Below are 54,942 nucleotides of genomic sequence, written 5' to 3'. Positions count from 1 at the left end.
TTCCTCCATACCGTACCCACTCACTCCCTTCTTCTCTCCCTTATTGTTTCTTTCTCCTGTTCTGTCCAACAGCCGACAGACACAGATGACCTCGTACCAACAGGTAGACAGACAGACACACACACACACACACACACACACACACACACAGAAACACTTCCGCATGTCCCTCCCTAGGTCTCCACTCTGTTCTGTGTGCATTCAATATGCGATAGGTTTCAATCTGGTGTCTCCCTCGTTTTTCTAATCTCACCGAGTTCAGACTTGGAGCCATCAAACGCTCCTCATAGATTCAGTCTCTCATTCCCTGTTCAACCTCCCCAATGCATTGCGTAGAGACTGTCCGAGCTCTCCCCTCTTCAGAATTAAACCCATGATATTTCTGTATCCCTTGCAAACAATTCAATGCCTACGGTTCCCTGACCCAATGTACACACATCGCTCTGGTGTCCTGAAGGGTCTCTTCCACACTAGCCATTTGTTCTCAGTAGTCACACCATCACGACAAAGATTGAGAGATGTCTGCTCGCTGGTCTCCGACACAAACACTCACAGACAAACAAAGAGACGGACAGACACGCATGCGGACACATAGAAACACATAGAAATACTGAGACACAGAGATATTTTAATAAGGAATGCATGTGAAACTCTGAACTTTTTAAGATGGAGGCAGCTATTCTTCAAACTGTTTGAAATGATACTTGCTCTGGAAAAACCTCATGTGCATGTGGGGATGTCGTCGGGTTTGGGGGTGCACATGGAAAAGGGGCACACTGATTTTCGGAAGTGCACATATTTCAGGATGTGTCGGTGCATTTGAGGGTGCACATGGATTTCAGAGAGCTGATGAATTTGGGGGTACACACTGATTTTGGGTTCGCATGTGCATTTGAGGGTGCACATGGATTTCACAGTGTTGATGAATTTGAGGTACACAGTGAATTTGGGTTCGCATGTGTGTTTCAGGGTGCACATGGATTTGTGTTTGCACACAGATTTGGGTGTTTCGGCGGATTTGGGGATGCACACTGTTTTGGGGAGTCCGTCGATTTGGGGGTGTGATGATTCAGAAGGTTGTTTCATTTACAGATATTTTAATAACAAATACACTTTGAACTTTGATTTTGCTATTTGATTTAAGCAGCTATTCTGTGTATTGTTTGAAGCGAGTCTTGCTCTGGGATAATCTAATGTGCATGTGGGGGTGTCGTGGGGATGGAGTGCGAACAAATCTGTGCATGTAGTTGGATTTCAGGGTGTTGGCAGGTTCTGGGTGAGCACGGAACTGAGGGTGCAGACTGATTTGAAGATTGCGCTGATTTAGGGGTGTTTTGGCGAATATGGGGGTGCAGAGGTATTTATGGATGAGCGCAGAAATAGGGTCTGTCAGCGAATATGGGGGTGTCAGTGGATCTGGGGGCACCTACTGAGGTGAAGATGGTTTTGTGGAGGTGCGCAGATTGGAAATGTTATCGGATTTGGGGTTGCACACGGATTTTGGGATTTGGTAGACATGGATGTGTTCATGGATTTCGGGTGCGCGCATATTTCACGGTTTCAGGATGTGGCGGTGCGGTGAATCAAAAAGTTGGTTCATTTATAGGTAATTTAAAGGATAGATGCAATTTGAAAGTTGAAATTTGTTCTTGCTAAATTATTAAGGTGGACCTGCTTGAAATGATGCTTGCTCTGCTATAATCTGATGTGTATGTCAGGATGTCAGCGGGTTTACGTTGTACATGGAATTGGGGTGCACACTGATTCAGTGGATACAGGTTTGGGATTGTGCGCTGATTTAAGGGGACGACAACGAATATGCGGGTGAATACGCATGTGGACGTGTATTTCGTTTTTGAACGTTGTTCTTGCTATTTTTAAAGTGGAGACAGCAGTTTTGTGAAGCGTTTGAGTTGCTTCCTGCCCTGGGATAGACTCATGTGTAGGTGTACCACGGATTTGGGGATGTGCGAGTATTTCGGAGTCTGTCAGCAAAACTGTGAGTGCCCATGGATTTTGGGGTGTCAGTTGCTTCTGGGGTGCACACTGATTTGAAAGTTGAATGAGGGTTCGCCGGTGAGCAGAGATTTTTGGGTGTAGACAGATTTTCAGATATATGGAGAGTTGGGTGTGTTGGCGGATGCGGGGGGGAGGTGAATACTGACTTTGAGGAGATGTTGGATTTGGAGGTTTGTCGAATCTCCAGGTTGTTTCGTTATAGATAAACGCGATATGAACTTCGACCTCTCGACTTGTTTTTTAAATGGAAGCAGACATTCTGTGAGCTATTTGATATGATGCTTGCGCTGGGATGATCTAATGTGCATGTGGGAGAATCAGCGGGTTCGGGTGCACAACGGATTTTGGGGTGCAGACGGATTCGAGAATATACGCTCATTTAGGAGTGTTTTGGCAAATATGAGCGGAGTGCACAGGGATTTGGGAATGTGGACAGGAATGGGTGTTTGCCAGCTAATATTAGGGTGCATGCGGATTGAGGGCATACATGAACTTAGATGTACACGTATTTCGGGGCGCACACCAATTCTTGTGTCAGTGCGAATTTGAGTATGTGCAGAGATTTGGGAATGTTGGCGGATTTCAGGGTGCATACGGATTTTGGGGGTTCGGTGGTTTTGGAGCATACATTCGGGGTGTGAATGTAGTTGAAGGGTTCTGAGGATTTGGAGGTGTGACGACTATCAGACTTTTTTAATTTAAAAATAATTTAATAATAAATGCATTTTGAACGTTGCACTTGGTTCTTGCTATTTTCTAATGTGTTGGCTGCCGTTTTGTAAACTGTTTGAAATAATTTTGCTCTGAGGTGATCTAATATGCAAGTGTGTCTGCTGATTTGGAGCTTTGACGAATCTCAAGTTTGTTTCATTTGTACATAGATTAATAATGAATGCAATTTGAATGTTGACCTCTGTTCTTGATTTTTATGGTTCAGGCAGCCATTTTGTGAAGTGTTTGAAACGAGAGGTCGAGAGCATGTGCAGTTTATGGAGACAGGTGGGAAGGGACTGAACCGAGGGGATAAATTGAACTGGATGTCTATGGATACGTGTAGAGTCAGGCCGGGTCAGACAGAAACAATGGGTTGATCCACACAGAGACACAGAAACACGCTACACATAACTGCACTTCCTTATCCGCCTCCCCAGCGCTCCGCCGTGTTCTTTAACACATACGTGGTGATATGATTAAAACAGACTCAGCCCCCTACTGGACTGCAGAGCTTCACGGCCATGTATTAGGGTTAAGGGTGGGTCCTGGACGAGCACCGAAATGTTCTGACTGCGATTAAGTCACTGAAGTTGTTGGAGGGTTTTGTGGATATGAAAATGTTTATTCACTATCACAAGCAAATCTTTTCTTGGCTACCGCCTGGTTAGACTCCCCCAAACACAAACTACTGTATTACAGAAGTTTATACTCTCGAGCAGAATGGTAACAGTAGGTGATTCAATACACTTTCACAAACTGCAATGACGTAATTTACTTCAATATTCCGTGTCTCTTAATGGCTCCATTGGAGTACATTCATACAGTGAAGCACTTTTCATTGATGAGAAACAACTGAAGGTTCCGTGACCTTTGGGACAAATTAATTCACACAAACAGTCCAAACATTGCTCTAGTTAATTATTTAATCGCAATCTGTCACTTGGGGGTTTGCACCTGCCTGACGTAATGGTTTGTAAATAATTTTAAAACAGTTATTTTTAAATCTGTTGAAATCTGTCCCTGTGGAGTCGCTGAAGGGTATTAAAACCCCAGGCATGTGCTGCATCAACATTTCATTCCGAGAGATCGCCTGTAGCACAGTGGGGACAGATCACTGGACAGAGAAAATGCCTGCAATGTTAGAGAAGTACCAGAGTGTGGAGAAAATATTGTACGTGTTCATTGCCGTCATTGGAGTTCCTGGTGAGTGAGCAGAGCAATTCATGTTTGGTATTTCTGTGTGTTAACCATATAAATCTGTTTATGATCATTTGACAAGCTTCCCACTTGATGATCATTGTCCAGCTAACCGTCAGAGATATCGATCCTGTCAGTTCAACACTCTGAATTGTCATATTGAACTCACGGGATCGACTCGAACGTTGTTCTTGCCTTCAATGACACCTTGTCCGGAGTTGTCCCGGTCTGGGGACAGGCAGCTCTCCCGCAAGCTGTGACTGGGATGGGTTTACATTGTGAAGTTCACTGTTTCTGAGTTATTGATCAGAGAGAACCCCTGGTCCTGTGTTTCATGTCTCCCTGTGGAGTCTGTCACAGTCGGATCCCACTGCCTGTCAGTCAATAATTGGGTCTGTTCATCTGAACCAGTGTCCACAGATCTGCTGACAAGAGTTATCGAATTGAACTGCGCTGCGGAATTAATCTATTAACGGAGCCACTCAGTCTCAGGTTTCTAAGTTGTTCCTGCTTTCCCTCTGAGACGCGTCGTAAACTGGGGCACCGCTTCGTCCTGAAGAACAGTCTCGACACAACACCAAAGTTTGTTCAATTCCATGTATGCTGCCTGACTTACTGAGCCCTCCAGTATTTAGTTTGTGTTGCTCCCCTCTGTCTCCCTTCTCGGCCCCATCAGATGCTGAGTTTCCAGGGGCCTCGTCAGTCACTGTTAAATCAGTGGAACCGGTCACATCAGCGACTGGAGTCGGGATCAGCATCGATCACTGTTGTTCACGCAGATCAATTTTATCGCTGACGATTGTCCACACATTGTCTTATCTCCACACTGAAGAAGGCAGGTCAGAGACAGTGTGACCCGTGTCTGATGTTAGATTAGCAGCCGGTCACAGACTCCAGCACTCCTGATCTTTAGCTGAAACCCTATTCCTTAAGGAACGTATTCAGTAATGCCCAGTGTCTGTTATCTCTCTCCCCCTCCCTCTCTATCTCCATCCCCCGTCCACCTCCCCTGTCCCCCTCTCCATCCCAATCTTCCCCCTCCCCCACACACAGTGAATTTAGTGGCGATTGTGATCCTGTCCCGGGGAAAGTGCGGCCTCTCTACCTGCACCACTCGCTACCTGGTGGCCATGGCAGCGGCCGATCTACTGACCATTGTCACCGAGGTCATTTTGTCTCAAATCAATGAGTATTACTTCCCGTTGAATTTCCTGGACATCATCCCTGTGTGCAGTGTTACCGATGTACTGATGTCCACAGCCACAGACTGTTCTGTCTGGTTCACCGTGACTTTCACCTTTGATCGGTTTGTCGCCATTTGCTGCCAGAAGCTGAAAACAAAATATTGCACCGGGAAAACTGCGGCTGTGGTTCTGACAACAACCGGCGTACTGTTCTGTCTGAAAAACGTTCCCCGATACTTCACGCGGGAACCCCAGGTGGTCATCGACAATGTACCGTGGTTCTGTAAAATCAAGGACAATTATTTCACTGACCCCGGGTGGACAGGATATGACTGTCTCGATACGGTTTTAACTCCGTTCCTCCCTTTCGCTGTGATCCTGCTGCTCAACGCTCTGACAGTCAGACACATTTTAGTGGCCAGTCGGGTCCGTAAGGGGCTGAAGGGTCAGAGCAAGGGGGAGAACTGCAGTGACCCGGAGATGGAGAGCAGGAGGAGGTCTGTGGTTTTACTCTTCACCCTCTCCGGCAGCTTCATCCTCCTGTGGATGACAATTGTTGTAAATGTCATATATTATCAAGTCTCAGGGAAAGGATTCGATTTCAATGATTCTGAATGGATCTTTCACTACTTCGGGGTTTTGCTGAGTGATTTCAGCTGCTGCACAAACACGTTTATTTACGCGGTGACTCAGTCAAAATTCAGGGAGCAGATAATTAAGGCGGTGAAATATCCGGTCACCTCGGTGCTTCATTTTATTAATAAAGACGCGTCCTGTGCACAAGCCGGAGGCGGCCGCGGGGTCTCCAGTCCGGACTCCGGCTCCTCACATTCACTGCCTGATCTCCCAGTTGTTATTCCGAGGCCGACTGTCCCATCGACATGAAGGACTGGGTTATTAGGATAGTGTGTTTCGGGGGCGGGGCAAAGCACCGTCCTGAACTCGCCAGATGTCAGTCAACGAACTATACGGAAATGCCAGCAACCCATTGGTCTGTGGGTATGTCCATCTATCCCCATTCCCGCCCAGTAACCTCACAGACCGACTTTCCCACAAGACAGTGGGAGTTCTAGTCTAACGCTGGTTGGCTAATCCAATGTCAAACACATCAGTTTCCTCCTTCCCCTTGAATGATTGGCTAAAGTGAATAAATTGGGCGGGCTTTGGATTAATAGCGGTTGACGCTCCAATTTAATGCACGTTCCCACCACTAACTGGACTGGAATGTGCTGTAGAGAATTGGGAAATAAAACCCTCGCTGCTTCTTTTTCTTTTCCTAATGAAAGCTAAATTACCCACAAAAATCCTATCCATTGTACCAAACGGAACCTAATACAATGAATCAAATTAAACTCATTCTCACAACAGAAATGAAAGATATCCACCCCCAACTATTGTAATGAAATCTGCATTTGCTTTCTATCTACCTGATCAGCTTCACCATGAAATAGTGTGTGTTCAAATGCTTCATAACGACAAAATCTACGCAACCCAGTATCAAGTTTTCCAACATGACAAAAGGAATAAATCATTATATTATGGCCAATTCAGGTCGTTTCAATATAATTCACTCCCTTCTTGTTTGTACCCACTTGTCCCATGAACCCAACACTGTTCGGTATCTATAAAGCTTTCTCCCCTTGTACCCAGTATCAGACTAGGTTTCCCATAAACCCCTCATTCTTAAACCTGCGAACCCTGAAACAGGTTCGGACTTGCAAAGTGGACGCTCTTTATCCACAGTTGAACATGGCCTGTACGTTGTTTCATTATCGTTACCTTTAATTCGGCACAAAAATAAACAGCTGCACCATCATTCCCAGTTAAATTCTCTTTTGATTACTCTGCAACAATGGTTGAAATATATAAATAATTTTCTTTAATATATTGATGAACCAGCAGATCCTCAGACGTAACAGAGTCCTTGTACTTTATTAAAATGTGAGACCTAAAATCAACTAGTCACAGGCAGAACAAAGTGGGGTTTCAGAGAACGTGACAGTGCGCCATATTGCATAATCCAACAATCCCATCTTCCCAGCCTGATAGGATCCCAGCAAACTAAACCTAAAAAAACACTTTTCGTATGATGTTCCCAATAGTCCTCTAACACAACTTTAACAGGAAGATCATTTCTCTGCCTCCTCAAATTAATCCAGTATTAGGTTAAATTAGATTAGATTATGAGGACATGCAGTCCTCTTTTATTCTCATTTAGTAATGCATGCACTAAGAAATGATACAATGTTCCTCCAGAATGATATCACAGAAACACAAGACAAACCAAGACCAATAAAACTGGCAAAAACCACATAACTATAACATATAGTTACAACAGTGCAAAGCAATACCGTAATTTGATGAAGAACAGACCATGGGCACGGTAAAAAAGAAGTCTCAAAGTCTCTGGAAAGTCCCATCATCTCACGGAAACGGTAGAAGGGAGAAACTCTCCCTGCCATGAGCTTCCAGCACGGCAAACTTGCCGATGCAGCACCCTGGAAGCACCCGACCACAACCGACTCTTGAGTCCGTCCGAAAACTTCTACCCTCCGACCAGCCCTCCGACACTGAGCACCGAGCACCATCTCTGCCGAGTGCTTCGACCCCGGCCCCGGTGACAGGCAAAAGGCAAAGCCGAGGATTTGGGGCCTTCCCCTCCGGAGATTCTCGATCGCTCAGTAGCAGCGGCAGAGAAGCAGGCATTTCAGAAGTTTTTTTCCAGATGTTCCTCCGGGCTTCTCACGTCCGTCTCCGTCAAATCAGGATTGTGCGCGGCGCCTATTTAGCAAATACGATATCATTTCGGAGCGGCCGCGCCCCCTCAGTAAGTTAGCATAACTGCAATATCCGCAATTCTAAGGGGAGTTGTCCCATTTGAGCCAGTAAATCCGAAACAGGAGACGACCTTACTGCGCCACCATACAAACTTAAAGCCTGTGCTTCTGTCACATCCAAGTATTTCACAGGAGAAAGTGAAGTTGATCCATAAGCCACACAGCCAGAATAAAGAGCAGGTCTAATGAAACCAATGTGATGGCCTGGTTCATATTTTCACTGTTATACTGTATGTATTTCATTCAGCAGTTCGCTAAGAGCAGTCCGTTCTGCTTTCAGCCTGTCTGGGTTATTGTTGAAGATAAGGGGTGATGAGGAATGTGTGGCATCCAATCAGGATGGTGAACTTTGGGGAGGTTTTCCTTTCTGCTGGGGGACGCTAAGGTTGGGCCTGGGGCTTTGTTCGGGGGGAGATGGAGAAAGGAGACGCTGGACAGAACAGGTCGCAGGGTCCGACCCAGTGTGGGACCGGGATTCGACCAATCCAGGGGCCGAGATCGATTTAGAATCAGTGAATATGGTGAAACTTTGAGCTCCAACTTGTGCACATTTCTAATTGTTTTTCTTTACTAACTCTTTAGTTAAGTTCAGATTCATAAATATACTTCTTTTAATCGTATGCAGGGTAGTCTCCGTCATTTCGTGGCACTAATTTGTAACAGGGTAGCAAATTGCACACATCCACACAAACCGGGGTCTGGGACGGGAAAGCCGTCTCGGTCTCGCGAGTCTGGCGGTATTTATTCTAGTCCAGTGTCTTCCCCGGACCTTCGCAGCCGACGAAACCAGAGTGTTTCATCGTCGGGGTCTCGTCCGGGATCGATTTCGTTGGATGTTGTGTGATTACCCTGAGCATTGATCCAGTGGGTTGTGTGTTTAAGTCTGTGCTAAACTACTGTCCGGTAAAGTGATTACGGTGTGAGGCTATGGTGTTGCAGGGGTTGATCAGTGGTGCGAATCCACAGGGTTACCGGTAACGAATACGTGAGTATTGACTGGGGTAAACATTCGTATCCCGGACGAGTTGTTAATTCGAACTTTAAACACAGTTAAAGCAGCAGAGCCTCGCTATCAAAAGCCGGGAATGTTCTCAGGAGCGAGGCCCACACTCGAGGGGGAAGAGGAGTATCGGACTCGGGCAGAGCGGACCGCTCAGAGGCTGGGTGAGTGGCAGTGCCGTGATGACGTAGAAAGACAGCGATTGGTTGAAAGTCTGAGGGGGCCGGCTGCTGACGTAATGAGATCAGGAAACACACTGAGCCCGTTAGCCACTTCTACGCGCTATAGAAAATGTGTTTGGCACATCGGGAAGCCCGATGGAACTTAGGAACTGAACAGGTACTTTGGATCCGTCTTTACTAGGGAAGACACAAATAATCTCCCAGATATAATAGTGGCCAAAGGACCTAGGGTAACGGATGAACTGAACGAAATTTATATTAGGCAGGAAATGGTGTTGGATAGCCTGTTGGGTCTGAAGGCTGGTAAGTCCCCGGGACCTGATGGTCTGCATCGCAGGGTACATAAGGAGGTGGCTTTAGAAATCGTGGATGCATTGGTAATCATTTTCCAATGTTCTATAGATTCAGGATCAGTTCCTGTGGATTGGAGGGTGGCTAATGTTGTCCCTCTCTTCAAGAACGGAGGAAGAGGGAAAACAGGGAATTATAGACCGGTTAGCCTGACGTCGGTGGTGGGAAAGATGCTGGAGTCAATTATAAAAGATGAAATTACGACACATCTGGATAGCAGTAACAGGATCGGTCCGAGTCAACATGGATTTACGAAGGGGAAATCGTGCTTGAATAATCTTCTGGAAATTTGAGGATGTAAATGAAAATGTACAAGGGACAGCGAGTGGATGTAGTGTTCCTGGACTTTCAGAAAGCCTTTGATAAAGTCCCACATAGCAGATTAGTGGGCAAAATTGGGGCACATGGTATTGGGGGCAGAGTACTGACATGGATTAAAAATTGGCTGACTGACAGAAAACAAAGAGTAGCGATTAGTGGGTCCCTTTCGGAATAGCAGGTGGTGACCAATGGGGTACCGCAGGGTTCAGTGCTGGGACCGCAGCTGTTTACAATATATATTAATGATTTAGATGAGGAAATTAAAAGTAACATTAGCAAATTTGCCGATGACACAAAGCTGGGTGGCAGTGTGAATTGTGAGGAGGATGTTATTAGAATGCAGGGTGACTTGGACAGGCTGGGCGAGTGGGCAGATGCAGTTTAATGTGGATAAATGTGAGGTTATCCACTCTGGTGGTAAGACCGGGAAGGAAGGTCAAGTTAGGAAAGGGGGAAGTACAACGATATCCAGGTGTTCTTGTACATCAGTGACTGATAGCAAGCATACAAGTACAGCAGGCAGTGAAGAAAGCTAATGGCATGCTAGCTTTCATAACAAGGGGAATTGAGTATAAGAGCAAAGAGGTCCTTCTGCAGCTGTACAGGGCCCTGGTGAGACCACACCTGGAGTACTGTGTGCAGTGTTGGTCTCCAAATTTGAGGAAGGACATTCTTGCTATTGAGGGAGTGCAGCGTAGGTTCACAAGGTTAATTCCCGGGATGGCTGGACTGTCTATGTCGAAAGATTGGAGCGACTGGGCTTGTTTACTCTGGAATTTAGAAGGCTGAGAGAGTATCTTATTGAAACATACAAGATTATTAAGGGATTGGACACGCTGGAGGCAGGAAGCATGTTCCCGCTGATGGGTGAGTCCAGAACCAGAGGCCACAGTTTAAGAATTAGGGGTAGGCCATTTGGAACAGAGTTCAGGAAAAACTTTTTCACCCAGAGAGTGGTGGATGTATGGAATGCTCTGCCCCAGAAGGCTGTGGAGGCCAAGTCTCTGGATGCCTTCAAGAAAGAGATTGATAGAGCTTTTAAAGATAGCGGAATCAAAGGTCATGGGGATAAGGGAGGAACTGGATACTGATTGTGGATGATCTGCCACGATCACAGTGAATAGTGGTGCTGGCTCGAAGGGCCGAATGGCCTACTACTGCACCTATTGTCTATTGTCTATTGACACAGGCTCCGAGGTCACTTTGCTGTATTTGACGCATTTACGATTGACGCCACTCAGTGCACTAGAAATCTGGGGTCTTAGTGAGGGATGATTATTTGTCACTGAAGCTGGATTTCTCGGAGACAGATGTGGGAGCGGCTCAGGTCCTTGACACATTACCGCAGGTTTGTACGGACCTGTTGAGAAGGGCGGATTTTAATTCCTGTGGGAACAAATACTCCTATTGTGAGAAGAGATCCTGCACGGAGAGAGCCTGAGAGAGCTTTCAGGAAACATTGTCAATTCACCGGGGGTTTCGAACTGCGTGGCCGCTCTGGGTCAGATAATAAGCTCAGACGGGAGACTGTGATTTATCCGGTCAAAACCAATCGTGTTACGGCCTGGGTAAGTAGCGAGACTGATGGGAATCACCAAATTTCCCAGAATGCCTGAGGCCGAGGCCCTCTTGGTGGATGCTCCGGAAGACCACGAAGAAAAGTCAGGCTGACCTGCTGGGGTGCTGGTGAGACCTGAACTGCAGAAGGCCTCGGTTGTACAGGTGAACAGGGTGGCAGTGACTGTCAGGGCACAATGAAGAGGGAGGTCACCTTCAAGCGGGGGAAGCCCCTGGCGTACCTCTTCTCGGTGACGGTAATGTCTACTGTCCCTGTGAGACAAGCCGGGGGAAACTCTGTTCGAGAAAGGTAAAAGTGACTGCTGAGCCATTCACCTTTGGGAATCCCCGGTACCTGTGGGTTGGAAATGGAAGCTGATACAGAAGATGTTGAAGCTGGAAGGTGTTTTTTTTTACTGGTGTGTTCGATGTGGGTTGTTCCACGAACACTCTCCACACTCTCCGGGTGACCCAGATCACCCCCTTGAGATAAACGTCGCGGCGACTGGCCCCCGCAGAGGTGGAAGACATTCGGCAGCATTTGTGAAATCTGAAGGAAGCTCGGATCATCTGTAACCCTCAGGATCGGGAAGTTCGCGTTCGTCTAGGGGAAAACAGCTTCCGACCCCGCCGAAGTGAGAAATCACGTTTGTGTGGATGCCGTGTAATGTACCGCCCAGTCACAAACCCCCAACGCAAAATATCAGACAGTGCACCCTATGCAATTACATGACTGTACTTTATGAATCTTAATCTGAATATAGGGTTAGTAATGAAAGTCAAAGAGAGCCCGCTTAAAGGAAAAGTCAGAAGTACACGTCGCAGCTCACTCAGTCCCCATTCTTCCACCATCGCTGACCGTCGGGCTCTCAGATCGCAGTCCACCCCGTCCGGTGATCTACCAGCTCTCTCCACACGCGTCTTCCCTCTTCGTCTCTCCTCGACCAAAAAAAGAAACGGGAAAAATCTCCGTCCAGATTCACAAGAAAGAGCAACAATCTCCTGATTGGCTAACATGCATACCAGAGTCCTGTTATCTCCAGCCGTAACCCAAACATTGCTGCTACGGAGAAACCATTACCTCAACAGTGAACAGACACAGAGCAGCCATTTCATTCGCCTTAGCAGTGAAACATTACAGAGAAGACATCACATTAGCAGTGAATTCTTACAGCGCGATACACTCTCCCCCCACCGAATTTATTCCTGTCCTCATGACGTTGAAATAATTCGCCAACCCTTCCTGCAAAACACAAAGCCCAAGCCAGGTGCAGAAGGCAGTGACATAGCTCCTTAAACGGTAGAGATCACGCCCTGTTCCCCTGACGCAACATTGGCCAACCTATCCGGTGGTCTCCTAATTCTCTGAGACATCCGTACCACCTCACCTGACCCTTCAGGCTCAGACACGACTGGTGATACTTCTGGTCCACCTGGTGAGTCCTCCCTCGACCTGTCTATCACTCGTGTCCCTCTGCAGCTCGGAGCCCACTGTCACGTGTCCAGGCCCCGCTTCCTCTCCTTCAGGATCCCGCTGTAACCCAGGCTGCCCACAGATAGCAACCTCTCCCCGCCGCCCCTCACCCCACTTAACCTGACCCAGTGGGAACAGGGCCAGGAGTCTCTGCCTGAATGAATGGGGAGTTCGCGATAGGCAGCATATGCCACACATTCAGATCCTCATCCCTCGAATCAGTATCCCTCTCATGAGTGCCCTCCCCGCCCCCCAGCCTCTCCCGCTGTGGGCCCTGCAGTCGCCCCGCGTTTTCGCAGAGTCCTCTTACTAGGTGTAAGCTCCAAGTCGGGCTCTGGGTCAACCCGCACCTCTTGTCCCAGGGGCAGCAGGTGGTTCCGATGGAGAATCTTGACGGGCCCCTTCCCCTCCTCTGGTCTCACCCGGAAAACTGGTAGGTTTGGCATCTGACTCTCCACCACATAGGCTGTGGCCGCCCAGCGGTCAGCTAACTTGTGCTTATGAAGACTCTGACTGCCGGCAGGAGTTGGGAGAACCTCACTTTTTGATCATACCTCCTCTTATTTCCTCAATACTGCTTGGCAGCCGCGACCCCGGCTAATTCATAAGCCCTTTTCAGCTCTCTGCTATAATCAGACACATACTTCAGAAAAGTCTTCGGTGATAAGTCATCCTCGTCAGTCCCAAAACAAAGGTCAATGAGCAACCTCGCCTCAGGCCCAAACATCAGATAATATGGCGAGTACCCAGTAACTTCATTTCGTGTACAGTTGTAACAGTGAACCAGATCTCAATATGTTGACTCCACCTGCTCTTCTTGCTGACCTCCATGGTCCCGAGTACGTCTAGCAAGGTCCTATTAAACCCCTCAGGCTGGGGATCGCCCTGCGCGTGATAGAGCGCGGTCCTCGACTTCTCAACTCCAAGCATGCCCAGTAACTCATAGATGAGTCTGCTCTCGAAGTCCCGTCCCTGGTCACTATGTATCTGCCTGGGAAGGCCATAATGAACGAAATACTTCTCCCATAACACTTTTGGCACCGTAGTCGCCCTCTGGTCCTTGGTAGGAAAAGTCTGAGCATATCTGGTGTGGTGGTCAGTGATGACTAAGACATTCGCCGTGTTGCTGGCATCGGGTTCTATGGACAGGAGATCCACACACCAGGTCCAGGGGCCCTGCACTCTGTAAGTGGGACAAAGGAGCTGCTCGCGTAGGCAGTGTTTTCCGGCGTATGCAGCGAATGCACGACTTGCAGTATTCTTCAACCTCTGACTTCATTCGGGGCCAGTAAAACCGGTCTCTGAGCAATCCATAGGTCTTCTTCACCCCCAAATGTCCATAATCATCATGAAGTGACTTCAACCTAATCCTCCGATACTTCTCGGGCAGAACCAGCTGGCAACGCCGGGGTCGGTCTGGGGCTGACGTGACCCGGTATAAGATCTGGTTGTTCAACTCCAATCGAGGCCATTCTTTCAATAATGGAGGCACCAAAGCGTCGTTCGTCTTCTCCGCCGGAGCCGTGTCTCCTTTTTCGACGCGGACCAAATAGTGCCACTGCCCAGGTCATCTCTCTGAGCAGCTGCCACTTCCCCAGAACTCAATTCCGGCAGCTGGTTTGTCTGCTGAGCAGTCAGGTTGCAGTAAACTGGGGGTATGGCGTCATCGGAAGCCCCCAATTGATCCGCTGCTCGATCCTGCCTCTCCTTTTCCTCTGCCTTTATTGTGATGACAAACTGTCACATGGCCGTCACCCCAGGGGCAGGAACGCTCTCCCACTCCTCGACCCTGTCCAGTCCCTCATGTACCTGTCGGGACAAAGCATCCGTAACAATGTTCCGGCACCCCGGCCAGTGCTTCAGGCTGAAATCACAGGCAGACAACGCTGCCAACCACCGATGGTCTGTCTTTCTTTTTAAATCTTTTTATTGAGTAAGTATACAAAAAAGGTAAGCCATATAAACATTAATACAATGTTAAAGTATAATAAAATTCCAAAAGATAACAATACCAAAAAGAAAATACTACAAACAATGTAATTTAAGCATAAGAAACCAAGATAACATAATAGTATACTAGATTTTATATATATCAATGGAAAAAAAAAGAAAAAAAAACCCCAAAAAAAAACCCACCGTGCAACTAACTAAAAGCAAAGCAAAGCAATGGGCTAACTTGAAACCAAACAGAGTTAAACTTAAAATCACGTCCTCAATCCCGACCTCCATTAAAACAGTGAAGAAAAAACAAGAAGGGTAAATATTACATTAAATGAAAATATCGAATAAAAGGTCCCCAAATCTGTTCAAATTTAAATGAAGAATCATAAAGGTTACTTCTAATTTTCTCCAGATTCAAACATAAAATCGTCTGAGAAAACCAAAAAAAGGTAGTTGGAGCATTAAGCTCTTTCCAATGTTGTAAAATACATCTTTTCGCCATTAAAGTAAGAAATGCAATCATTCTACGGGCTGAAGGGGAAAGATTACTAGAAATTTTAGGTAGTCCAAAGATAGCAGTAATAGGGTGAGGAGAGATATCTATATTTAATACCTTAGAAATAATATTGAAAATATCTCTCCAAAAAGTTTCCAAAGTAGGGCAAGACCAAAACATATGAGTTAAAGAGGCTATCTGCCCCGAACATCTATCACAGAAAGGATTAATATGCGAGTAAAAACGCGCTAACTTATCTTTGGACATATGTGCTCTATGAACCACTTTAAATTGAATTAGGGAATGTTTAGCACAAATAGAGGAAGTATTAACTAATTGTAAAATCTGCCCCCAATCATCCACAGAAATGGTAAGCCCCAATTCCTGTTCCCAATCTACCCTAATCTTATCAAATGGAGCTTTCCTAAGTTTCATAATAATATTATAAATCATAGCCGATGCACCTTTCTGACATGGATTAAGGTTAATTATCGAATCTAAAATATATATAGGAGGAAGCATTGGAAAGGAAGAAAGTATAGTACTTAGGAAATTTCTAACTTGTAAATATCTAAAAAAATGTATTCTTGATAAGTTATATTTATTAGATAATTGTTCAAAAGACATAAGGGAACCATCTAAAAATAAATCCAAAAACCGTAAAATACCCTTAGTCTTCCAAGTTTGAAAAGCGCGATCCGTAAAAGAGGGAGGAAAAAATATGTTACCTAAAATAGGAATCGCTAACCCGAATTGATTAAGATCAAAAAATTTTCTGAATTGAAACCAAATGCGCAAAGCATATTTAACTATCGGGTTAGAGACCTGCTTAAGACGTTTCGAATCAAAAGGAAGAGAGGAACCTAAAATAGAACCAAGTGTATAACCCTGAACAGATTGTAATTCCAATGCTACCCATTTAGGAATAGATAGTATGTCCCGGTCAAGTAACCAAAATTTCATATGTCGAATATTAATAGCCCAATAATAAAATCTAAAGTTAGGTAATGCTAAACCTCCATCTCTCTTAGCTTTCTGTAAATGTATTTTACCCAGTCTCGGATTCTTATTCTGCCAAATAAATGAAGAAATTTTAGAGTCAACTTTATCAAAAAAAGATTTAGGAACGAAAATTGGTAATGCCTGAAACACATATAAAAATTTTGGCAAAAAAAACATCTTAACTGCATTAATACGACCAATCAAAGTTAAATATAAGGGAAACCATTTAGATGAAAGTTGAGTAATATGGTCTATTAATGGTAAAAAGTTAGTCTTAAATAAATCTTTATGTTTACAAGTAATTTTAATCCCAAGATATGAAAAGTAATTATTAATCAATTTAAATGGAAATTTATAATATAAGGGAAGATGTTTATTAATCGGAAAAAGTTCACTCTTACTAAGATTTAATTTATAACCTGAGAAAAGACCAAATTGTGCTAATAACTCTAAAACAGCAGGAATGGATCTCTCAGGATTAGAAATATATAAAAGTAAATCATCAGCATAGAGTGATAATTTATGGGACTTTAATCCCCGAGTTATCCCAGTAATATTTGAAGATTCTCGAATAGCAATTACAAGAGGTTCTAATGCAATATCAAATAATAGGGGACTAAGAGGACAGCCTTGTCGAGTACCACGAAAGAGAGGAAAAAAAGGTGAGTTTAAGGAGTTAGTACGAACCGAGGCTACAGGGGAGTGATATAACAGTTTAATCCAGGATATAAATTTCAAGCTAAAATTAAACATTTCAAGCACCTTAAATAAATAAGGCCATTCTACTCTATCAAAAGCTTTCTCGGCATCTAAAGAAATAACACACTCAGGAACATTTTGTGAGGGAGTATAAACGATATTTAACAATGTACGAATATTATAAAAAGAGTAACGACCTTTAATAAAACCCGTTTGGTCTTCCGAAATAATAGAAGGAAGTACTTTTTCTAGTCTATTTGCTAATAACTTAGAAAAAACTTTAGAATCAACATTTAATAAAGATATTGGTCTATAAGATGCACATTGAGCAGGGTCTTTATCCTTCTTTAGTATTAAAGAAATTGATGCTCTATTAAAAGATTCCGGAAGTTTACCAAGTTTCAAAGAAGCCTCAAAAACCTTATAGAGCCAAGGAATCAATAAAGAAGCAAAACATTTATAAAATTCAACGGTAAACCCATCAGGGCCAGGAGCTTTCCCCAGATTCATAGAAAAAATAACATTCTTAATCTCATCCATTGTAATGGAAGTATCTAATAAAGAAGACATATCCTGTGAAATCTGAGGGAAGTCTAACTTATCTAAAAAATCATTCATATATTTAGAATCTCGAGGAGACTCTGATTGATATAAAGAAGAATAAAAATCACAAAAGGTTTGATTAATCCCCACATGATCCAATATCAATCGATCATTTTGGTTATAAATCTGATTGATTTGAGATTTAACATAATTAGATTTCAATTGATTAGCCAGCAGCTTGCCAATTTTATCACTGTGAACATAAAAATCACTTCTTGTTTTCTTTAATTGGTTTACAATCGAGGACGAGAGTAGTAAACTGTGTTCCATTTGAAGTTCAGTTCTTTGTTTGTATAGCTCCTCAGAAGGAGCCATAACATATTTCTTATCAATTTCTTTAATCTTGTCCACAATTGCCATCTCCTCCTGCTTCTGTTTCTTCCTCAAAGCAATGGAATACGAAATAATCTGACCCCGAATATAGGCTTTAAAAGTGTCCCAAAGAGTGTTAACCGAAATATCTTCTGTATGGTTAATTGTAAAAAAAAGCTCAATCTGTTCATTCATAAAATTAACAAAGTCCGAGTCCTGAAGCAACAGCGAATTAAAACGCCATTGTCTATTGTTTGGTATATTGGCCATAATTTTAATAGAAAGCTTAAGTGGAGCATGATCCGAAATGGTTATAGAATCATAATCACATTTAATCACTGAAGGAATGAGACGAGAATCAATGAAAAAATAATCAATTCTTGAATAGGAATGATGAACATGTGAAAAGAAGGAAAAATCTTTTTCCTGAGGATGCAGAAAACGCCAAATGTCCGTCGACCCAGAATCAGAAAGGAAAAAATTAATCAAATTTGCAGATTTATTAGGTAAAGTCCGTAAAGGAGCCGAACGGTCCAAAGCTGGAGATAAACAGGTATTAAGATCTCCGCCCCAAATCAATGAAAACTCATTCAAATTCGGAAACTGATCAAACAATGATTTATAAAATTCCGGACAATCCATATTAGGAGCATAAACATTAACCAAAACTACTTTTTTATTAAATAGTAAACCACTAACCAATAAAAATCTACCATTCGGATCAGAGATAATATCCTGTTGTATAAAAGTAACTGAGGAGTCTATAAAAATAGAGACGCCTCGAATCTTAGCATTGGAGTTCGAATGAAATTGTTGTCCCTTCCAGAATTTGAAAAAACGTAGTCTGTCCCCCCTCCGTACATGGGTCTCTTGTAAAAATAAAATTTGTGCTTTAAGTCTCCGGAACACTTTAAAAACTTTTTTCCTTTTAATAGGATGATTAAGACCATTAGTATTCCAGGAGACAAAATTAATAATAGACTCCATAAATCCTAAAGTCAACCCATAACAAGGAGGATTGACAATAGGCGCGACCCACAAACCCGGAGAGGAAACAGAACATACAAAAGATACCGGGGAAAAGGACGCAACCAATACTTCAATAATGTATATAGCCCAAAGAGAAACAAACTAAAACGTGAAGCCCCTCCCACCACCCCCCACCCCAAGACCCCAAGGCGAAATCTAAAGCAGACCCGCCAGAAAGAAGCAAGCGCTAAAACTACCCCCATGACTTCCGGTATACGCTCCCTAAAAAAAAGGTATAAATATGAAAAGGATCAGCTAATTGTAAAACAGTAAAAAAATAAGTAAAAAAAAGTTAGCTCAATTAAAATACACACAGAACAGAACAAAAGCCGGAAAGTATATATTAAAAAAAAAACCACAATAAACCTCAAACTCATGAATAGACACAGCAACAAAAAAAATAGGATTATTAACATAAAATGATTATAAAAAGCAAAACAGAATAAAATTTAAAAAAAACTACAAAATTTAAGGCCGCACAGGAAATACGTAAGATGACAAAAGGGAAGTAACCACCCAGAATCCCCTGGGAAAAGAAAGAAATGACGCAGTTAAAAAGAAAGTTTAGCAGCCATATTAAGAAATCGAAAGTAAACTTTTCTGCCCAAATAGGGCACAGAAAAGTTAAAACCAACCAATTCACAGCCTCCGATCAACGGAGAAAATTAAAAAAAGGCAATTAAGATGTTGAAGATGAAAGTTGATCCAGATAACTCTGGGCATCCGATGGAGAATCAAAAAAACGAAGGGCTCCATCTAACATGCGAATCCTTAGACGTGCAGGGTACAGCAGCGCTGGTCTTAAATCCATCTTATAGAATTCCGACATCACGGATCTGTAACGGACCCGTTGGTCCCAGATTGGTTTACTGAAATCTTCCACGAATCGGAACTTAAGATCCGAAAAATCAATGAAACCTTTAGATCGAGCGAATCGAAACAGTCTCTCCTTGTCTTGAAAGTAATGAAAACGTAAGATAACATGCCTAGGTCTATCTGACCTAGACGAGTATGATGGGATTCTGTGAACACGATCCAGTAGCGGTGGTTGGTCAGGAAATACAGTAGGGAATGCATCTTTTAAAAGTTGGGAGAAATATTTCATAGGGTTGTTAGCTTCCACGGCTTCCCTGACGCCAATCATTCGTAAATTCTGCCGTCGCATTCTAGATTCCAAGTCAGAGTTTTTAAAAGTCAAAAAGTCAAGTTTCTTCTTCATTACATTAATTGTTTCTTCGACTTTCCCCATCTTAAGCTCACTTTGTTGCGCGGATTTTTGAAGATCAGATATAGCCGACTGATGTTCCGCAATACATGTTTGCATCTTATCAATTAAATCGGCAATTTTCTGGAACTTAGTTGAGATTTCCGTATGAATCAGGTCTTTAACAAAGCCCATAATTTCTGTACGAATCATCTCCCTAACAGAGGTTGAAATTTCCCTCTGAATTAACTCCGATATCGCTTTCAAAGTCACCGGTGATTCAGTCGGAGGGAGATCCGTAGCTTTCGGTTTAACCGGAGGTTTACCATCCTTGCCGTCTTTCCCGTTCTTAGACATAGCCGATCTCAGTATCATCCAATTGTCAGAGAATTCAGTTTAATTCAAAGTATTGTAAAAATTGATGCCTTAATAGTTAATTAAAGTATAGCTGACCATAGAGAGAAAAAACTCAGAGGTAATGGAGCGAGTCAAGAACGCGACTTCACTCCATGAGCGCTACCGGAAGTCTCTACCCAAACAACACGTTTCATTGTCATTCAATATTCCTATGTACCTGTGAAAAATAAAGCTCATCGTTCTTTCACCTTCCCTGGGTACTGCATGTTTTCCGTTTTATTAGAAGTAGTTCAGAGTAGGTTTACTGGGATATTGAATGGAACAGGCAGATTGTCTTATGGGGAATGCCGGACAATCTAGTCTTGTTTCTTTTGGATTTGGAAGAGCAAGAGGAGATGGCAGAGTAAATGAGGAAATGACATTACATTCCATCACTCCGGTTACTGTATGAGGGCTATTCATTTCAAACAGATTAGACAATGTGTTTTTTTTTTCTCAGAGGGTTGTTAGTCCTTGGGACTTTCTTCCTTCAAGGATGTTCGAAGCAGTCTTTGAGTAACTTTAAGCCAAAATTAGATTCTCCACAAGCAACAGAGCCATGGAGAATGGAGAATTGAGGTCACATCTGGATCACCTTTACTGTTAATAACTGGTAGAGAAGACCCAAGTATCTCACTCCTGCTTTTCATTTGTATTTGTGCTTGCATGTTGTCAGGCAGTGGAGAACTAAGCAGGGATCAAAGTCAATTGTTGTTTATTAAACTGAAAACAATGCAGTCAGATAAAAATGCAGCTCGTCACAAAGTAATTAAAAGTTAGCAAATAGATCTGAAAACATCAGGTCAAAGCTATAAATGATAACGCAAGTTCATTCTTTGGGAAGCCTTTAAAAATGATGAACATATAATTTTATTGGGATAAACAGAGGCAAAGTGTAGTGAGACTCCTGGCGAGGAGAGGCTGATGACGGGGCAACATTGCAGTCAACAGGAGGAGTTGCCAATGTAAAAGGTGGACAGAATAGAAAAAGGTGAATACAGGACTGAAGGTGTTATATTTGAATATGTGCAGTATACAGAGGAAGGCCGATGAACTTGTAGCACAGTTATAGATTGGCAGGGATCACTGAATCATGGCTGAAAGCAGACTATAACTGGTTCTGTCCAAGGACACTCATTGCATTGAAAGGACAGGCAGCAAGGCAGAGAGGGTGGTATGGCTCTGTTGGTAAACATGGAAATTAAATCAGTAGAAAGAGGTGACAATGGCTCGGAAGGTGTTGAATCATTGTGGAGAGAGCTGAGACATTGCAAGTGTAAAAATACCCTAATGGGGGGTATGTACAGACCACCAAACAGTAGTAAGGATGTGGTCTACAAATTCCAGTGCGAAGTAGAAAATGCATGCCAAAGGGCAAAGTTACAACAGTCATGGTGGATTTCAATATGCAGGCAGATTGGGAAAATTAGGTTGCTGCTAGTTTCAAATAGGGGGAATTTGTAGAATGCCCTCGAGATGGCTCGCTGTGGCTGAGCCCACGAGAGGTATTCTGCAATGAATCCTGGAATTGATTAGAGAGCTTAAGGTAAAAAAAAAATTCCTTCCGGTAAAATATGATTGAATTCACCCTGAAATTTGAGGAGGAGAAGGTAAAATCAGATGTCTCAGTATTACAGTGGTGTAAGAGGAATTACAGAGGCATGAGAGAGGAGTTGGCCTGAACTGATTGGAAAAGAACACTGGCAGGGAGGACGGCAGAGCAGCAATGGCTGGAACCTCTGGAAGCAATTGGGAAGGCACAGGATATATACACACCAAAGAAGAAGTATTCTAAAGGTGAGCTGACACAAACCATGTCTGCCAAGAGAATTCAAAGCCGAAATAAAAGCCAAAGAGAGGGTATATAATGGAGCAGAATTTTTTTTTTTAGATTATGAGAACACTCTGTCCTCTTTTATTGTCATTTTGAAATGCACACATGAGTGAGTTGGGAAAGTTTTAAACACCAACTGATGAAGGCAACTAAAAATCATTAAAGAAGTAAAGATGGAATATGAAAGTAAACTAGCCGATAATATTCAAAAGGATACCAAAATTTCTTCAGATACATAAAGTGTAAAAGAGAACTGAGAGGAGATATCAGCCTGCTGGAGAGTTAGTAATGGAGAACAATGAGATGGCAAATGAACTGAAAAAGTATTTTGCATCATTCTTCACTTTTGAAGACACTAACAGAACGGTGGAAGTTGCTGGTGTCAAGGGTCATGAAGTGTGTAAAGTAACCATCAGTAGGGAGAAGGTTCTTGGAAAACTGAGGGTAGATGTCACCTGGATCAGGTGGTGTACGCCCCAGGGTTCTGAAAGATGTGGCTGAAGAGACTGTGGAGACATTTGTAATGATCTTTCAAAAATTGCTAGATTCTGGAATGGTTCCCGAAGATTGGAAAATTGCAAATGTCACTCCACTCTTCAAGAAGGGAGAAAGGAAGAAGAAAGGAAATTTAATAGGCCATTTAATCTGATGTCGGTCGGTGGGAGGACATTGGAGTCGATTGCTAAGGATGTGGTGTCAGGGTACTTGGAGGTAAATGATAAAATATAAGGTAGTAAACATGGTTTCCTTAAGATAAAATCTTGCCTGCCAAATTTGCTGGAATGCTTTGAAGAAATAACAAGCAGAATAGACAAGAGAGAATCGGTTAATGTGTTGACAAGGTGCCACACACAAGGCTGCTTAACAAGGTACAAGACCATGGTATTACAGAAAGATTCTAGCAGGGAAAAAGCAGAGGCTGACTGCTGGAAGGCAGAGTGGGAATCAAGGGAGCCTTTTCTGGTTGGCTGCCGGAGACGAGTGGTGTTCTACAGGAGTCTCTGTTGGGCCAATTCATTTTATGTTACATGTCAATGATTTTGGATGATAGAATTGATGGCTTTGCAGCAAAGTTTGCAGACGATACAAAGATCGGAGGTGGGGCAGGAAGTTTTGATAAAATAGAATGGCTACAGAAGGACTTAAGACAGATTAGGAGAATGAGCAGTGAAGTGGCAGATGGCATACAGTGTTGGCAAGTGTATGGTCATGCACTGTGGTTTCAGAAATAAAAGGGTTGACTAAAAGGGAAAGAGACAGAAGGAGAGACCGGTAGTGATAGGGGATTCAACAGTGAGGGGAACAGACAGGAGATTCTGTGGACGTGAACGGGACACCCGGATGGTAAGTTGCCTCCCAGGTGCCAGGGTCAGGGACGTCTCAGATCACATCCACAACACTTTGGAGAGGCAGGGGGAGCAGCCAGTTGTCTTGGTACATATTGATACCAATGACATAGGAAGGAAAAGCAATGAGGTCCTGAAAAGAGAATTTCAAGAGCTAGGTAGAAAGCTGAGAAGCAGGAACTCCTGGGTAGTAATTTTTGGATTGCTCCCTGTGCCACGTGCCAGTGATGGCAGAAACACGATGATTTGACAGATAAATACACGGCTGAGAAGCTGGTGCAGATGACCGGGCTTCAGGTTCTTCGATAGCTGGGATCTCTTCTGAGGGTTTGACATGTTCAAAAGTGACAGGTTGCACCTGCAACCGAGGGGGACCATTATTATCACGGGCAGATTTGTAGAGCTGTTGCGGAGGGTGTAAACTAACTTGGCAGAGCGGGGTGGGAATTGGAGGGAAAAGGCTCAGATTAAGATGGATGGGTAAAAAAGTGAAAACAGCATGCAGTCAGATTGTCAGGAAGGGCAGGCAGGTGTTGGGACTTAGCTGCAGCCAACAAATCATTAGGGATGCAAAGTCAGAAAGGATAGCAAATACGGTACTCAAGTTGCTGTATCTGAATGCGCGTAGTATAAGAAGTAAGATGGATGATCTTGTTGTTGCAATATTACAGATTGCCCGGTCTGATGTTGTGGCCATCACTGAATGGTGGCTGAAGGATGGTTATAGTTGGGAGCAGAATGTCCCAGTTTACACGTTATATTGGAAGGCTGGCAGAGGGGGTGATGTGGCTCTACCGGTAAAGAATGGCATCAAATCAGTAGAAAGATGTGACATAGAGTCAGAACATGTTGAATCATTGTAGATTGAATTAAGAAACTGCAAGGGTAACTGGACATTGATTGCAGTTATATACAAGTCTCCCAACAAAGCAAAAGTTAGTGGGAAGGTAGACGATTGGAACAGTTTTAAAACCCTACAGAGAGCAATTAAAAAATCATTAGAAGGGAAAAGATGAAATCTGAAACAAACTAGCAAATGATAATGATGTGGATAGTAAGAGTTTTCTCAAGTATGTTAAAAATAAAGGAGAAATGTCAGTGGATAAAGGACCGCTAGAAAATGAGGCAGGAGAAATCATAACAGGGGACAAGGAGATGGCTGATGAACTAAATGAGTATTTTGTGTCAGTTTTCACTGTGGAAGACACTAGCAGTATGTCTGATGTTGTAATGTGTGAAGGAAGAGAATTAAGTGCAGTTACTGTTTCAAGGGAAAAGGTGCTCAAAAAGCTGAAAGACCTAAAGGTACGTAAGTCCCCCGGACCAAAGGAACTGCACCCTAGGGTTCTGAAAGAGGGAGCATCAGAAATTGTTGTGGAATTAGAAATGATCTTTCAAAAATCAATGGACTCTGGCATGGTGCCAGAGGACTGGAAAATTGCAAATGTCACTCCACTCTTTAAGAAAGGAGGAAGGCAGCAGAAAGGAAATTATAGACCAGTTATCCTGGTGTCAGTGGTTCGGAAGATGTTAGAGTCAATTGTTAAGGATGAGCTGATGGAGAACTTGGTGACATAGGACAAGATAGTACAAAGTCAGAATGGTTTCCTTTCGGGAAAATCTTACCTGATGAATTTGTGTAATTCTTTCAGGAGATTACAAGTAGGATAGATAAAGGGGATGTATGGGGACTTTCAGAAGGCCTTTGACAAGGTGCCACACATGAGACTGCTTACCAAGTTAAGAGCCTATGGTATTACAGGAAAGTTACTAATATGGTTGGAACATTGGCTGATTGGTAGGAGGCAGCAAGTGGGAATAAAAAGATCATTTTCTGGTTGGCTGCCAGTGACTAGTGGTGTTCCACAGGGGTCGGTTTTGGGACTTCTTTTTATTCTGTATATTAATAATTTAGATGATGGAATAGATGGCTTTGTTTCCAAGTTTGCAGATGACACGAAGATTGGTGGAGGGGCAGGTACTGTTGAGAAATCAGCTACGATGCAGAAGGACTTAGGCAGATAAGGAGAATGGGCAAGAAAGTGGCAAATTAAATAGAATGTTGTAAAATACCTGGTCAGGCACTTTGGCAGTAGAAATAAACGTGTGGAATATTTTCTAAATGGGGAGAAAATGCAGGAATCTGAGCTGCACACGGACTTGGGAGTCCTTGTGCAGAACACCCTGAAGGTTAACTTGCAGGATGAGTTGGTTCGGTGATGAGGAAGGCAAATGTCATGTTAGCACTCATTGCAAGAGGTCTAGAATACAAGAGCAGGGAGGTGATGCTGAGGCTTTATAAGGCACTGGTGAGGCCTCACCTTGAGTATTGTGAACAGTTTTGGCCTCCTCATCTGAGAAAAGATGTGCTGGCATTGGAGAGGGTCCAGAGGAGGTTCACAAGGATGATTCCAGGAATGAAAGGGTTATCATACGAGGAACATTTGATGGCTCTGGGTCTGTACTCACTAGAATTCAGAAGGATGAGGGGGGGATCTCATTGAAACCTTTAGAGTGCTGAAAGGCCTAGACAGAGTAGATATAGAAAGGATGTTTCCCATGCTGTGAGAGTCCGGGACAAGAGGGCACAGCCTCAGAATAGAGGGGCACCCTTTCAAAACAGAGATGCAAAGAAATTTCTTCAGCCAAAGGGTGGTGAATTTGTGGAATTTGTTGCCACATGAAGCTGTGGTGTCAGGTCGTTGGGTGTATTTAATGCAGAGATTGACAGCTTCTTGTTTAGACACGACAGCAAAGGTTACAGAGAGAAGGCTAGGATCTGGGGTTGAGGGGAGATTTTAAAATGAAGGATCAGCCATGATTGAATGGTGGAGCAGACTCGATGGGCCAGATGGCCTAATTCTGCTCTTATGTCTTATGGTTCTTATAGACTGCTGGACTACTTTCTAAATGGAGAGAAAATTCAAAAACTGAGATGCAAAGGGATTTGGGAGTCCCTGTGCAGGATTCCCTGAAGGTTAATTTGCAGGAGTCTGTGGTGAGGAAGGCATATGTGTTGTCACCATTCATTTGAAGAGGACGAGACTATAAACGCAAAGATGTAATGTTGAGTCTTTATAAAGCACTGGTGAGGCCTCACTTGGAGTACTGAGGGCAGTTTTGTGTCCCTTATCTTGGAAAGGGTGAGCTGAAACTGGAAAGGGTTCAAACGCTGTTCATGAAAATGAATCCAGGATTAAATGGCTTGTTATATGAAAATCGTTCGCTGGCTCTGGGCCTGAATTCACTGGAATTCAGAAGACTGAAGGGTACCCTAATTGAAACCTATTGAATACTGAAGGACCGTGATGGAGTGAATGTGGAGAAAGTGTTTCCTCCGGTGGGTTATCTAAGACCAGAGGACATAGCCTCAAAATAGAGGGGCGTCCTTTCGGAACGGAGATAAGCAGGAATTTCTGTAACAGAGAGAACTGAGTCTGTGGAAATCTTTGCCCCAGGCAGCTTGGGAGGCCAAGTTATTATGCATATTGAAGACAGAGGTTGATTGATTTTTGATTGGTCACGGCATAACGGGATACGGGGTGGTGAGTTTGGCAGGAGATACTGTAGCTGCAGACAGGAAAATTGGATCAGCCATGATGAAATGGCGAAGCAGACATTATAGTGAAAATGGTTTTATGGTCGAATACAAGAATAAAAAGCTCCACTGAAGGTATGTGGGGTCCTGTTGAGGGCCGACATGGAACACTGTGCACAGGTCTGGTCTCCTTCCCAGAGACAGTCTATGGGATAAAGGGAATGAAGAATTTTCCCAGATTGATTTCAGGGTTGTGGTTGTGACCTCAGAGAGATTACACTGACTGGGCCTGTCTCAAAACTAGAGAAATAAGAGGTGGTCTGACTGAGACAGACACAGATTCACAGGGTGCGCAGAAATTTCCTCACCCAGATTGTGGCGAATATTTGGAATTTTCTTCACAAGTTTTCTAAATTCAAAAGTCAAATTTAGGGGCTCTGCGATGCTGGGAATGTTGCAGGGAAGTGGCGCTGAGGTCAAAGATCGAGTGTATTCTGAGGAAAGGGTAGAACAGGCGCAACGGGCCGAATGACCGCGCCTGCTCCTGTTTCTTATTTTCTAAAGCACGAGTTTACCTTTGTGCCTTGTTCTCCCTTGGATTTCAGCCATTCGGATTGCACAGGGGAGCGGTGAGAGCTCCGGAGATCCACCGGCAGCCGCTGCGGGGCAGCTCCCGCCTCCCAGCAGCAGGGAATCGGTCTTGAGGGGGAACTCCAGACAACAGGCCCCGATCCTCGGCGGGGAAAGGCCGGGCGCCCTCCGTGTAGCTGAAACATCTCACGGAATCTCCGCCAGTCTCTTCAGCTCTGCCTTCGAAAGGATTCAGGACCCGCCGGTGTTGCAGCCGAAACCCGAGGCGCAGCTCCCGGTCTCCGGCCTCACTCGGTCCCGGTTCCAGACTCCGGCCCGCTTCCAGCGCTCAGCGTCCCGCCCACTGACATCCCTCAGCCAATGAGAGAATCCTTCTCCCAGCAGTGATCGCTGATTGGCTGTGAGTGTGTCCGAGGACGGGCTGTTGCCGGGAGACGGAGATGTCAGTCACAGTTTGTTTTCAGAATCAATGGAAGTTCCCCGAAACTCAAATTTAAAAGTAAATTTTATTATCAGAGTTTAGATAAATCACCACATACAATCCCGAGAAGCATTTTCCTGCGGACATACTTAGAAAAAGTAGAGAATAGTAACCATAACAGAAGCAGGCAGTGAAAGATCAACCAGAGTGCTGAAGGTAACAAACGGTACAAATGCAAATATGGAGAAATAGCGATAAATAACAAGAGATGAAATAACCGCAGCGGCTGCCGATGGATCTCTGGAGCTCTCACCGCACCCCTGCGCAATCCGACAGGCTGAAAGCCAAGGGAGAACAAGGCGCAAAGGTAAACCCGTGTTTTAGAAAATACGAAACAGGAGCAGGCGTTGCCGTTCGGCCCCTTGCGCTGTGCTGCCCCTCAATTAGAAATGGCTGATCTTTGACCTCAGCGCCACTTTCCTTCAAAGTTCCCATCCATCATCGCCGAACCCCTAAATATGTCTTTTTAATTTAGAAAACTCCAGATATTCACCGCACTGTGGGCGGGGAAAATTCTCCTCATCCCATTCCTGCTGAGGTGACCTCGGATTTTGAGTCTGTGATCCCCGGTTCCACTGCCCAGCCAGGAGAAATATCAGTCCTGCCCCCACCCTGTAAATACCCTGTGAGACTGTGTCTGTCTCAGTCAGGAAGCTTCTCCATGTGAAACATAGAAACATAGAAAATAGGTGCAGGAGTAGGCCATTCGGCCCTTCGAGCCTGCACCGCCATTTATTATGATCATGGCTGATCATCCAACTCAGAACCCAGCCTTCCCTCCATACCCCTGACCCCTGTAGCCACAAGGGCCATATCTAACTCCCTCTTAAATATAGCCAATGAACCGGCCTCAACAGTTTTCTGTGGCAGAGCTTGTCATAATGAAGTTAGTTACAGTTCTTTCAGACCAGCAGCTTTGACCACAAGTACATCAGACAGTGGTCAGCACGGAATGTCCTGCAGTTGCTGCAGGAGAAGGACTGGATGGACACAGTGGAGTGGTTCTCTGAGCAGACAGTCCAGACCATCCGGCAGAATACCTCACTACCAGATCTCACCAACAGGCACCAAGACCTTACCTGCCTGGCGGCGAGAGAAACCCTCCCAGTCTGATCCTTGCTGCATGCCCGGAGATCACTCCCACAGCGCGCTGCCCCGAGATTACTGCAGTGGAGACGAGACGGTCACTCAGCTGTTTGCGGACTGTGGGCTGGCGAAGATATGTGGAGAAAGATGCAAGGGCCTGTGCCCCAGCAGCTGCGTGACAGAAGGGTCACTGATCTTCGGGCTGTTCCCAGGACGCACAGGAAAACGGACAGCAAGTGCTGCTGGAAGATCATCAACTTGGAGAAAGACGCCCGAAACTTGTTGGTCTGTCATGACATCGAGATGTCCGGAGAGCAGGGGTTTCCAACCTGGGGTCCAAGGTTAATGCAATTGGTCTTTGGCATAAAAGAGTTGGGGAATCTCTGTCGTGGAGGAATGCTGCCGACTGGCACATTCCAGACTGCAGGGACACCATTGAAACTATAGAGATCCTCTAGTACCGGACCGGGAGGGGCCGGGTTGGCTGAGAAAGCCTCTCAGTTATTGTCGGAGTGAAACAACCGGGGGGGTGGGCGGGGGGCACATGAGCGACAACAGTCCTATCGTTTTTAACGAATCTAAAACACTAAACACCGCATAGACGACAAATGTAAATTCTTTGGGGAAAGGCATTGCACGTTTTATCATTCTAATTATTTTATATAAAGCTTACTTTGATAGGAAGCTTTATATAAAATAATGTAGTGGACAATCGCGGTACTGCAGGGGATCGGCAGCGTTCTGAATCAGGAAGTGCCGCGAGTTAACATGGCTTCGAAAGGACAGGTCGAGAGTTTAACCGAGGAGGTAATTTGTTCCATCTGCCTGGATTTCTTCACCGATCCGGTGTCACTGGAGTGTGGACACAACTTCTGTCGCTCTTGTATCACACGGTGTTGGGAAAGGGCGGAGAGAAACTCCTGCCCGGAATGTAGAGAGGTGTTTGCAGACCGCACCCTCAGGGTCAATCGGGCCTTGGCAAATCTGGCTGAAAAATTTCGAAATCTAAACCTGAATCTGAAAGGGAAGGAAAGTAAACTTCACTGCGAGGAACATGAGGAAGAACTGAAGCTGTTTTGTGAAACGGACAAGACACTGATCTGTCTGATCTGTAGAGATGCGGAAGAACACAGAGAGCACCGCTTCAAGCCGATTAAAGAAGCTGTTAAAATCTACATGGTAAAAATTAACGTTAATTTAATACTTAACACATTTCCTTTCTCCTACATGCCATCACACGAGCCTCCGTAACCAACACATCATTCTCTGCAACTTCCGCCATCTCCAACGGGATTCTAGCATCTATCCGTCCCACAGCCCGTCCCACAGCCCGTCCCACAGCCCATCCCACACCCCACAACTCCCCGCTCTCTGTCGGAATCGCTCCCCGTGCTGTATCGCCCTTATCCACTCGCTCCTCCCCACTGATCTACCTCCCGGCACTGACACCTGGAAGCGGAACAAGTGCTACACCTGACTCCTAACCTCCTCACTCGTCACCATTCAGGCCCCAAACAGCGCCAGTTCCTCCCGTTTCCTCCATGGCCGATTGTCCTCTCGTATCAGATTCCTTCTTCTCCAGCTCTTTACCTCTTCCGCCTGTCCCCTCTCAGCTTCTCACTTCATCACACTCACCCACGTCCCCCCTCACGTTGTCTCACCCGTCACCTGTCAGCTGGTTTTCGTCCCCAACCTTTTTATTCTGGCTTCTGCCCCATTCCTTCCCAATCCTAGTGAAGGGTCTCATCCCGAAACGTCGACTGTTTCTTTGCCCTGCATACAGTGGCTTGCAAAAGTTTGGGCACTCCTGGTCAAAATTTCTGTTCCTGTGAATAGCTAAGCGAGTAAAAATGAACAGATTTCCAAAAGGCATGAAATTAAAGATGACACATTTCTTTAATATTTTAAGCAAGAAATATTTTTATTTCCATCTTTTACAGTTTCAAAATAACAAAAAAGGAAAAGGGCCCGAAGCAAAAGTTTGGGCACCCTGCATGGTCAGTACTTAGTAACACCCCCTTTGGCAAGTATCACAGCTTGTAAACGCTTTCTGCAGCCAGCTGAGTCTTTCGTTTCATGTTTGGGGGATTTTTGCACATTCTACCTTGCAAAAGGCTTCAAGTTCTGAGAGATTCTTGGGGAGTCTTGCATGAACTGCTCTTTTGAGTTCTATCCGCAGATTCTCAACGATGTTTTGGTCGGGGGGACTACGAGGGCCATGGCAAAATCTTCAGCTTGCGCCCCTTGAGGTAGTCCATTGTGGATTTTGGGGTGTGTTTAGGTTCATTATCCTGTTGAAGAAGCCATCCTCTTTTCAGCTTTTTTACAGACGGCGTGACATTTGCTTCCAGAATTTGCTGGTATTTAATTAAATTCATTTTTCCCTCTACCAGTAAATGTTCCCCAGACCACTGGCTGCAACACAAGCCCAAAACATGATCGGTCCACCCCCGTGCTGAACAGTTGGAGAGGGGTTCTTTTCATGAAATCCTGCACCCTCTTTTGCTCCAAACATACCTTTGCTCATTGTGGCCAGAAAGTTCTATTCGAAGAGTTTAAAGAACATCCAAACAAGCCTGATGCATTTTGGAAACACGTTCTGTGGACTGATGAAGTTAAATTAGTACTTTTAGGCGGCAATGTCATTGTTATTTTGAAACTGCAAAATATGGAAATAAAAAAAAACATTTTTTGCTTAGAACATTAAAGAAATCTGTCATCTTTAACTTTATGCATTTTGGAAATCAGTTCATCTTTTACTCGCTTAGCTATTCTCAGTAAAAGAAATTTTGACCGGGGTGCCCAAACTTTTGCATGCCACTGTAGATGCTGAGTTCCTCTGGCATTTTGTGTGCGGTAATCGCGTTCGATCCCCTGTTTCTTTTGTTCTACCTTTTTTTTCTATTTCTTACACTCTCTGACTTCCAGGATCAGCTAAAATCTTCCTTAGACTCTCTCACAAAAAAGAAATCAGACTTCCAGGAAAAGGAGCAGCAACAGAAAGAGAAGATTTCCGGAGTTCGGGTGAGGCTTCCTGAGCGGAATTTCTGATATTACTGTATAGTTTTGCTCCCTTTAATGCAGAATAGCAGAGTATCGCAGCTCTAGTGATTCGGGTTCGATCCTGACCTCTGGTGCTGTCTGTGTGGAGTTTGCATGCTCTTCCTGTGACCACGACAGTTTCAGACATATCCCGAGGACATGCTGGATGAATGGTTAATTACAATTAACCCTGTGAAGGTGGGGGAGGTTGTATGTGAATCAGGTGGGAGTTAATAGGTCAATGAGGGAGGTTTCAGGAAAACGTCAGGGAATGGGGTTGACGGGAATGATTCAGAAGCATGAATTTTAATGGACCGAGTGGTCACCTTAACGTCATCAGGAAATACAGACAGCACTACAGTAAATTAATCTTCACCTTTCATTCGATAGGAACAGTCACACAGCGTTCAGACCCACATCACGTCTCAGTTTGCAGAACTGCGTCAGATTATCACTGAGGAAGAACAGAGCTTACTCAAGGATCTCAGGGAGGAAGAGGAGAGGATTCTAAATCGAATGGAGACAAATATTCGAGAGATTCAAGAGAATATCAGGTTGATTCAGGAGGAAATCTCAAAGTTAAAGGAACAGATGGATCAAAAAGACAGTGTGATATTTCTCAAGGTGAGGGATTATATTTCAATTTTTTTCCTGCCAAAGGGCACGAAATGAACAGTGGTATATTTGAAATAAACACAGCACAGTGGCCAGTTCTAACAAATCAATTGCCGCTGCAGGCAACCTCACACAGATTGTTACACTTGAATGACGCACCGTCCAATCACTCCAATGATGACGTTCCAAAATGTCTAAGATATGTATTCGATCTTCTATTAGCAACATACAATCTAGAAGCAATGAATTTTAAGCATTATAAATCGTAAGTTAAGCTGCAACGTATCGGTCAACAAAGATATGACATCCGTCTGTCCCCAGCTCAAAACTTTTGAGAACAAGGTTCAAATATGTAACTTATTCCGTTTGCTTTTCCCACGTCCCCACTCACATGACGTGTTCCCATAATAGACACGTAACACAGAATACATTGCAGACAGAAAACAGATGCATTGCTCCTATACATAGCATTTACAAATGGCAGTAAACTGTTTCTCACCAGACAATTGATGAAACTATTCAGGGTTGTTGTTGTCTCAGAACTGGACTTCCACAACTTCTGTACATCCCAGGACAGAATGTAATCTGCTCTGAAAATAACACAGAGTTACAGACTGTGTCCTTAATTACCTGTTAAATATCCTCTAAAACTTCCATTAACACCCAGTTCCAGTCACAGGCTGTGATTGTGTCTGGTGTGGTGGGTGTGAGGTTCAATCACTGAGAACAAAGAATGTGACCCACACATCAGATTTATCCGCTCTATCCGGTTTCCATCAGATTACAGAAACATTCACCAATTCTTTACTTTTGCAGATAAATTTCACACGGGATTATATCCCATTTTCCATCATAAACAGGCCATTTGTTCCATATTCTGCTATCAATTTCCCTGCTTCACAAGCCTCCTCCCACCTACTCACCACACCCAGCGACAGTGCTCTGAACTCCACGGTCCCTCATCTGTTTATCTAGTTTCCCCATGACTTTCAATCTCTGCTGTTCCACTTCAACCACTCCTGTGCCAGTGAGTTCCACATCCTCTTCACTAAATTTCTTATAGGATTTATTAAAATCCATCTGGAATTTCATCTCCCCATAAATAGAGATACGTTTCCCACGTGCACACAACCAATCCATCACTGATCTTAAATTGCTCCATCTTATCACCCTGACGTCTTATCCAGATGAAAATGCGCAACCCGTCCTGTCTTTCCTGTAAGTTTCATCCTCTCAGTAATGATCTAATTTTCAGAAACATTACCTGTAATTTTCCCCATGGTTCTGTGTTGTTTGTGTGTTTGTGAGTGACTGTGGGAGAGGGAATTTTCAACACCTTGTAATGATTTGGGTAAAATTCAGGATGTAGATGGTAAGTCCAAGTCTAATCAGATTTGTGTTTTTATTTATTTCAGGTGGAAACTAGTAGGAACAGGAGGTAGGACATCCTCTTCACTGAAACCTTGTATGGATTTGTAAAATAGTTCAGAATAGCAGTTTATCACCATCAGTTTAATATTTACAGGATTAATGATGATGTCCAGGAATTGTCAGTGACAGATGTGACCCTACCGGTTGAAAAATTTGATCACCTCTATTTGTTGAACACAGTGCTGAGAGAAACACTTGATGCCAATTATCGAGGTAAAACTTACAAAGATTCATTTCTTTTTGTTTCTGAAACACAATTGTTATTATTTAAGGCAAAGATTGGCTGTAATAATGACTGAAGGGGAACTGAAGTCAACCCCACCGACTGGGGGGGGGGGGCGTCACTGTCACATGGTCAGCTGGAGATGTCAGACCCCTGAACACACCAGCACAGGGTCACAATACAACCAACACACGGGACTGGCAGATGAACCACTGTGTCCTGATCCCAGGCCACTGCACTAACATGCCAAGACATGAGTTTGAATCCTACCACAGGAGCTGAGAAATTGATACTGACTTGATGATATTGTAGGGAATAAAAGCGGGCATCACTGTGGTCACTGGACTTGTCAGAAAAATGCACAAGTCCTTCGTGCGCTGTGAGTGCAGACTCTGATTGACGCAGGTCTTCCCCCTTCTGGATCTGCAACTCTCACTGTTATTTGAGGCAAAAGAGGGGATCGGTAGTGATTGGGGACTCAGTCAGGGAACAGACAGGAGAATCTGTGGATGTGAACGGGACACCCGAATGGTATGTTGCCTCCTAGGTGCCGGAATCAGGGATGCCTCGGATTGTGTCTGCAGCATTTTAGAGAGTGAGGGAAAACAGCTGGATATGTTGGTATATTTTGGGGCCAATGACATTGGAAGTAAAAACAAAGAGGTCCTGAAAATAGAATTTGGAGAGCTTGGTAGAAAGCTCAGAAGCAGTACCTTCAGGTTTATAATTTCTGGATTGCTGCCTGTGCGACGTGCTGGTGAGGGTAGAAGCAGGATAATTTGGCAGATTAAAGCATGCCTGAGAAGCTGGTGCAGGGGACAGGGCTTCAGGTTTTTGGATCATTGGGATCTTTTCTGGTGGACAAATGACCTGCTCAAAAGGGATGGGTTGCACCTGGACCCGAGGGAGAACAACATTCTCACAGAGAGGTTTGATAGAGCTGTTGGTGGGGGGCGGGGGGGGGTTAAACTAATTTGTTCGGGGTGGGGGGTTAGGAACGAGTGAAGGGGTAGGACTGATGGTAAAAATGCAAAGATAGTGTGCAGTCAGACAGTCAGATGGGGCAGACAGATACGAGGACAAAACTGCAGCCAGCAGGGTGAGTATCAGTGTATTAGGGATGCAGAATTAAAAAGGATAGGAAATACAGTACCCAAAGTGTTATATCTTAATGCATGGAGTGTGAGAAATAGGGTGGATGATCTTGTTGCATTATTACAGATTGTCAGGTATGATGTTGTGGCCATCACTGAATCATGGCTGCAGGATGGTTGTAGTTGGGAGATGAATGTCCAAGGTTACACATTGTATCGGTGGTATAGGAAGGTAGGCAGAGGGGGTGAAATGGCTCTCCTGGTAAATCAGTAGAAAGATGTGACATAGGATTGGAAGATGTTGATTCCTTGTGGGTTGAGTGAAGGAAGTTCAAAAGTAAAAATGATACTGATGGCAGTCATATACAGGATCTCAACAGTAGCTGGATGTGGACCACAGATTACAACTGGAAATAGAAAAGGCCGATGAAAAGGACAATGTTATAATAGTCATGGGAGATTTCAACATGCAGGTCAATTGGGAAAATCAGGTTGGTAATGGATCTCAAGAGAGTGAATTTGTTGTATGCCATGTGATAACTTTTTAGAGCAGTTTGTCGTTGAGCCTACAAGGGGAAAAGCTCTACTGGATTGAGTGTTATGTATTGAACCGGAGGTGATTAGGTAAAAGAACCCTTAGGAGTCAGTGCTCACAACATGACTGAGTTCAACCTGAAATTTGATAAGCAGAAAGTAAAGTCTGATGTTGTAGTATTTCAGTAGAGTAAAGGAAATTACAGTGGTCTGAAAGAGGAGCTGGCCAAAGTAAATTGGAGAGAGATGTTATCTGGGATGACAGCAGAGCAGAAATGATGTCAGATTCTGGGAAAATGAGGAAGGTGAAGGATAGATATATTCCAAAAGCAAATAAATACTCAAATGGCAAAATAGTACAATCGTGGCTGATAAGGGAAGACAAGCTAATGTAAATGCCAAAGAGTGGGCATACAACAAAGTGAAAATTAATAGGAAGACAGAGAATTGGGAGGCTTTTAAATACCTACAGAGAGGAACTGGAAAAATGATTGGGAGGGGAAAAATGAAATATGGAATTGAATTGAATTGAATTGACTTTATTACTTACATCTTTTCTATAAACGAGCAGGAAAAATCTTCTGTCTAAATGTCCAGTTTATAGTAATTGATGATAAATAATATGTATAACATTCTAGTCAATATAACATAGAAATACAGTTGTCTCAGCACGAGTTAAGCAGTCTGATGGCCTGGTGGAAGAAGCTGTCCCTGGAGCCTGTTTGTTCTGGCTTTTATGCTGCGGTACCAGTTCCTGTATGGTAGCAACTGGTACAGTTTGTTGTTGGGGTGACTTGGGTCTCTAATGATCCTTCAGGCCCTTTTTACACACCTGTCTTTATAAAACAAGTAAGCAAACAATATCAAGCAACACACATCAAAGTTGCTGGCGAACGCAGCAGATCAAACAAATAAAAAAATATGAAATTGATTTTCAAGTATTGTGAAAAAATAACATAGAGATGAGAGTGGATACAGGACTGCTAGAAAATGAGGCGGATATGTAATAACAGGGGACAAAGAGATGGCAGATGAAGTAAATGAGTATTTTGCATCAGTCTTCACTGTGGAAGACACTAGCACTGTGTCAGGTGTTGAAGAGTGCGAGGGAAGAGAAGTGAGTGCAGTTACTGTTACACGGGAGAAGGTGCTCAAAAAGGGACATGAGTCACTCAGACCAGATGAACTGCACCCTAGTGTTCTGAAAGAGGTAGCGGTAGACATTGCGGAGGTATTTGAAATGATCTTTCAAAAATCATTGGACTCTGGTGTGGTGTCAGAGGACTGGAAATTATAAATGTCACCCAACTCGTAGTCATGAGGAAGGCAGCAGAAATGAAGTTATAGACCAGTTAACCTCACCTCTGTGGGTGGGAAGACATTAGTGTCAATTGTTAAGTATGAGGTTATGGAATACTTGGTGATACTGGACAAGATAGGACGCGTTGGCATATAATAAGATTGGTGGAGGGGCCGGTAGTGTTGAGGAAACAGGTAGGCTGCGGAAGGACTTGGATGATGAGACTGGGCAAGAAAGTGGCAAATGATACACAATGCTGGAAAATTCATGGTCATGCATTGTGGTAGGAGACATAATATGCAGATTATTTAAAATGTGGAGCCAATTCAAAAATCTGAGATGCAGCTGGATCTGGGAGTCCTTCTTCAGAACACCCTGAAGGTTAACTTGCAGGTAGAGTCAGTTGTGAGGAAGGTAAATGCAATGTTAGCATTCAGTTCCAGGAGTTTAGTATCCAGGAGCAGTGATGTGATGCTGAGACTTTATAAGGCAATGGTGAGGCCTTACCTTGAGTATTGTGAACAGTTTTGGGCTCCTCATCTCAGAAAAGATGTGCTGGTATCGTTGAGTGATTAGAAGAGATTCACAAGGATGATTCCGGGAATGAAAGGGTTATCAGACGTGAAACGTTTGATAGCTCTGTGCCTGTACTCACTGGAATTTAGAAAGATGAGGGGGGATCTCACTGAAACTTTTTGAATGTTGAAAGGCCAAGACAGAGTAGATATGGGAAGGATGTTTCCCATAGTGGGGAAGTCTGGGACAAGAGGGCACAGCCTCAGGATACAGGGGCGTCTTATTTAAAAACAGAGACGCAGAGAAATTTCTTTAGCCAGAGGATGGTGAATTTGCAGAACTTGTTACCACAGGCAGCCGTGGAGGCCAGGTCGTTGGGCATATTTAAGGCCGAGCTTGACAGGTTCTAGATTGCACACAGTATCGGAGGTTGTGGTGAGAAGGCCGGGGAGTGGGGCTGAGGAGGAGAAGAAAAGGATCAGCCGTGATTGAAAGGCGGAGCAGACTCGATGGGCCAAATGGCCAAATTCTGCTCCTATGTCTTATGGGCTTCTGGTTATCAGACCACAACATTGAAGCATTGTGAGAATGAGCCCAGACAACCCAGCCAGCATTGACATCATTCAGGATTTCATCTCAGGAGAAGCACACACAGCATAACCAGACTGGCAAAACAGCCCGACACACACATACACAGGAAGGATTGGCAGATTGTGGTCAGCGACGCAGCAATGTACGTTGATATTTCCTTCAGTAACCTGGAAACTATTCTCTTCAGACACGGTAATTTATTTATTTAAACAACTCACACATGTCACACATTGTCAGCACACACCAGACATGTGATGACACACTGTGACATACAAATACTTCAATGTGTACACTCTCCCTCAATGTGTACACACAAACACACTGATATTTACCACAATCAACACACACACACACACAGTAACACACACACACACATACACATAGAGTAACACATACACACACATAATATCTGAGTGTGACACATGGCCAAAGAAATAGGCCCACGTTCCGACTTAGGAATGAAATCTGCCATCCTTACCCAGTCTGTTCTGTGCACTGAGCTGCCCTCTGACGTGACGTCACATCAACAGTTCACAGACAGACTCCAGGGTGAGATTCCTCAGGAGGATGATCTGGGAGGGTTGGAACCCATGAACCACATCATACATCTGCAAGACTGAGGTGTCTTCCTGAGCATGTCCCCCTTGTGTGTATTTACCCCATATCCCTCTAACCATTTCCTATCTATGTACCTGTGTAAATTTATCTTAAAATATTTTAATTTTAGCTGTTTCTACAGCATCTGACAGCAAATTCCATCTGCCCACCTCCCTCTCTGTGAGAATGTTACCCCATAGGTCCCTCATAAAAACTTCCCCTCTCACTTTCAATTTGAGCCCTCTGGTTCTGTACTCCCATTTCTCAGAAAAAGACTCACTTTATCTCAGCCCGTTGTGAATGTATTTACCTCAATAAGGGATCATCCCTCAACATCCTACACTACAGCTAAATAGCCCACGCTTATCCACTCTCTGCTTTTCACCCAAGCCCTCCAGTCCTGGTAACATCCTCCTGAACCTTCCTGTCTAGTGTAATGACATCCTACATGGGTTGACTCTGTGGTTCAGAAGGCATACGATGCATTGGCCTTATCAATCATGGGATTGAGTTTAAGAGCCGAGAGGTAATATTGCAGCTATATAGGACCCTGGTCAGCCCACTTGGAGTACTGCGCTCAATTCTGCTCACCTCACTGCAACTACAGGAAGGACGTGGAAACCATAGAAAGGGTGCAGAGGAGATTTACAAGGATGCTGCCTGTTTTTTTTGGGGGGGGTGTATGCCTTATGAGAATAGGTTGAGTGAACTCGGCCTTTTCTCCTTGGAACGACGGAGGATGAGAGGTGACCTGACGGAGATGTACAAGATAATGAGAGGCATTCATCGTGTGGATAGTCAGAGGCTTTTTCCCAGGGCTGAAATAGCCAGCATGAGAGGGCATAGTTTCAAGGTGCTTGGAAGGAGATACAGAGATGTCAGAGGTATGTTTTTTATGCAGAGAATGGTGAGTGCATGGAACGGGCTGCTGGTGGTGGTGCTGCAGACGGAAACGATAGGGTCTTTTAAGAAACTCATGAATGGCTACATGGAGCTTATAAAAATAGAGGGCCATGGGTAAGGCCTAGGTAGTTCTAAGGTAGGGACATGTTCGGCACAGCTTAGTGGGCCAAAGGGTCTTTGTTGTGTTGTATATTTTCTGTGTTTCTATGTTTCACTATATTCGGGGAAGTGGACGTGCAGACAATACCCAAACTGTGGTCTATCATCGATATAGAAACATAGAAAATAGGTGCAGGAGTAGGCCATTCGGCCCTTCGAGCCTGCACCGCTACTTATTATGATCATGGCTGATCATCCAACTCAGAACCCCGCCCCAGCCTTACCTCCATACCCTCTGATCCCCGTAGCCACAAGGGCCATATCTAACTCCCTCTTAAATATAGCCAATGAACTGGCCTCAACTGTTTCCTGTGGCAGAGAATTCAACAGATTCACCACTCTCTGTGTGAAGAAGTTTTTCCTAATCTCGGTCCTAAAAGGCTTCCCCTTTGTCCTCAAACTGTGACCCCTCGTTCTGGACATCCCCAACATCGGGAACAATCTTCCTGCATCTCACCTGTCCAATCCCATTAGGATTTTATACGTTTCAATCAGATCCCCCCTCAATCTTCTAAATTCCAACGAGTACAAGCCCAGTTCATCCAGTCTTTCTTCATATGAAAGTCCTGCCATCCCAGGAATCAATCTGGTGAACCTTCTTTGTACTCCCTCTATGGCAAGGATGTCTTTCCTCAGATTAGGGGACTAAAACTGCACACAATACTCCAGGTGTGGTCTCACCAAGGCCTTGTACAACTGCAATAGTACCTCCCTGCTCCTGTACTCGAATCCTCTCGCTATAAATGCCAGCATACCATTCGCCTTTTTCACCACCTGCTGTACCTGCATGCCCACTTTCAATGACTGGTGTATAATGACACCCAGGTCTTGTTGCACCTCCCTTTTTCCTAATCGGCCACCATTCAGATAATAATCTGTTTTCCTATTTTTGCCACCAAAGTGGATAACTTCACATTTATCCACATTAAATTGCATCTGCTATGAATTTGCCCACTCACCCAACCTATCCAAGTCACTCTGCATCCTCTTAGTATCCTCCTCACAGCTAACACTGCCACCCAGCTTCGTGTCATCCGCAAACTTGGAGATGATGCATTTAATTCCCTCATCCAAGTCATTAATATATATTGTAAACAACTGGGGTCCCAGCACTGAGCCTTGCCGTACCCCACTAGTCACCGCCTGCCATTCTGAAAAGGTCCCGTTTATTCCCACTCTTTGCTTCCTGTCTGCTAACCAATTCTCCATCCACATCAATACCTTACCCCCAATACTGTGTGTTTAAGTTTGCACACTGACCTCCTGTGTGGGACCTTGTCAAAAGACTTTTGAAAATCCAAATATACCACATCCACTGGTTCTCCCCTATCCACTCTACTAGTTACATCCTCAAAAAATTCTATGAGATTCGTCAGACATGATTTTCCTTTCACAAATCCATGCTGACTTTGTCTGATGATTTCACTGCTTTCCAAATGTGCTGTTATCACATCTTTGATAACTGACTCCAGCAGTTTCCCCACCACCGACGTTAGGCTAACCGGTCTATAATTCCCCCGTTTCTCTCTCCCTCCTTTTTTAAAAAGTGGGGTTACATTAGCCACCCGCCAATCCTCAGGAACTAGTCCAGAATCTAACGAATTTTGAAAAATTATCACTAATGCATCCACTATTTCTTGGGCTACTTCCTTAAGCACTCTAGGATGCAGACCATCTGGCCCTGGGGATTTATCTGCCTTCAATCTCTTCAATTTACCTAACACCACTTCCCTACTAACATGTATTTCGCTCAGTTCCTCCATCTCACTGGACCCTCTGTCCCTTACTATTTCTGGAAGATTATTTATGTCCTCCTTAGTGAAGACAGAATCAAAGTAATTATTCAATTGGTCTGCCATGTCCTTGCTTCCCATAATCAATTCACCTGTTTCTGTCTGTAGGGGACCTACATTTGTCTTTACCAGTCTTTTCCTTTTTACATATCTATAAAAGCTTTTACAGTCCGTTTTTATGTCCCCTGCCAGTTTTCTCTCCTAATCTTTTTTCCCCTTCCTAATTAAGCCCTTTGTCCTCCTCTGCTGAACTCTGAATTTCTCCCAGTCCTCAGGTGAGCCACTTTCTCTGGCTAATTTGTATGCTTCTTCTTTGGAATTGATACTATCCCTAATTTCCCTTGTCAGCCACGAGTGCACTACCTTCCTTGATTTATTCTTTTGCCAAACTGGGATGAACAATTGTTGTAGTTCATCCATGCAACCTTTAAATGCTTGCCACTGCATATCCACCGTCAATCCTTTAAGTGTCATTTGCCAGTCTATCTTAGCTAATTCACGTCTCATACCTTCAAAGTTACCCCTCTTTAAGTTCAGAACCTTTGTTTCTGAATTAACTATGTCACTCTCCATCTTAATGAAGAATTCCACCATATTATGGTCATTCTTACCTAAGGGGCCTCTCACGACAAGATTGCTAATTAACCCTTCCTCATTGCTCAAAACCCAGTCCAGAACAGCCTGCTCCCTAGTTGGTTCCTCGACATGTTGGTTCAAAAAGCCATCCCGCATACATTCCAAGAAATCCTCTTCCTCAGCACCTTTACCAATTTGGTTCACCCAATCTACATGTAGATTGAAGTCACCCATTATAACTGCTGTTCCTTTATTGCACACATTTCTAATTTCCTGTTTAATACCATCTCCGACCTCACTACTACTGTTAGGTGGCCTGTACACAACTCCCACCAGCATCTTCTGCCCCTTAGTGTTACGCAGCTCTACCCATATCGATTCCACATCTTCCCGGCTTATGTCCTTCCTTTCTATTGCGTTAATCTCTCCTTTAACCAGCAACGCTACCCCACCTCCCCTTCCTTCATGTCTATCCCTCCTGAATATTGAATATCCCTGAACGTTGAGCTCCTATCCCTGGTCACCCTGGAGCCATGTCTTTGTGATCCCAACTATATCATAATCCTTAATAACAATCTGCACTTTCAATTCATCCACGTTATTACGAATGCTCCTTGCATTGACACACAAAGCCTTCAGGCGCTCTTTTACAACTCTCTTAGCCCTTATACAATTATGTTGAAAAGTGGCCCTTTTTAATGCTTGCCCTGGATTTGTCGGCCTGACACTTTTACTTTTCTCCTTCGTACTTTTTGCTTCTACCCTCACTTTACACCGCTCTGTCTCTCTGCACTGATTCCCATCCCCCTGTTGTGAACTAACCTCCTCACGCCTAGCCTCTTTAATTTGATTCCCACCCCCCAACCATTCTAGTTTAAAGTCACCTCAGTAGCCATCGCTAATCTCCCTGCCAGGATATTGGTCCCTCATAGACCTTGCTTAAGCTCATGTGGACAGTGTCGCATTGGCTGATGAATACAGGACTGAAGGTGTTATATTTGAATGCTCCAGTATACGGAATAAGGTAGATGATGTTGTAGCACAGGTAGAGATTGACAGGTACAACGTTGTTGGCATCACTGAGTTGTGGCTGAAAGGAGATCCTGGCTTGAAGTTCAACATTCAATGATACACCTTGTATTCAAAGGACAGGCAGGTAGGCAGAGGGGATGGGGGAGGGCCTGTTGTAAAAAATGAAATGAAATCCTTAGAGTGAGGTGACATAGGATTGGAAGATGTTGAGTCATTGTGGGTAGAGTTAAGAAACTGCAAGTGTTAAAAGACCCTGATGGTAATTATATACAAACTTTCAAATAGTAGCCAGGATCGAAATGGGATACAAATTACACTAGGAAATGGAAAAAAAAAATGCAATGTGACAGTGGGAATGGGGGATTTCAACAAGGAGGAAGGTTGGGAAAATCATGTTGGTGCTGCATCCCAAGAGAGGGAATTTGTAGAATGTCACCAAAATAGCTTTTTAGAACCACTTCTGGTTGAGCCCAATGGAATAAAGACAATTCTAGAGTGGGGTTTGTATAATGAACCAGATATGATTTGGGAGACTAAGGGAAAAGAATCTTTCGGAAGCAGTGATCATAAAATGATAGAATTCACCCTGGAGTTTGAGAGGGAGATAAAGTCAGATGTATCGGTATTAGAGTGGAGTAAAGTTAGTTACAGAGGCATGAGGGAGGAGCTGACCAAAGTAGATTGGGAGGGGACACCAGCAGGGATGATTGCAGAACACCAAAGACTGGAATTTCTGGGGGCAATTTGGATGGATAAATCCCAAAGACGGAGGAGTATTATCCACGGAGGATGAGGCAACCTTGTTTAACAAGGGAAGTCAAAGACAGCATAAAAGTGAAAGAGAGGGCATACAATAGAGCAAAAATTAGCAGCATGTTGAAGTATTGAGGAGATTTTGATAATCAGCAGAAAGCAATTACAAAGCCCGAAGGAGAGAAAATGAGATATGAGGGAAAGCTTGCCTACAATACTCAAGAGGACACAAAACTCGAAAGAGTAAAAGAGAGGCAAGAGTGGATATTGGACCCCAAGAAAGTGACACTGGAGAGGAAACATGTGACAAAAGACATTGTCGAAGTACTTATTTAATATTTTGTGTCAATCCTCACTGTGGAAGATACCAGCTGTATGTCTGAAATGTGAGAGTGTCTGGGGACAGAATTGAGTGTTGCTGATGTTACTGAGGAGAAAGTGCGTGGGAAGATTGAAGGTCTGAAGGTACCTGGACCAGATGGACTACACCCCAGTGTTCGGAAAGAGTTAGCTGAAGAGAATATGGGGGCAGTAGTAATGATCTTTCAGCAATCACTAGATAATTGGACATTCAAGACGAATGGAAATTGCAAAGGTCACTTCACACTTTATGAAGGGAGAGCAGCTGAGGAAAGAAAATTACAGGTGAGTTAGTCTGGATGTGGTGTGCTTGGAAAGATGCTGGGAGTCCAGTATTAATGGAACTGCTTTTGGGTGCATGGAGGCACGTGATAAAATAGGGCAAAGACAGCATGCCTTCCCTGAAGGGGAAATCTTGCCTGACAAATCTGTTGGAATTTTTCGAGGAACACAAAGCCGAGATAGACAAAGAATGATTTGGATGACAGAATTGTTGCCTTTGTGGCCAAGTTTGCAGATGAGATGAAGTTAGGTGAAGGGGAAGATAGCGCTGCAGAAACTCAGAGTCTGGGGAAGGACAGAGACAGATTCGAAAATGGACAAAGATGTGATCGATGGATTATCCAGTAGGGAAGTCGTGCATGCAATTTGGCAGGCAGGATAAAGGCATAGACGATTTTGTAAACAGTGAGAAAATTCGAAAATCAGAGGTGCAGAAGGGACTTGGGTGTCCTTGTGCAGGATTCCCTAATGGTTAATTGCAGTTTGAGTCAGTGTTAAGGTCAGCAAGCTCAATGTTAGCATTCATTTCGAGAGGACTCGAATAGGATGTTATTCTGAGGTTTTATAAGGCATTGGTCAGATCACACTCGGAGTATTGTGAGCAGATTTGGGTCCCTTATATCGGAAAAGATGTGCTGGCATTGGAAAGGGTCCAGGAGGTTCACAGGAATGATTTTGGGAATGAAAGAGTTAACATATGAGGAGTGTTTGATGGTTTTGGGCTGTACTCATGGGAGTTTAGAAGAATGGCTGATTTATTATCCCTCTCAACTCTACTCTCCCGCCTCCTCCCCATAACATTTGACACCTTGACTAATCAAGAAGTTTACATATCAACTTCTGCTTTAAAAATCACACACGAGAAAATCTGCAGATGCTGGTAATCCAAGCAACACAGGTCCTGATGAAGGGTCTCGGCCCGATCTCTCTGAAACCTACCCAGAGAGAGTGGATGTCGGAAGGATGTTTCCTATAGTGGGTGGGTCGAGAACACAAGGCACAGCCTCCGACTTGAGGATGTCCATTTAGAACAGAGATGAGGAGGAATTCCTTTATCCACAGGATAGGGAATCTGCCACAGGGAATATATTTCATTGAGTATATTTAAGGTGAAGCCACACACCACAAAATGCTGGAGAAACTCAGCAGGCCAGGAAGCATCTATGGAAAAGAGTGAACTGTTGATGGTTCAGGCTGAAATCCTGCATCAGGACCTGTGTTGTTTAATGGTCCCTGCAAATTCTCCCCCTGTCCAAATGAGGTGCTGCGGGTGATGAATGTTAACATTGAATGAAGGGCCTGTTCCTGTGCTGTACTGTTCTATGTTCTCTGTTCCCTGATCAGAAGAATGAGAGGAGATCTCAGAGAAACAAAAAATTATTTTGGGGTCCACAGGCAGGATACAGGGAGGATGTTTTCCCTGTCTGAGGAGTCAAGGGTCAGGGGTCACTGTCTGTTTGGAATTCTCAGCACCCGTAGGGAGAGGCGGGTTTGGGGGTTCTTATCCATTCAGTTCACAGAGCCATCGCCGTACAGCATAGAAATGTGCCCTTCGACACATCACATCTCTGCTGACCTATTTAGCCATCTACATTCATCCCATTGGCCAGCATTAGGTCAGTCTCCTTCTGTGCCTTGCCTGTTGAAGTGTCTGTCCAAGTGTCTCTTAAACACAGGGGACATGAGGCCTGTAACCTGCAGAGGTCGGTGCTGGGGCCGGGGTTGTTTGTCATTCCTATTAATGATTTGGATGATAATGTCGGTGACATAGTTAGTAGGTTTGTTAATGACACTAAAATTCATGGTACAGTGGACAGGGAAGAGGGTTATCTCTGTTTACACCGGGCCCTTGATCAACTGTAGAGATGGGTACAGGGAGAATGTTTTAAAATACATCTTGGCAGGTCCGTGGATAAGAAAAGGTGAAAGGAATAATGGGCAAATGGGACTAGCTCACTAGAGCAAGTTGGTCAGCACAAACAAGTTGGGCCGATGGGCCTCCGTCACCTCCAGTTTAAATCTATTCACTCACCCCTTTCCCATCTTAATCCACCCCTTTCCTGCACTCGTTTCTGCTGTCTATTTATTTCTGTTCTTGAGGGAAGATGTCGACCTGAAACGTAGACTGTCCATCTCTCTCCACACCTCCTGCCTGACCCGCTCGGTTCCTCCAGCATTTTGTGTCTGTTTGATCGGGAAATCTCTGCTCTCCGTCCAGCGGAAACCCCTGGGGAGACATTAGTTGTCCATCCGCTTTCATCGGGTAAACCTCGGGAAAGGTTCGCGCCGGCCACCCGACCGCGCCTGAGGCCTAGCGGCCTTTCCCCCGATCCCCGGGGCCGCGCTGCCCGAGTCTCCCCCCCGATCCCCGGGGCCGCGCTGCCCGAGTCTTCCCCCGATCCCCGGGGCCGCGCTGCCCGAGTCTCCCCCCGATCCCCGGGGCCGCGCTGCCCGAGTCTCCCCCCGACCCCAGGGGCCGCGCTGCCCGAGTCTCCCCCGATCCCCGGGACCGCGCTGCCCGAGTCTCCCCCGATCCCCGGGGCCGCGCTGCCCGAGTCTCCCCCCGATCCCCGGGGCCGCGCTGCCCGAGTCTCCCCCCCGATCCCCGGGGCCGCGCTGCCCGAGTCTCCCCCGACCCCAGGGGCCGCGCTGCCCGAGTCTCCCCCCGATCCCCGGGGCCGCGCTGCCCGAGTCTCCCCCCGATCCCCGGGGCCGCGCTGCCCGAGTCTCCCCCCGATCCCCGGGGCCGCGCTGCCCGAGTCTCCCCCCGATCCCCGGGGCCGCGCTGTCCGAGTCTCCCCCCGATCCCCGGGGCCGCGCTGCCCGAGTCTCCCCCCGATCCCCGGGGCCGCGCTGCCCGAGACTCCCCCCGATCCCCGGGGCCGCGCTGCCCGAGTCTCCCCCCGATCCCCGGGGCCGCGCTGCCCGAGTCTCCCCCCGATCCCCGGGGACTCTCTAATTCTCTGCTTCTCCCCCCAGTCTCTGTCACCCTGGATGTGGAAACGGCGAGTCCGTATCTCGAGGTGTCTGAGGATCGGAAGAGTGTGAGACGGACCCGGACCCGGAGGAATCTCCATGTCACCGGGAAGAGATTCACAAAGCGGGCTTGTGTGCTGGGATCGGAGGGATTCACATCGGGGAGACATTACTGGGAGGTGGAGGTGACGGGGAATCGGGACTGGTGTCTGGGAGTCGCCGCAGAGTCTGTGGAGAGGAAGGGATGGATCAGACTGAGTCCGGAGACCGGATTCTGGGTCATCGGGCGGGTTGGTGACGTGTTACATCGGGATTGTGACGTGTTGTTTGACGTCTTCAGTGGTCGCCCCTCCCCCGAGTCCCGTCTCCCTGCCGGTCCCATCCCCGGGAGGGTGGGAGTTTATCTCAGTTACCAGTCCGGGACAGTTTCATTTTACAACGCGGAGACCAAGTCCCATCTCCACACCTTCACTGGGAATAAATTCACGGGGAAACTTTATCCTTTCTTCATGACTGGGGATGAAAACCAGTGGCTGAGAATCTGCTCCGGTTCCGCTCCGGGTCTGTAAACGGGTTGGGTCCCGGGACCGGCGTCAGGAGTAAAGTCCCTGTAAATATAAATGTGCGGAGAGTGAAATAAACACGAAATGAGAATTCTCGATCCATTAATTTTAACTCGTTCATCGCATCCGACAACAGAACAGCAACACCGCGGATTCAGCAGCAGCCGCGGGCGGCGGGTCCTGAGCTCCCCCGGGTCCTAAAGTCCTCCCGCACTGAGACAGGTTAAATGGGACAAGTGGGGGCGGTGCTGACTGGGAGAGGGGTCAGGGTGAATCTTGGTCAGACCATAACAGACAGGAGCAGAATTAGGCCGTTCAGCTCATCGACTCCTCTCATGGCTGATCCCGGATCCCACTCAACCCCATACACCTGCCTTCTCACCATGTGCTTTGATGTACTGATAGATCAGGAAATGATAAACTTCGGCCTTAAATATTCCCGCAGCTTGTCTCCACCGTAGTCTGTGATAGAGTGTTCCACAGGGTCACTACTCTCTGGCTAAAAATATTCCTCCTGACCTCTGATCAAAAGACCCCCCTTCAATGTTGAGACTGTGTCCTCTAGTCTGGATATCCCCACCACATGAAACAACCTCTCCACATCCACCCTGTCTAATCTTTCCAACACTCGGTAGGTTTCAATGAGACTCCCCTTTCCTTTATGAGATATGGGACCCAAAACTTTGACAAAACTCCAAGTATGGCTTAACTTGTGTCCTATAAAGGCTCAGCAATATCTCCTTGCTTAAATATTCTATTCCCCTTCAGAGAAAAGCCAGCATTGCATTTCCCTTCTTTACCACAGACTCAAAATGTGAAATAACCTTCTGGGACTCTTGCAGGAGACCTCCTAAGCCCCCTGCACCTGTGAATTTTCTGTCTATTTAAATAATACTGAGCAATATTATTCCTTGGACAAAAATGCATGATCAGATATTTCCCGACACTGTATTTAAACTGCCATGTTTTATACTATTGGCTAGTTTGCCTCAGATTTCATCTTTAACATTCTTATCACTTTTTAGTTGCCTTTTGTTGGATTTCAAAGCATCCAATAATCGAGCATCCCACTCACGTTTGCTACCTTATATGCCATTTCCTCAGGTTTTACACAGTCCTAAACTTCCCTTGTCAGCCACGGGTGCCAACCCCCGCCATTTGAGAACTTCTTCTGTGTGCCAAACATACGCTAATACTATTTAATGTAGTGCATAGGGCCCATATGTCTAAAGATAAATTAGCCCGTTTTTATTCCCATTTAAACCCTATTTGTGACAGGTGTCACTCTGAGGTGGATTCCTTAACTCATATGTTTTCATCCTGTCCTCTTTTGGAAATTTTCTGGGAAGATATTTTTGATATTATTTCAACAGTTTTGCGTTTTCATTTACAACCTCATCCTATTACGGCAATTTTTGGTTTGCCAATGATAGAACATAGATTTTTATCCTCTTCAGCCTGTCGGATGATCGCATTTGTTTCTTTAATGGCCAGAAGATCCAGTTTATTGAACTGGGAGGAGACCAATCCTCCTACCACATTTCAATGGTTTTCCCAAACTATATCATGTTTAAATTTACAAAAAAAAAATCAGAAGTGACATTTTTATCCATCGGTTACATTTGAAGAGAGTTGGAAACCATTTATTCAACATTTTCATATGATGTAATTTGACCTTTCCAAATCCTTCTTATTAACCTAAAATATATGAACAGAGGAACGGAGCTGACGACATCATAGAGTGATTTACCCACCAGAGTACCTATCTCAGAGAACATATCATTTATCATAATATTAAATAATGAAGGGCTACAAATACTGCCTTGTGGGGTCCCTTCCTCTATCTCGTAGAAACACAAACATAACATGGCCACCCATTCCTGCACAGTCCGTCCAAATAAGAAACTCAGATAAATTATGCAATCTCCCCTCATTCCTATTTTCCAAAATTCATTCAAAAGTCCTTCCGTCCATAACATATCATATGCGTTTACAATAGCAAAAAAAACTGCTATTACAACATCTTTATTTAACTGTTCTTACCTGATATCATCTTCCAAATCCAAAACTGAATCTAATGTTATTCTGTCCTTCCAGAATCCACTCTGATAAAACGCTATATCACCACTCTTTTCCAAAATATAACTCAAGTGCTTGATTACCATACATTCCATCAGTTTACATAAATTAGTAATGAATGATATAGGCCCAAAACGAGAAGGATCGGACGGGGATCTCCCAGGTTTCAGAGCAGGCACAACTGCTTCCATACTCCATCAGGCAGGAAGATGGCCTGATCTCCAAACACAATTCAAACATTTAATATTTTCATGAGAGAGAATTACAATTACATATATCACCCTTTCCTGTGGTGCCTGACCTGAATTAATAATAGACTGCTTAAATTCCTGAAAAGAAAACTCTACATCAGTGATACTGTAGCCATGTGCTACACACAGCGCTAGAATAACCACACGGAGTCGGTGAGTTAGAGTTGCGATGAAAGAGATTTATTCAAACTTCGCGGCCCGCTTTAAAGCCTTCCAGTTCCCGCCCTCCCTGGGCGGGACTGCTGTGGGGAATGCATATTCCCAGACCCTTTCTGCGCACGGGATTTTCCCCCTGCTGGTGAAGATGGCCTGGCGCCCTTTTTGCTGCCGGCCCTCTGCCTGCGAGCGCTGTTTCGTGAGCTGGTTCGTGGGTGCCAGAAAGTGGGTCGCCACATACCCCCCCCCCCCAGAACCGGCGATACCTCCCCCAATGTCCACAGTCTGGATCGGCCTCTGTTTGGGAGGTCTGCCCCTGGGCCGCGGTGCCTGAGCCTGGACCGGTCGCGCCAAGTCCACATGGGCCGGTTTGAGTCGGTCCACCGTGATAACCTCCTCTCTCCCCCCAATGTCCAGCACGAACGTGGACCCGTTGTTCCTGATCACCTTAAACGGCGCCTCGTAGGGCCGCTGTAGCGGTGCCCGGTGTCCGCCCCGTCGTACAAAAAGAAACTTACAGTTCTGCAGGTCTTTGGGTACGCAGGTCGGGCTCTGTCCGTGCTGTGAAGTGGGTATGGGGGCCAGGTTACCGAGCCTCTCCCGTAGTCTGTCCAGGACTGCTGTGGGTTCTTCCTCTTGCCCCCTTGGGGCTGGTATGAACTCTCCTGGGACGACCAGGGGCGCGCCGTACACCAACTCGGCCGACGAGGTGTGTAGATCCTCTTTGGGCGCCGTGCGGATTCCGAGCAGGACCCAGGGAAGTTCGTCCACCCAGTTAGGCCCCTCCAGGCGGGCCATGAGAGCCGATTTCAGGTGACGGTGGAAGCGCTCCACTAGTCCGTTCGACTGTGGGTGGTAGGCAGTTGTGTGGTGTAGCTGTGTTCCTAAAAGTCTGGCCATAGCTGACCACAGGCTGGAGTTGAACTGGGCGCCCCTGTCGGAGGTAATGTGGGCCGGTACCCCAAAGCGTGCTACCCAGGTTGCGATCCGTGCTCGGGCGCAGGATTCGGAGGTGGTGTCGCTGAGCGGGACTGCCTCTGGCCATCTGGTGAACCGGTCTATCATAGTTAGGAGGTACCGCGCTCCTCGTGACTCTGGCAGGGGCCCCGCGATATCCACATGGATGTGGTCGAACCTCCGGCGGGTGGGTTCGAACCGCTGCGGTGGAGCCTTGATATGCCGATGCACCTTGGCCGTTTGGCACTGCATACACGTTTTGGCCCATTCACTGACCTGCTTACGAAGTCCATCCCACACGAACCTGTTGGCGACCAGCCGGATGGTTGTCCTGATGGAGGGGTGCGCTAAGTTGTGAATGGATTCCAACACCCACCGGCGCCAGGCTGCTGGGACAACGGGGCGGGGTTGGCCGGTAGCTACGTCACACAGTAGGGTCCTCTCACCTGGGCCTACGGGGAGGTCTTGGAGCTGCAAACCGGAGACTGCAGTCCTGTAACTGGGGATCTCAGCGTCTGCCTGCTGTGCCTCTGCCAGCGCTGCATAGTCCACCCCCTGGGACAGGGCCTGTATGGTAGGTCTGGAAAGTGCGTCCGCCACGACGTTGTCCTTTCCCGAGACATGCCGGATGTCTGTCGTGTACTCGGAGATGTAGGACAGATGTCGCTGCTGGCGGGACGACCAGGGGTCGGACACCTTAGTGAACGCAAAGATAAGCGGTTTGTGGTCTGTGAACGCGGTGAAGGGCCTACCTTCTAAGAAGTACCTGAAATGCCGGATTGCCAGGTATAGTGCCAATAGCTCCCGGTCGAAAGCACTGTATTTGAGTTCGGGTGGTCGTAGGTGTTTGCTGAAGAACGCCAGGGGTTGCCAGCGATCCTCGATGAGTTGTTCCAGCACTCCACCGACTGCTGTGTTGGATGCGTCCACCGTGAGGGCAGTAGGAACGTCCGTTCTGGGGTGCACTAGCATCGCGGCGTTTGCCAAGGCTTCTTTGGTTTTAACGAAAGCGGTTGCGGCCTCTTCGTTCCAGGTAATGTCCTTGCCCCTACCCGGCATTAGAGTGAACAAGGGGCGCATGGTTCGGGCTGCTGAGGGGAGGAAACGGTGGTAGAAATTCACCATACCCACGAATTCCTGCAGGCCTTTGATTGTGTTGGGTCGGGGGAAGTGGCGGACCGCGTCTACCTTGGCGGGCAGCGGGGTTGCCCCGTCTTTAGTAATCCTGTGGCCCAGGAAGTCGATGGTGTCGAGTCCGAACTGGCATTTGGCTGGATTGATTGTAAGGCCGAATTCACTCAGGCGGGAGTAGAGCTGGCGGAGGTGGGACAGATGCTCCTGCCGACTACTGCTGGCTATGAGGATGTCGTCCAAATAGATGAATGCAAAGTCCAGGTCGCGTCCCACCGAGTCCATTGGCCGCTGGAAAGTCTGTGCGGCATTCTTTAGACCAAACGGCATTCGGAGGAATTCGAAAAGTCCGAACGGGGTGATAAGTGCTATTTTGGGGATGTCGTCCGGATGTACAGGGATTTGATGGTATCCCCGGACGAGGTCTACCTTGGAAAAGATCCTTGCGACGTGTAGGTTTGCTGCGAAGTCTTGAATGTGCGGCACAGGGTAGCGGTCTGGCGTTGTAGCCTCGTTCAGTCTGCGGTAGTCACCGCATGGTCTCCAGCCCCCCGTTGCCTTCGGCACCATGTGAAGGGGGGAGGCCCATGGGCTGTCGGACCGTCGTATGATCCCTAATTCCTCCATCTTCTTGAACTCCTCCTTCGCCAGTCGGAGCTTGTCCGGGGGAAGCCTTCGAGCACGGGCGTGGAGGGGTGGTCCCTGGGTCGGGATGTGGTGCTGTACTCCGTGTCTGGGCATGGCTGCCGTGAACTGCGGTGTCAGCACTGATGGGAAATCCGCCAGGACCCTGGTGAATTCATCGTCGGACAGCGTGATGGAGTCCAGGTGTGGGGCTGGCAACTGTGCTTCACCCAGGGAGAACGTTTGAAAAGTCTTGGCGTGGACTAATCGCTTCCCTTACAAGTCGACCAGCAGGCTGTGGGCTCGTAGAAAATCTGCCCCCAGCAGGGGTTGGGCCACGGCGGCCAGTGTGAAGTCCCACGTGAACCGGCTGGAGCTGAACTGTAGCCGCACCGTGCGGGAGCCGTAGGTTCGTATTGTGCTGCCATTAGCGGCCCTCAGGGCGGGTCCCGGTTCTCTGTTGCGGGTGTCGTAACTCGTTGGAGGTAAGACGCTGATCTCCGCTCCGGTGTCGACCAAAAGGCGGCGTCCCGACTGCTTGTCCCAGACGTACAGGAGGCTGTCCTGATGGCCAGCCGCCGTAGCCATCAGCGGCGGCTGGCCCTGGCGTTTCCCGGGAATTTGCAGGGCGGTCTGCAGCGGCGGGCCTCTGTGCCCCACCGCTGGTGGTAGAAACACCATTGTTCGTTGGGCTTCTCACTCCCGTCGCCGGGTTTTGTAGGCTCTGCTGCCGGCCCTGGTCTGGTCTGTCGTTGGGCACGCGGCTTGGTGATCTGTGCGACGGATGCCCCTCTCTCTTTCCTGGCATTCTACAGCACATCTGCTCGGACCGCCACCTCCCGGGGTTTGCTGAAATCTGCGTCGGACAGCAGCAGTCATATGTCCTCGGGCTGTTGCTCTAGGAACGCCTGCTCAAACATGAGGCAGGGTTTGTGTCCTTCAGCCAGGGCCAGCATCTCGTTCATTAATGCTGACGGCGGCCTGTCTCCCAAACCATCCAGGTGCATTAA

General features: G+C 45.7%; 1 protein-coding gene and 1 pseudogene across 1 annotated transcript; both read left to right on the top strand.

Moving 5' to 3' along the window:
* Nucleotides 1–3,399: 3,399 nt before the first annotated feature.
* Nucleotides 3,400–5,999, top strand: LOC134340717 (probable G-protein coupled receptor 139). Its single transcript, XM_063038187.1, has 3 exons — nt 3,400–3,462; nt 3,787–3,936; nt 4,984–5,999. Exons 2-3 carry the CDS (start codon nt 3,789–3,791, stop codon nt 5,997–5,999), a joined length of 1,164 nt encoding a protein of 387 aa, XP_062894257.1. The 5' UTR covers nt 3,400–3,462; nt 3,787–3,788.
* A 22,622-nt stretch (nt 6,000–28,621) lies between these two features.
* On the top strand, nt 28,622–48,811 carry LOC134340977 (zinc-binding protein A33-like; annotated as a pseudogene).
* Nucleotides 48,812–54,942: the final 6,131 nt, after the last annotated feature.

The sequence above is a fragment of the Mobula hypostoma genome, chromosome X2, assembly GCF_963921235.1.
Source record: "Mobula hypostoma chromosome X2, sMobHyp1.1, whole genome shotgun sequence".
Lineage (NCBI taxonomy): Eukaryota > Metazoa > Chordata > Chondrichthyes > Myliobatiformes > Myliobatidae > Mobula > Mobula hypostoma.
This window is presented reverse-complemented; position numbering and strand designations above follow the sequence as displayed.

What these genes read in the sequence shown, in the direction of transcription:
- LOC134340717 (XM_063038187.1), top strand. Translation starts at nt 3,789, where the DNA reads ATGTGCTGCATCAACATTTCATTCCGAGAGATCGCCTGTAGCACAGTG. An exon ending in TGCCGTCATTGGAGTTCCTG is followed by an intron (nt 3,937 to 4,983) that starts GTGAGTGAGCAG and finishes CCCCACACACAG; the next exon opens with TGAATTTAGTGGCGATTGTG.